A 72089-nucleotide genomic window follows, 5' to 3' on the forward strand; every position below is an offset into this window, starting at 1 on the left:
TTTGACCCGGACTCCAAATGTACTCTAATTACTGTCAAAATGACCGTATCGGCACGTAGATGACAATTAAGAGGTAGACACAACTGTTTGAGCGACCACTTGACGATAAACTTATGAACTGTCGCAAATCGTTCTGTATACCAAACATGTGGCCCAATCATCACTCGGTGGTTTGCGGGAGGTGCAGAAATGAGGTATCTACAGAGCCCCCACTTTGACTGAGGCTTGGACAAGGCAAAAGTCAAAGTATAGCCATCAGGTCAATCGAAGATTACAACCTGACGACTATGGCGACGCGAGGCGGCTCAAGGGGTCTGAGCCAAGGACCTGTCGTCGGGAGCATTTTAGAGCCTGTCGACTATCGGCGAGAGCCGTTTAAAGTCCATTAGACTACGTGAGGAGGCTCGTCAGCCATAAGAAGAGACCATACCTGAAATTCCTTGAAACTCCAGGGGAAACAAAACGCGATATTAGGAGGAGGCAGCAGGACGTGGTCAGGAACTGCTGGGAGAAATCTGCTTGGGTCGGCTTCAAAAAAACTTCGGAAGAGCTTGGGATCGATGTTGATCTTTGTGTCTCGAGAGGGAATGTCTATCCGCGTACTCTCGCTGGAGGAACATAATCGGGAACTGATCTCCATGTCTCGAGAGGGAATGTCTATCCGTGTACTCTCGTTGGGGGAACATAATAAAGGCGTGTCGAAACACCTGTCAAAGAATATTCGCTCGTTGTGACAAGCAAGGCCTTGGCAAAAAAAAAACATGACAACAGCTTGCTTGTTGGCTTGGAAATACGGGTCCGGGCGAAGAATAAATGTCAAACGGACCAAATACGCGACATGACATCGAGGAAGAGGCGCACCAAAGATGGGCTCACAAAATAACGAACTTATAACGAATCTTCGAAAATTCATATGAAGGGAAACTGAGGAAGAGGCGTAGCAAGAGCTGCGTCCCTTGGAACAGGCGCAACACCTGCTGCGTCTTTTCCTGAGTGCGGCATTTCTGGGTAAAAACCCGATGAAACAGGGGTTTATGTTTCATAATTTCGAAACATAATTCTCTAATTTCTCTCTCAAATTTAAACCATTTTTCGTTAAAATTTGATCAAAAACCCGCATTTTCCATGACTAATCGAGGTATGTGTATTAATCTTGCATTAATCTTCTGTATTTGATTGAATTGGACCGACAAAATCAGGGTTTTCAACCCTAATTATGTCGAAAATTTGGGGCTTTTCCCCCAAATGATTTTGACTTGCAAAATTGACCCTGTAAATGGCTAATTGGCAGTATAGGGATCATAACCATGTATTTGTTTTGAATTTTCGTTGAGTTTTGAGCATTTGGGTGAAATTGAGACGGTTTCACAACTAAACCGTAAATCGCTTCGAAAATAGCCTTAGCATTGCCCATTTGTGACGAAACTTGACATTTAGAGTCCTTGCATGATGGGTAAACTTCCTACCATCTCGGAAATTTGATTTGTGACGGCTTTTTCAGGACACTTTTCTAGGGCATAATCGCCGTTATAATGAAATGCTGTCCAAATTCCGACTCGAACCCATGACTAGGCTTCAACTTAGGCTTGACTTGACACAAATTACCACATGAGCTGACGGGTTTGTGGAAAAATTGCCAAGGATGGCGAGAAAAGAGCGATTTCGGAGCTCCGAAAACTCGAAAATCCCCTAATTAAGGCTTGTCGTCACTTGACGCGGCCTAAATTCACTTTAATTTTGCAGGTGATGAGTCTTCTACATCAGGGAGCGGTCTCATAGACATGGACACTGCTATTGACCCTTCTCGTTTGCTTGAGGAGGCGTTAGAGCAGGATTTTACTGTCGCGGTGACGGCTGCTGAGGACGAGGTCCTTGAGGAGGAGGTTGTTGAGGAGGGGGAGGCCCCGAGATGGGCCAACGTTGGATGGGGTGGTCGCTAGCTGAGGGGAGCACCTGCGTGGGCTGAGACTTGGGACAGTAGGCACCTTCTTTGGGCTGTAGAGGGTCACCTGTCCTACATGACGGTGAAGAGCTTGGTAAATCGAATTCATAAATCTTCATTCATCTTCTTTGATTCCTATTTGTTATTCCTTTTCTTCATCATTCGGCTAAAGATAGCTTTTGTTTCGAATCCAAACTGGAGGCCAGGAACATCATATCGTTCTCGGGCTACACGACGGCGATGGGGTGCTACGAGAGGCTGTCGGCGGAGGAGCGAGCCATCATCGAGCGGGGAGCATTCGGTGCTTTGGTGCAGGCTTGGAGGGATATCACGAGGAGGAAGCTTTGGGCTAACCTCAGTCTCGTCCGAGCTTTCTTGGACCGCTTTTGGGACACGACCTCCACATTTCACATGCCTTTTGGTAAGGTGGGGGTCACTTTGGAGGATTACGGCATGATTTCTGGTTTGCCGTGTGGGACTGAGGTGGTGGAGTGGCCGGAGACAGCCATGAGGGTTGACTCGGCTGAGGCTAGGAGGTTGATCGGCTGGAACTTGATGCCGAAGGCTGCTGCGGTGCCTGGATTGGTGCCTAGTTCTTACGTCATGGACTATTTTGCGGGGAAGACCCCGGCATCGGTGGTGATCGAGGGGAGGGAGACGGCTCCTCCTCCCTGTACTGTAGAGCAGAGAGTTCGTTTGTGGCTCTGGTGGTTTCTGTCTTCGATCTACCTCGGAGACAAGGGAGAGAGGCTTTCGACGAAGCTCCTTCCCTTTCTTTCTGACCTGAGTGACCTCGGCCGTTGGGACTGGGTCACTGCTGGTTTTGCGGTCCTCATTCGCTTTATGAGGGCCATGATTCATCCGGAGTTGATGGAGTAGGGGACTTCTCCTGCTGCTGTCGGCCCTGGGTTGTTGTTGGAAGTACGAACCTTCATTTCATTTCATGAAAGATCATTTCCTTTTCTTATCGAATCACGAAAGATCATTATTGATTGTCTTGTTTACAGGCGTGGGTGTACTCCTACTTTCCGAGCCTCGCGCCCAAGAGGACAGAGTCGGTGGAGAAGGCTTATCCCATTGTGAGGGATTGGGTGATGTGCCGTACGAGGAGTCATCGCTCCTTCCACGACGTCTGCCGACGCGAGGTGAACGCTCTTCAGTTGGACAGCGTGAGCACTTCACCTTGCGTTATTTGTCTTTCTTCTTTATTTTTAGAACTGATCATAAGAATGACCCTACGTTTGCTTTTCATAGTGGGTGCCCAGGCCTTGGACGGACTACGATGGCGCTCCTCCCATTGTGGCTGAGGTCCTTCAACCTAGGAGCTCGAGCCGGTTGCTATTGAGGACGTCGATGGGTCCTGTGTGGTACTTGGGCGAGCGTATGGCTCGTCAGTGCTCTCGGGATGTCTTGACGGTTGTCATCGATCCTCCTCGGACGATGTTTAGGGAGCCTTCTGAGGCTGAGAGGGAGGTTGACCTGGCTGGCGTCGGTGATGATGCCCTCCTTCTTCCGGGCGAGGACTACTCGGCGTTCCTCTACGGGAGATTGGCGTACTGGCCGGTCGTGGTAAGTGTTTTACTCTTTATTTTTGATCAATTTGAGAACACGATGAATGATCATCGGTTAATGGAAATCACTTGACTTTGCAGGAGGTCGAGGCGGCGGGCATCGAGCCCCCAGAGTACACCGAGACCCTTGAGTACACTGACGCGATGGGGATGACGACAATCTCTGAGCTTCGCGACTTTGACGCGGCGGTGAAAGATGCTGGCTTGGACGAGTGGCAGCATCTGATTCGGAGGGTGAGTCTCCTAACTTGTATAATTTTGTGTAAGAACACATTTGCTTGAGTTTGTCTAATCGTTAGGAATCTCTTCTTTTGAAATGTAGGTTGTGCCATCCCGGTTCGTGGCTTGATGGAGGGTAGTCAACCGGCTGCGGGCTACTGCCGTCGAGGCACTTGCTGGCGACCGAGGACGTCAGGCATGAACCTTCCGTTTACTTTGGTTTCGAATTTTGTAACTTTCCTTATGTTTGAAATGATTGACATGAGCCAATTCTTGTTGTTTGCAGAGGGAGCCTGAGCTAGAGCGAGAGCTTGCCCAGTCCCGGGAGGAGACAGCTCGCCTGCTGAGGGAGCTCGAGGTCCGCGACGCCGAGGTTGCTGCTCTCGAGGTGAGAGTTCTGAGCTAGACGGCGACCAGCAGTAGCTTGTTTGTTGCTTTTTTTTTTGCTGTATTTTGTACATTTTGAACATTTTTAGGACCCACATTTTGGACATTCGGATTTTGTTTTGGGGCTCGAGCCCCCGGTTTGGTGTACATATCCCATCTTGATTGTATATATGATGGCCTGAGTGCCTTTGTTGCTGGGTTGCTTTGTTTGTACCTGCAGGTTAGCATTGAACAGGTTTGGTAGATGACGGCTTATGCCATCATGCTGCCGAAATTTACACAGAAATCACACAGAACAAACATTTGTACACATGGCCTAAATTAGCGCAAAACAACGACTCAGAAATGCAAACAAATGCAAAAAATTTGTCGAAAATGACCGAACGGTAGGGAGGGTTACCCCCTAAAAAAATGAAAAAAAGAGAAACCTATAAGTTTGAAATGTAATGTGGAACAGGATTGAAATGATTCCCCGGAAAGAAAATTTTAAAAAAGAAATGTATAGGTTTGAAAATGAATAAATTAAATTGGTGAAATGATTCCCCGAATAAAAAAAGAAATGTATAAGTGTGCTAAGATGACGAAAATGTCGATATCGCCTCGAAATATGTGCCCGTGGAATTAGGAAATACGGAACATGGCAATTTGACGATTTCACCAAAATAATAACCCGTACGAATAGGAAATTATTATTTGAGGAATTAGGAACGATCCAACGCGGAAAATCACAGAAACAAGGCTAAGGAAAAGGCGCAACAAGAGCTGCGTCCCTATGAAGAGGCATAGCAGGTGCTGCGCCTGTTCCCCAGTGTATCCGTCCTGAGGGATTTTAGGAAACAGCTTTTAGTATAAATAGAGACGTCGAGGGCGGTTTATTCACATAATTTCTTCCGTCTTTCTTTCGTCTTACTACATAAAGGTCTTAAAATAAGCATACATCATGAATACTCTCGAAATTCCTCTAAAAGAATGGACAAATGAGTTCTCTAATGTGGAGAAACACGACATGGGTGCCTATAACTTTGGGTCACTTTTGAGCTTGAAGTTGATCAAGGTGGTCAAACCGTTCATAGATGCTTGTCTTAATTACTGGGACCCGAATTATCAAGTATTTGCTTTCCCTGGAGGCGACATTTGCCCATTTCCCGAAGAAATTGCTGCGATTGGTGGGTGGGACCCGGAACATTTGCCTGCTATTCCCTCCACTTATCAAGGGTATAAGAACAAGTTTAGGGACTTTCTTGGTTTGGCAAGAGCTGATGTGGACCGTCTTGTGACTTCTAAAGGAGTGCGAATGTTGGATTTCATCGATCGATTCATCAATAGGGCAGATCCCACTATCTCTTATGTTGCGAGGCGAAGGGCATTCGGGTTTTGCCTATTACATGTATATGTCCTTCAAGAGCATGTTGACGAGGATTTGAGGGGCGACCCTCGTTATTTGAGCTTGATTGAGCAAATGGAGCTGCGTAGGAGCCCAGCTTGCCTGTGTTTAGGAGAGATCCTGTTGGGGTTAGATAACAGGAAAGTCAATCGTGACCTTCCTTATCTGGGGAGTCCCATTATTTTGCAGGTAAAAGAATTTTCTTTTCTCTTTTTTTTCGTCTTTTCTTTTTTTTTCCTTTTTTTTTTAATTCCTGCTTTTGGTAGGTCTGGCTTATGGAGCGTCTTCGATTGATCGAGCCCTCAGTTTATGTTCCTGCTTATCATGCTCGCTTAATTGCAATGAGGACCAGGCTCTATATGGTGGACTTCATTCGAGTCTGCAACTACTGGGAAAACAAATTGAAGAGTGAAGTTGGCCCCTTGATTAGATGGATCGTACCATGGTGGCATCTTAAATCTGTCACTGGAGTATCATCCTTGGACCCTACCCGGTCTGTGCGCATCCCTGGCTTGGAGTTTTTTATATGCATCTTCCTGGAGAGGTTGATGAGGCAGGTTGGGTTGAAGAAGATGATTCCGAAGCTTGACACTGTCCCGCAGACTGCCGTGGCATTTACTACTGAGAGTCGAAGAGAATGGGCCATCAAATGGGCTCAAAGGAATATTTGGTTCTTGAACTCTTCTGTTAGTGCTCTATGGGTGTCGGATTCCTCTCTGCGGTGGAGGAAAGCTACTACTCCGGAGGAGCGTGAGAGACTGAGGAAACGCGAACCTGTTGACTACAAGGTTCGTGAGGTAGAAAAGGAGAAAGAGAAGTATCTGACCGAGGGAGAGGAAGAAGCCGGGTTTTGAGTTGTTCGTCCTTCGAAGAAACCGAAGACTTCACCTGCCGTCGAGATGGTGGTTGACAAGAATGGCAAGGCCAGACCACGAGAGAGACCATTGGTGATTAGGTCGGAAGTGGCACAAGAGCGTCCGGCTCGAGGTCGGGACAAGAAATATGACAAAGGCAAAGGGAAAATGGAAGAATAGCCTAAGTCTTTATTATTATTTATTATTATTGTTATTTTAATAAGAAGGTGGGGTTTTTAGAATCCTAGCCTATTTTCATTTTTAAATCCTTTATTATGTAGCGTATTATTATTAAAAGAAATGAAAATAAAAGAGGTTGATTGGTTATGAAACCGTTATGATTTTCTATTATTATTCTTGTCGAATTCCAAATGCATTCGCAAATGTCTTTCTATTTACATTTAAAATAATTAATGGGTTATATCCTGTGAAGGATTGCCTACGTATTCATTTAAAAAAATGAAATCAAACCCTTGCGCGTAGTTCAAGTAAATGTAAAAGAATAATTGTTCTAAGCAGGAGCTCGTAATGAACTTAGAAAATAAGCATGAGCTTTACTTACTCCTAAAATGCATTTCAGTTTATTTGATGATATGAGGATGAAAAATTGTCAAAATGCAAGAGCAAGATGACATTAGCTTAATTGAGCTTGGCCAGGGGCCGTTTATTACGTGCCACAAGAGCGACACATGAGGTTACGTGAGGCGCGGTTTTTTTTTTCCTATTCTAGGCATAGTAACGTTTCAGTTGGTCGAGGTTTGTCGGGTTGGCAAATTCGTTCCCATCTAGGTCTGTGATTCTAACCGCAGCCCCTGGAAGTATGGACTTGAGTAGAAATGGCCCGGCCCAATTGGGTTTAAATTTTCCTCGTGGATCGACAGGTAAAAGAGCTCTAATTGATTTGAGGACCAAGTCTCCTTCTTTTATATTCCTTGGCTTAACCCTTTTGTTGAAGGCTCGTTTGATACGTGCTTGGTATGTTTGCACATTATGTAATTCACGTAACCTTCGTTCATCCAGGAGGATGAGTTCTTCATATCTATCCCTCTTCCACTCGGCTTCTGGGATTTGACTTTCGAGTAAAATACGCAAGGATGGTACTTCTAGCTCGACTGGTTGTACAGCTTCCATGCCGTAGGTCAAATAGAAAGGGGTGGCCCCAGTGGGTGTCCTAACAGATGTACGGTATCCACATAAAGCAATGGGTATCTTGCTTGGCCAATCTCTATAGTTGTCAATCATTTTCTTAAGAATCGTGACAACGTTTTTGTTTGCCGCCTTTACCGCGCCATTGGTTTGTGGTCTATATGGCGAGGAGTGGTGATGCTTAATTTTGTATTTGGCTAGCAATTGTTCAGTCTCAGCTTGGAAATGTGATCCATTGTCACTGATGATCTCATGTGGGCAACCATATCGACAGATAATGTTGGCTTTTATGAACTTTGCCACGTTCTTTGCTGTAAGACTGGTGTAGGAAGCCGCTTCTACCCACTTGGTGAAGTAATCGATTGCTACTAGGATGAAACGGTGACCTCCCGTTCCGGCTGGAGTGATCTTACCGATGATGTCAATTCCCCAAGCAGAAAATGGCCAGGGAGATGTCATGGTGTAAAGCAATGAAAGAGGGACATGTTGTACATTCCCGAAGATTTGGCAAGTATGGCAATGTCTTATATATTTGATGCAATCGGATTCCATCGTGGTCCAATAATACCCCAAACGTGTGATTTTCTTTGTCATCATGGGTCCACTCATGTGAGGGCCACATTCTCCATCATGGACTTCTTCCATCACTTTCTGTGCCTATGAATGATCAAGACAGCGTAGGATTACACCAAGAGGTGTTCTTTTGTATAATTCTCCTTGCATGAGAACGTATTGGGAAGCTAGTAAGCGGATAGCGCGTTGTCCCCTTTTGTCCATTTCTGGTGGATAGGTGCCATTGAGTTTGAAGTTTAGGATCGCTTGGAACCAAGGTTCCTCTTTGATTTCCTCTTCATCGGTGATTTGGTGCACATAAGCTGGCTCTAACCGTCGTTCGATGCAAAGAGGCATTTCTACCATGTTATCCGGCATATTAATCAAAGATGCGAGTTTTGCAAGAGCATCTGCAAATTGATTCTCCTCTCGAGGTAGGTGTAGGTAGGTTACTTGATCGAAAAATTGGGCAACTTGGTCTATTCTGGCTTGATAAGGTGCTAAGCTTTCACTCCGGATTTTCCAAGATCCCGTAATTTGGTTGATGATCAAAGATGAATCCCCATGCACTCGAAGATTCTTGATGCCTAAACATACTGCTGCTTGCAATCCAATGAGACAAGCCTCGTATTCTGCAGCGTTATTTGTCACCTCGAAGTCAAGTTTGACAGAGATTGGTGTATGCTCACCTTCAGGAGAAATGAACAACACTCCTATTCCAAATCCTCTTAAGTTCAATGCTCCATTAAAATAGAGGTCCCAGGAGTCTACATCAGTTTGGAGTATATCCTCATCCGGAAACGACCAGGCGTCTATCGTTTGTGTATCATTAATGGGATTTTCTGCGAAGAATTCAGCAACGGCGCGCCCCTTTATAACTTTCAAAGGTACATACTTGAGATCGAACTCTGAGAGTATCAAAGTCCATCTTGCTAAACGTCTATTGAGAACGGGTTTCTCGAAGAGGTGTTTGACAAGATCCATTTTGGAGTATATTTTGACGGAGTAGCTAAGCATGTAATGGCGTAGCTTCTTCGTTGCCCACACAAGAGCGAGGCATGTCTTCTCGAGTGGCGTGTACTTGCACTCGTACTCCAAGAACTTCTTACAAAGGTAGTAGATAGCTCTTTCTTCTTTTCCTACGGTTTGAGCTAGCATGGCGCCCATGGCCATTTCAGTTACCGTAAGATATAAACCAAGAGGTTGATCTCGTTGAGGTGGCATGAGCACTGGTGGTTTGGCTAGTATTTCCTTGATTCGGTCGAAAGCCTTCTGACAGTCATCATCCCACATGGTGTGATCTGTTTTCTTTACCTTCTTGAAGATAGGTTCGCAAATCATGGTGAGTTTCGATATGAATCGACTTATATATTGCACCTTGCCTAGGAATCCTCTAACTTCTTTCTCTATTTGGGGTTGCGGCATTTCGATTACAGCTTTGATCTTAGAAGGGTCTATTTCTATTCCTCGTTGGCTAATGACGTATCCCAGGAGTTTGCCAGATGTTACTCCGAATGCGCATTTTTGAGGATTGAGCCTCATGTTGTACTTCCGTAGCCTTGAGAAGAACCTGCGAAGGTTCGCGATGTGCCCCTCTCTTTCCTTGGACTTGATAATCATGTCATCTACGTATACCTCAACTTCTTTATGCATCATGTCATGTAAGAGCGTAGTTGCGGTGCGTTGGTATGTAGCTCCGGTGTTGATTAACCCAAACGGCATAACCGTGTAGCAATAGGTTCCCCATTGACTGACGAAGGCGGTCTTATGCATATCTTCTATGGCCATCTTGATCTGGTTATATCCTGCGTATCCATCCATGAAGGATAGTAACACGTGATCTGCTGTATTATCCACCAATATGTCGATATGTGGAACAGGAAAGTCATCCTTAGGACTTGCTTTGTTTAAGTCTCTAAAGTCAACACAAACAAGGATTCTCCCATCCTTTTTGGGTAGGGTACTATGTTAGCTACCCAGTCTGAGTACTCGGAAACTTTGATGAACCCGGTTTTGAATTGTTTATCGACTTCTTCTTTGATCTTGAGAGCCCATTCTGTCCTCATTCGACGAAGCTTCTGTTTCACGGGTTTGAAAGCTGGTTTGATTGGGATTCTATGCTCTGCGATGTCCCTGTCGATCCCTGGTATGTCTTTGTAAGACCAAGCAAAAACGTCTTTGAACTCGTGCAGGAGGTCTATGAAATTGGCCCTTTCGGTAGGGCTCAAGGTCGTCTCTATCTTAAGTTCTTGGGGTTCTAGTTCAGTTTCTACGTTGATGGTTTCAGTATTTTCTGTCACTGGTCCCCCTTCTCCCTCTTGTAGTATTTCTTTGGCTATGTAAGAAGGTATTTTGATTGAGTCTGGGTCATCCTCATTATCATCGTAAACAGAATTGCATTCAAGATAACACGAAGACTAAGCATAACCTGATTTATTCATATTAAAGTTTGAGAAAAGTTGAGACAAAGAAGCCATCTGATCTGTAGTCAGTGGCGGTAAAGGGACAGCCGTTGGGACATTTCCAAAACTACTGTTACTACTTGACACTAAGCTAGGAGAAACATGGGGAGTGAGAATGACGACAGGAGGAGACTCTCTAGGAACTTCTCTATACTCCGACTCTGACTCCGACTCTCACTCTGACTCAAATTAATCGTCTTCTGGTTCTCCTTTGAACATCTCTCCTTCTCCAGTGGTGAGTTTGAAGAGTCTTCCTTGATTGTTTGTCCACTTGATCGTTTTTCTCCATCCTTTCTGCTAATTGGTGTTGGTTTCTGTGCCCAGTGTGCCAATGATCTCATCTATAATTCTTTCGGCGCTCTTGATTAAGGGAAGATCCTGGAGGTAGACATCTTCCTCACTATCCGTCCATATCCCATTGATCATCTCTTCTTTTGGGGAGATAAGATGTGAGCAATCTAAGGTAGATTCATCACTTGTAATCATCAGAACTCCAAGAGGATTCTGAATGTTGTTAGGCTTACCTCCAGGCGGTATTGGTAGGTGACCGTCTTCAATCATATCTTGAAGTACATTTTTCAGTTTGTAGCATTTTTCTATATCATGTCCCTTGCCTCTATGGTATTCGCAGTACGAATTCTCATCCCAAAACTTGGATTTCTTTTCTGGTTCGGGTGTAGGGCCTATGGGTTGAAGTTTAGCCAGTTTCATCAACCTTTTTAGAGCGTTGGAATACGTGTCCCCTAGATTTGTGAATTACCTTGGTGGGGTACTCTTCTTAGATGGCTTGAGAAAGTTAACTTCATCGGTTTTGCTAGTAGAGCCGTAAGAACGACTTGTTGAGCCTTGATATCAACGACCTACCATTTTGGACAAGAGTCCTTTACGGATGTCATCTTCGATCCTTGTTCCTAGTACGGTTAAGTCTTTGAAGGTCTTAATGTTTTGGTACCTCAAATGATTTGCATAGATGGGCTTTAGGTTGTCCACGAATTTCTCCACGAGGGTAACTTCGTCTGGACGTTCAACAAGTTGAGTACTAGTCTTCCTCCACCTACTTAGGAAGTCGGTGAAACCTTCTTTGTCATTTTGGGTAAGAACCTCTAAAGTGCGCATGTTGACTTGGATTTCAGCATTATCCGCATATTGTTTGGGAAACTGAATTGCGGCATCATCCTAGGTAGCTATCTTCTTATGTTCTAGAGAATAGAACCATTGTTTTGGGATGGTGTCAAGAGATGAAGGAAAGATCCTTAAGAACATCTCGGGTTTAATGCCTTTGATAGAGATGTAATCCTTGAAAGCACGGATATGGTTCAAAGGGTTTTCATGCCCCTTGAATTTAGGGATATCTGTCATGTTGAAGTTGGTTGGCAACTTGGAACTCACGGCTTCATATTTGCGATTATTTTCCCTATAAATGTCATCCCCTTTGAGATACATCAATTGTTCTTCCAAGTATTGGAGTCGTTTCTCAGCTGTAGTCATACCTACGGGAGGGTTTTCGTCTCCGAAGTTATTCACAAATTCATCAGACACTTCACTTTCTCGAGGAGGCATCCTTGTTTCCACAGCATATATTCGGCCCTCGATTGTGTCAAGGCGATCGTATACTTGGTCTGGAGTGACCTGGAGACGAGCTAGCGCAGCTAGAATTTGATCATTACCATTCTGGAGTTGGTTGAAGTTCAAGTCGCTTGTTTCACACATCTTGGAAACTAGATAAGAGACCGACGACGAATCAAAACATGATTGACCATTCTAGCACACTTACTTGAAAAGAAATGTTTTGACTTGTGAAGTGGGGGGTGTGCCACTTGTGTCAAGTGAGTTTTGAGGAAATGACGAAGTTTGAAAATGTTGGTCCTAGTCAACTTTAGTGTAGTTGCAGGAGTGGACTCGAAGTAAGGTTTTGAAATGGGTTTTAAGGCCCGAATTTTGACTCGATAATTGGACAGAGTTTCGAGTGGTTTTGTGCTAATGTTAGGCCTAAGTTTCGAAATTTTTACATTTTGAAAGAGGTTTTGATTTTACAAAAAAATCGTCATGGTTTTGTTTAAAAATGGTGATCACATATGGTACAAACATTATACAAGCATTATAACGGGATGCTGAGTGCATTTAGAAGGGTTTTGGTGTAAAGGGTGGGTTGCCATACCAAACAATCAAACCCGAGGTCTGTGGAGAGGCTCGTACCAAACAAGAGTAAGGCCGATTCCTAGTCCATTTCCTCAAGTAGTGAAAGTCCTTGATACAAACAAGAGTAAGTACCATGGTATGCATGACGTCAATCGCTATCCATCCTTAGGCCCAAATAAGAATTAGGATCGTTTAGACGGGACGATTGGTCGAATTGGGTGGGTTGGGCCTAAGAAGGCCGAATGAAACGATCTAGGAAGACCGAGTTATGAAAACCGACAATTGTCTTTTACAAACTATTCCCTATCCTTGTTCAAGTTTCACCCTTTTGGCTACACGTAAGTGTATTATCCCCCAGCGAAGTCGCCAAACTGTGGACGCAGGCCCACGGGGGCGCAAAGCGAAGCAAGCTTTTCACTCTTTGGTTTATTTGCATTTGTGGAGTCGCCACCAATTTATTGTGGAAAATTGGAAACCGTTCGAATACCTCGTGCTATGTCAAGACACAAAGTAGTGACATAGACACTAAGCACTCGTTACCCTTAGCATTCTATGTCTAGAATGACTCTCGTGGATGCCAATGAACACGGATGTTCACAGAGATCTGGAGTAAGGGGTGAGGGTACATATTAGGAAGCTCGTTTGATCGAACACCTAATCCCGCCCGCCTCGATAGCGGCCTCTACTAATGATTAGGGAAATTATATGTACTTGATATGTTGTCGATTATATGCATGCAATGCAACATCCATTAGATTAATCCTAACATGTGAGATTTAACTAAGTCGGTTAACACGTAATTTAACATACAATTGAGTCGATATGGAAATTTAGGTTAATTGCATGTGAGAGCATACAAGAACTACGATGAAAGAAATACAATAAAAATACAATAAAGAAAATTACAATAATTACATCGGATTTATTGATTTATGTCGAAAATACATCTAAAACGGATAATTTTAGAAAAGAAAGAATAAATAAATAAAGGAACAGATATTAGGTGATAATACGAGTAATAGTAAATTAAATACGTAAACTAACGAAATTAGGTCAAAGCAGAAACGGGAGTTCAGAGACAGAAATCAACCGGGAACAGGCGCAGCAGAGCTGCGTCCTTTGGAAGAGGCGCAGCAGTCGCTGCGTCTGTTCCCTAGATGAGTTCTGGCTGTGAAGCCGGAACCACAACTCGTTAGTGTTAATTGGTGAATTTAATGATCGATTAACGAATAATTGACTCGGATGGAAGTCATTAACATATTATTTACATATGATTGAGGTCATAAAAACGATAAAACATAATTAAAACAAATTAATTGTAAGATTAATTACAAGGTTAATTACAAATTAAACAAACTAGTTAGGTTATTAATGCTAAACAATTGACGATGATGACGATAATTAACAGATGGAAATATACAAAAGATGAATTCCAGAGGTTCAATATGGGTAAATCGAATCTCTAAAACCCGAATTGATTTTAATGACGAAAACCCGCAAATATTAATTATAAGGGATTTAAGTTGGGAATTTAAAAGATGAATTAATTATGAAAAATTATGAATTACAAGTTAAAATTATCATGCTTAAATTGTCGTGTTAATGAAACAATGAACAATCGAAAAACGAAACAAGAAACGAACAGACGATCAAGAGATGAAGGAAGAAGAAAGGAAGCAGGAACTGTGGAAGCCTCACGAAGAGGCGCAGTAGGTACTGCGTCCCTTCGAAGAGGCGCAGCAGTTGCTGCGTCCTTTCTCGACGGTTGTCTTCTGATAATCCGTAAAAAGGGTTTGAAATAAAGTTTTACAAATCGGTTTTAAACATACTTTCGACATAAATCTTACAATACTGATTACGATAATAAAGAACAATAAACAAAAGAAGGATTTACACCCTCAGACTTACATGTTTGACGAAACGAGATGAACTAAGTTAACGTTTAGTGATGCTCGACTCGAATGTAAACGAAAGTGCCCTCTAGGAGGAAATTTAGCAAATTTGATTAAGTTGATTGATGTGGAGTTGGTCAAATTGGTCAGTCATGCAAAACGAGGCTGGTACTCAGAAAGATCCGAGCTTACATGGTCGAAAGTTCAAGCACGTAGACGCCAAAAAGTAAGAATGTGGTCTAGAATGCAAAGGGAGAAGAGAAGGGCGGACACTCGCGTGAGAAATATGTGAGACCGAAGGTCTCTATTTATACTAATCACACGGAGGAAATAGGGTTTTCGGAGAAACTTTGGAAATGAATCTCGAAAAGATACGGAAAATACGCAGAAAAGGACTGAGGAAGAGGTGCAGCAGGCACAGTATCCCTTGGAAGAGGCGCAGCACCTGCTGCGTCCTTTCCTCAGTGGTTTCCTCCTGCGGAAGAAAGATTTCCGCGTTTTTATTATGGAATAACGGATTAATCTCGTTTCCTTAATATTTTTTGTGGATATTACGGGAGATATTTTACCCAAAGATTTAAAGATTGGAAAATATGGAATAGAAATATCCGGAACATTCCAGAACATTTTGACTCGGTTTTAGAAAATGAAGACGGTTTTTTGACCCGGACTCCAAATGTACTCTAATTACTGTCAAAACGACCGTATCGGCACGTAGATGGCAATTAAGAGGTAGACACAAGTGTTTGAGCGACCACTTGATGATAAACTTACGAACTGTCACAAATTGTTCCGTATACCAAACATGCGGCCCAATCATCGCCGGGTGGTTTGCGGGAGGTGCAGAAATGAGGTATCTACAGTTGTTTAAGTGCAAGAGTTGATAAAACGGTTTAAATGCATGAATGTGCATCCAAAAGCTTATCCTAACATGTGAAGATTTGCTAAGTCGGTTTGTTTATCAAAATATCAAGAAAATGATGTCGATTTACCAAATTCGGGTTATGATGCTTAACACGATCCATTATTCGAAAAAGGGTGTCGAATGACAAAGTGTAAAAATGTAAGCTTGTCAATCTGATCCGTCATGTATCGGATTAACCGTAATCGGAATCGTCCTAGACAAATGCTAAAATGAAACTGAACAATGCCAGGCAGCCCCATTGGGGCGCGAGCCTATTGGCGAGGAAAAGGGCTCTACAAGGTTTTAAAATATGAAAACAGACGGCCTCTCGAGGCGCGAGTCAGACGACTACCCATGGGGCGTCTCCTGGTTATTAAAAAGGTTGTTTGAAACCGTATTTTTGATTAAATGATTTGCATGACTCGGGATAATTACTATTATCTTACTAATATTCTTTGTCGAATTTGCAAGTTCGAAAAGTGTATTTTACAAATATAAATGTAAAATATATGTGCTTAACCGTTTTATCACCGTACTCGAATTAAATCGACATGGTATTTATTCAAACCAAGGGTGACATGCAATATGGCTAAGACAAAGGTGAAAATAAAATGAAATAAAAGTGAAAGGAAAATGTTTGATTTGAACTAACTATGTTAAGTTCATTTATTTGTAATTAGTCAAGTTTGTCATCGTACTCGGATTAAACCGACATGGTATAAAGAACCAAGGATGATTATGAATTATGACTAATATATTTACAAATGCAAATAAATGAGAAAAATGATAAATAAAAGAAAAGGGTTTTAAAATACCCATTAATTTGTAATTAACCAATAATATCACCGAGTCACGAATAAATCCGTCATGGTATAAGGAACCAAGGGTGATTATGATTTATGGTTAAAAAGTTTGTCATAAAAATGATTTGAAACATTTGAAATGGTAAAAAATAATTTCAAATAAGAAATGAAATAAGGAGAAAAGACGAGAACAAACACGGCTGGATTAAGGCCTGAGAGGGCATTGAGGCGCGAGCCATACTGCTATACAAGCAGCCCCTGTCTCAGGCCAAAATCCAATTTTGGATCGTCTAACCTATATTTTAATCGTGTTATGCATTGTTCATGCATATAACCTCATAAAAACAGTAAAGGCATGAAATAAGTGAGATACTTATTCCCTCAAACTTACGTGTATTGATGTTTGTGACGTAGACGACTTTAGAGATGGTTTTCTCGTAGCGACTACTCACGATCAAAGAAGTTTAAAAGAGTGCCTTAAAAAGGATTTTGTTTTGAAAATATGTTAATTAAAACATGTTGATTGATGAATTGAGTTGGTCAAATGGGTCGGTCGAATGCATGGCGACGGTACCAAACAAAATGTGTAAGGCTTGTGTTTTCGATCGGTAGGTCGAAAACACGTGTCGATTTTGTGACTTAGGAAGTCGAGTCGAGAAGTTTAAGCGATAGGCGAGGGGGTGGACACTCGCATGAGGATTATGGTGTGTGAAGGTTGGTATTTATAGAGAAATGTGGGATGGTAGGTCGGTTGAGTTTTCTTAGAGGCTAAGCAGACACCCCATTGAGGCGCGAGGCACCTAGTGACTAAAAGGGGTGTACTGTCCCTTTCAGAAATTTGGATTTTCCATTTGTTCTAACCAATGTTTTGTTGGTTGTGATTTGTGGTCTTTGATGGTTGCTTCGCCGTGTAAGCTTACTATTGGGTGTTATTTGGGGTAGGTATTTTGTGTCCTTGACTCGGGTTTGACCCGTGTGAGTCGGGATTTGAATTTCGAGTCGGTTTTTGGCCCGGTGTCGGTTTAGACTCTAAGTAGGGTTATTTTAATGGAAATGACATGATAAAGACATTCATGGCATTATTTTCGACATTCGAGATTTGGGTTGACTTGGGTTGACTCAGGTTGACTCGCGTTGCGGGTTTCTGAGTCAGTTTTGGGTCCGAAGACGGTTTTAACTCTAAATAGTGTTATTTTAATGCAAATGAAGTTAGAAAACTTTTGAAAGCATTTTTCATATTCGAGTAGTGCATTAAACCATCTCATGTATAGCCAATACATGCACGCATATCAAGAACACGTTATAGTCCGATCATCATCGGGTGGTTTTTGGAAGGCGCAGGTACTGGGTATCTACAGAGCCCCCACTTTGACTGAGGCTTGGACAGGGAAAATGTCAAAGTATAGCCTCCAGGTCAATCGAAGATTACAACCTGAATACCGTTGCGACGTCGAGGCGACTCAAAAGGGTTTGAGCCAAGGACCTGCCGTCGGGAAGGGCGATGTCGAGGCGACTCGGGGATTCGAGTCAAGGACCTGCCGTCGGGAACATTTTAGAGTCTGTTGACTTCTGATTCGGGTCGTTTAAAGTCCATTAGACTACGTATAAAGGCTCGCCAGCCATAAGAACGAAACATACCTGAGGCATCTTCGGGATATGTCCTTAAATCGTTTCTTGCTTGCGCGCAAAGGCTCGCCAGCCGTGTTGAAGGTGCGTTTTGAGGCTCGCCACCCATAGGAAGGAGTCATACCTAAGACATCTTTGGGATATGTCCTTGAATTCTTCTTGTGTGCGTGAAAAGGCTTGTCAGCTATGTTGATGGTCGAATGATCGACTGTGGGAAATAGCTTGAATCATCGGGCTTACTGTCTGGTAATGATTTCCGCCAGTTTGACGTTAATGGGTTCGGCTAGGGAGCAACGAACTCCAACATGCTAGAGGTCCTAAGTGAACTCCGTGGGGATAAATAATCTAAGCAAGGCTCTCTAGAAAACCATTTAAGGAGAGCGTTGCGTCGAGATCATGAACGATGTTGTGAGGATCTTTGAAAGGCATGTTTGACTTTCATTTGAAAATCGACACTCGCTAGGGAGTTAGAAACTTCTCAGGACTCGCCGGGGATATGAGTTGCCGCTCGTTGGGAGGTAGCATATGCCATGTAATTGATGGGGCTAAAGCCCTTGGACTTGACAGGTCGCCATTTGTTGGGAGGAATCCACTACTCAGTTGGAGTGAGTTTGTCTTCTCAAGATTATCTGCGTGGTTAGTGGCTACACAAATCCACAAACGCATAGACAATCACGTTGAATGCAAGTATATAAGCACGTAAGCACATAAGCATGTGAGCGGTTAGCATATAAGCAACTAGCATGTAATGTCTCACGCGAAGGGAGATAGAAGTTGTGAATGTTATGAAGCCTAAAGGCGAGTCTTGTTACTCGTAGATCTGTGATTTGATAAATTAGAGACATGTGACCGTTGCGACATTGACTCATACGGACGCATACTGACAGACTGACAAACAGACGGTCGTTAAAGTGATACAAACTTGGTATCCACACGAAACGGGGGTGACTCTGACAGACTTTGCACATGTAAGTGCAACTCCTTAGCCAAGAAAGGGTGACAACGCGTATCAAATCCCTGAGGTAGGAGGTCCGCTCGGCTGGGGAACACGAACTGATTATCTTCTCTAGACATCTTTGCCTCTGTTTGCTCGTTTGAGATCCTTTCTCGAGTTTTGATGATTCGAAGAGCGGAACCAAGACCTCGTCATCGTTCGAACCGAGCACTAGGCCATGGGGGTTTTATTTTGGACTGTAGTTGAGACTCAAAAGATGTTTGAGGATATAGGACGGGTGGCGTCTTGAACGAGAAGCCTCTAGAGTCAAAAGGTGGGAATTTGGCAAAAGGAGAAATGGGCGACGTCTTAAGGAAGAAGCCCCTAGTAAAACGGTATAAGATTAAAATTTGCAGCTAGGTTGGCTGCTTTTGAGGATTTATGCTGGTGGTTGAGATTGAAAGGGGTATGCGGTTATGTCCTTGTTGGGGGACTGCGTACGTATTCGCGTGTTTGCGAAATCAAACCAGATCGTAGTTCTGAGTGTGTGTGCAATGGGTTGCAAATTGAAGGTGTGAAAATTGAATGTGTGTGGTTGTCTAGTTGCGGCCTTGTAATAGGACTGCCTACGTATTCGCGTGTGTGCGATATCAAACCAGATCGTAGTTCTGCATGTGTTGATAATTGATTTTGAGGTGTATGGTTGCGTCCTTGAAGGACTGCCTACGTATTCACGTGGTATGAAATCAAACCAGATCGTAGTTCTTAATGTGTGTTGATAATTGAAATTGAGGTGTTTGGTTGTGTCCTTGAAGGACTGCCTACGTACTCACGGGAAGTGAAATCTAACCAGATCGTAGTTCTGAATGTGTGTTGATAATTGAAATTGAGGTGTATGGTTGTGTCCTTGAAGGACTGCCTACGTATTCACGTGATGTGAAATCAAACAAGATCGTAGTTCTGAATGTGTGTTGATAATTGAAATTGAGGTGTATGGTTGTGTCCTTGAAGGACTACGTACATACTCACGTGAAGTGAAATCAAACCAGGTCGTAGTTCTGAATGTGTGTTGATAAGTGAAATTGAGGTGTATGGTTGTGTCCTTAAAGGACTGCCTACGTATTCACGTGATGTGAAATCAAACCAGATCGTAGTTCTGAATGTTTGTGCCTAAGCAAGTTGTTAGGACCTTAAATTGTGAGGGTCACGACGGTAAGTTCCGTTTAGTGATTCAAAAAATTGATTTGAGAGAATCCCTCCTTAATCATGAATCGAAGAGGTGTAATTTGTGAAAACGTTCCTTATCATGTGAGCACACTAAAAAGTGGACTCTAAGGGTAGATTGGGTATGTCCCGTTCTCGGTAGCAAAGTATTCGAGGACTCCGTATCTAGGTCAGGGTGAAAATGGCTTCGACATTATGGAATGTGGAGCTTGGTAATAATAGGTTTGTTTGATAGATAAAAATCTTGTTTTGTTTTGATTTTAGCTTGGGTCTTGGACTTGACGTTGGGTGAGCAGCCTTTGGCTTTGGCTTTTGCTTTGAGTGAATTGACTTTGGTTTTTGCTTTGAATTTGACTTTGGCTTTGGCCTTGAGTGAATTGCTTTCGGCTTTGGTTTTTGCTTTGGCCTTGAGCTTTGGCTTTGGGTGAATGGATATTGGCTTGGGCCTTTGATTTTGGCCTTTCGCTTTGACTATTGGTGAATGGCTATTGGCTTGGGCCTTTGATTTTGGCCTTTCGCTTTGACTTTGGGTGAATGGCTATTGGCTTGGGCCTTTGATTTCGGCCTTTCGCTTGGACTTTGGGTGAATGGCTATTGGGCCTTTGATTTTGGCCTTTCGCTTTGGCTTTGGGTGAATGGCTATTGGCTTGGGCCTTTGGTTTTGGCCTTTCGTTTTGGCTTTGGGTGAATGGAGATTGGCCGAATGGCTTTTGGCTTGGGCCTTTGATTTTGGCCTTTCGCTTTGTCTCTTGGTGAGTGGCTATTGGCTTGGGCCTTTGATTTTGGCCTTTCGCTTTGGTTTTGCTTTAGCTTTGGTTTTTGATTTATTGGTTCTTTGCCGTCTTTCATTCGAGGCTGGTAAAGGTGTAGACGGGGATGTACCCGTTGGTGAGAGGTTGATACTTAGTGATGGGATGTTTTTGTGGGGAATGGGCTTGTCTTCCAGCATTAATCATGAACAAGGAGATATTCTGGTTTGTTATCTGGGTGCGTCGTAGAATCCCTTTTATAAGAGCTCGTTCTAAATTGGGTGCTAATGAAAGGTTTCTATTGCCAGACATGGAATAGGTAAAGAGAATGGACACGGAGTTTTGAGTCCTCTGCTTACTCGGTATAGAACGTCACTTGAGTGTACTCACATTGAATTGGAACATATTGTTTGTTTTAAATCAATTCTCAAATCAATTCTCGTTTGTCAATGGGAAATGGTAAAGGGGAGAATATATGATAGTTGGAAATCGTGCTTTTATTTAGATAAATAAGAGGTTAGCACAGACTCGATGAATACATGTGACTCATGGGGACAACCCCCAGTTTTCATTTAGGAAAGGACATACACTATGATAGATATGAGAAAGCCTAAGACTCGGACTCGGACTTAGACTCAATCGTAGATACAGACTCCTAATCATCACTTTCCTCCTCGAAGGTCTCCTTTGCAGCATCCAGCGGCTTGAATGTCTGGTCTTGAGCATTGACCCACTTGAGCACTTCACTCTCATTGTTAGGGACGCCAGAAGGATGAGATCCTAGAAGGTTGTCCTGTTTTTGAGGAGTAAGACTCCCGTGGGGACCATTCTTTTCCATTAAATGATTTAGGGTTGATAAAGACAACTTGCCACAATCGAGCATGTTTTGGATGATATGTTTGAGCTTCCAGCACATCTCTACATCGTGCCCATTACCCCTATGGAATGGGCAATATTGGGAACTGTCCCAAAAGCGGCCTCTCTTCTTGGGTGTAGGATCTAGAGTGGGGCCAACCGGTTGGATTAGTCCTTCAGAGATAAGCACTCCAAAAGCGATGGCATAAGGCATGCCCAAGTCTGAAAATGGTCTTTGCGGGTGTGTGGCTCTTTCTGGCGAAGGCTCCACAAATTTTACTTCGGTAATGCGGAAGGCTTGCTTTTCGGGAGGGTTCGCAGATGTCGAACCTCCTTTAATGGTTTCATCGATTCGAGAAATTTCTGCTGATAGGTCCTCGACGCTTTTGATGTTACAACCCTTCAAATAGGATGCATAATTTGGCTGAAGGCAGTCAAAGATATGTTCAACTAATGCCCCATCTCCTTACTGATAGGATGGTGTTGAGTCTACCTTTCTCCTTTTTACCAAATGATCGGTAGAATACTCATCTTCTTGATCACCTAAATCGATGAACTTCCTATGAGGTCGCCCAGTTTCTTTGTCTGAAGTAGTTAGGAGTAAGGTATAAAACCTACCACACTCAATTCCATCTTGTATGGCGTGCTTGAGTTCGTTGCACGCTTCAGTGTTATGTCCCTTGCCTCTGTGATATCGACAATAAGCGTAACTATTCCAAAATTGGGTTATGTTTTCTGGTTCTGGATCCGGAGTGGGACCAATAGTTTGTAACTTCCCTTCAGTCATAAGCCTTCGAAGAGCTGCGGCATAAGTTGTGCCGAGATTAGAGAATATCCTTTGAGGACGTTCAACTTTGTTGTTTGACTTGAGACATCCATGAGGATTGTCTTGACTGCGAGGCGCAGCTAGGACTTTGCGAGCTTCGATCATATCTTGAATAACTTGTTTCAAAGCAAAACAAGTCTTTGTGTCATGACCTCGGCCTTGGTGGTACATGCAGTATGCATTACCATCCCAGAATCGGGTTTTCTCATCTTCTGGTGGGTCCGGAGTTGGACCGACGAGTTGTAGTAGCCCTTTTGAAACAAGCATCTCCAGAGCGGTGTCGTATGACATTTCCAGATCTGTGAATACCCTTTGATGTTTTCCCATGATTCCCTCATTTGGGTTTTTGGGGGTATTTTTGTGAGTTTTGTTTTTGGTAACCCTGGGCGGAAACAGGATTTGGTCATTGTTAATGGAAAGTTTTGGGGATGTTGCTTGGTATTTTGAAGGGTGTTTTGGTGAGGCAATTTCATGTTCTTTGTTGGTGGGTTCGTGGGTGTGGGAGGCATCAGACGGTTCCTCATTTCTAGTATTTGATTGTTTGGGAATTGGGTGTTGGTTCTCTCCTTGGTGGTCAGGTTCATTTTCGGCATTACAAATCCTTCTCCCCAAACTAGCTACCTGAGTGTTCAAACCATCGATAGCAACTTGCAGCTTTGTGAATATGTTGTTGATGGAGACGGAGTGCATCATTATGGCGCTTTGTATGCCATCCTCATCAATAGCATGAATCTTCTCACCGTCAGAAGAGATGAGGTGAGAGCAGTCTAGGAAAGATTCCTGGCTGTGTTCAATAGTGTTTTCAGGATGGTTGTTTTTGTTGTTTGCTGAAGGAGGTTGTGGTAATTCACCCTTTTCAATCATATCCGTGATGACGCCTTTTAGGGGGAGACACATTTCAGTGTCATGTCCGCGACATTGGTGATAATTACAAAACAGTTTTCCGTCCCATCTATGTCCTCGCTTGTTCGGTGGAGGGTCTGGAGTTGGACCAATAGGTTTGAGCTTTCGTTTGGAGATTAGCCTTTCCAAGGCTGTGGCATAAGGCATACCCAAATCAGGGAAGGACCTATGAGGTCGTCTGGTTTTGGTTGGTGGAGGACCTAAGGAATTGGCTTCAGTGGTTTCGGCAGCCTTCCAACTAGGGTTGATTTTGTCGTTGGCAAGTAGTCGGCTTTCAAGGACCTTAACCTTTTGATCAATATCAGAAGAGGGGAAATTCCCATTTATCATTTTGTCCTCAACATGGGAGAGACGAGTGCTCAAGCTTTCCACGGTAGCTATGAGTCGAAGGACCACACTATTGGTTTTAGCAGAAGTCCTGGCGGATGCAGATTGATCAGCAACTTGAGTTCCTGATTGGCGATTGATGGCACCCAAGGGATCCCTATTTGACATAACGATAGGCGTTATAACTTGTCTTTGAAAGGGATTGCATAAAAAAAGGCAAGTACGACACATATGTATGAAAGGCAGTTATGTCGTAAAGACGCGACGGTGTGAATAGGTTATGAGTTCATTAAAGATCGTGAATGACCTCTTGTGTTTGAACTCTTGGTGCATGACTTTGAACTTAGACTCGAGTGTCAACTTTGGTATAGTGATGCCTAGACAGATGACTTATGACGAGATTTAGAGGTTTATTGCTGGCGTGACGCCGTTGGACAAGACATGTACACAAACTTGACCTTTAACTCGTAATGTAGGGGAAATGCGGGTTTAAAACCCGATAGGTTTTGACTCTGCTAAACGCCATTGGAGATGTCTCGACAATTAGGAAATACAACCAAGACCAGAAGATAGGTACTAACTTCTGCAGAGACTCGATGTTATCTAGACGACTGGACTTGAAAAGGACTGGACTCCAATCGACTCGAGACTGAATCGGAAAGGTGGACTGAAATTTTCGAAAATAGAAATTTTCAAAAAGATTCATTTGTCATTTTATGGACGGCTTCCAAAGAGTATGGATCTCAAAAGGTCGACCAGTTGAATGGGTTGTCTTAGGTTTGTATTCAAAAGGCGGTTTAAGTTGAAATTGCGGCGGCTCTGGAAACAAAGTGTTGTTTCTGAAGACAGTTTTTGAAATTACGAATCACGGATTTGAAAATCGAGAATTGAAGAATTTGGAATCATCATCACAATGGCCATGAAAGCGGTTAATTTGTTTTCAAAGGATTTAAAATTGGTTTGAAAATTTGAAAACGGTTAAATTTGTTTTCAAAGATTGAGTTTTGAATTGAAATTTGAAAACGGTTAAATTCGTTTTCAAACATTTGATTTTGAATTGAAATTTGAAAACGGTTAAATTTGTTTTCAAATGATTTGAAATTGGATTTGAAATTTGAAAACGGTTAAATTTGTTTTCAAAGATTTGAAATTGGATTGAAATTTAAAAACGGTTAAATTGTTTTCAAATGATTTGAAATTGGATTGAAATTTGAAAACGGTTAAACTTGTTTTCAAAGATTGGAAATTGGATTGAAATTTGAAAAAGGTTAAATTTGTTTTCAAAGATTGGAAATTGGATTGAAATTTGAAAACGGTTAAATTTGTTTTCAAAGATATGAAATTGGAAATATGAGGATTGAATTCGTCATTACGACGGGTAAGAAAACTGTTTTAACCTTTGAAAGACTGTATGCAAATCGAAAATTGTGAGAATTCAAATCGTTATTACGACGGCCTAAAAAAGCCAAATTTGATTTCGAAAACGAGATTTGAACTTTGGAAAGTTGCACGGGTTGAAATCGTCATTACAATGGTTTGAAAAACGTTTTTGTTTGAAAATTGATTTCGAATTATAAAAATTCAAGGGTAGAATTCGTCATTACGACGGCGTAAAAAGGGCGCTTTGTGAATGTAACAGTCGGCGAGGGACCGAGGTTTGAAACGGCCATTATGACGACGTAAAAGGGTATTTTGAAATGGTTTGTGAAAACCAAGGTTTGAAATCATTATTACAACGGTATGAAAAGGTGCATTTGAAATTGGTTATAAAAACCGGGTTTTGAAATGGCCATCATAACGGCGCAAAATGTGTTTTTGAAACGGTTGTAGAAAACCGGTTTTGAAAGTCGTCGTTACGACGGCCTAAAAAGGTGTGCAACGGTCGGCGAAAGACCGAGGTTTGAAACGATTGTGAAAAATCGGGTTTGAAAATCGTCATTACGATGGCATAAAAAGTGTTAGAAATCTATATCTCATTATACTCAACATATTCATATATGTTAAAATTTAATTTAGTCATAAAATTAAATACAAATCTTATGCATGCAAACTAAAATAGATAAGTGAAGAAATCGTTTTCCTTACTATAAATTTCGGATTAAAAGGGCACCAACAAGATCTCCTTCTTGTTAGTTCTTGAGCATTCCAAATAATGGATGAACAAAGATTCAAGTATAGAATCTCTCCCAAAACTGAATACCCAAGAAAACCTCTCAATAACAAATATTATTATGATCTAGTAATAATAAAAGTCTAACTTAAAAATTGACACAAAATATTAATTTGTCTCTCTACTATTTCGGTGGAGAGGAGGAATTATTTGGAGTTTATTTCTCTAGAATTTTCACAAATTGTAGAGAGTATGCATTTTTCTTACACTAGAAAAATTATATGTAAAAATGATGAATGAATAAATTGAAAAGAAAAACTCTTTTCTTTTCCCCTATGGTGGCCGAAATTATTGGCCTTGGATAGCATGCCCAATGCCTTTTATTTTTGCTCTTCTCAAAAGCTTGTAGGGTTGCATGGCTAGAGATTAGGCTTTAATAATTATGTTTTCCCTTATTAAAATAATCAACATAATTTTTCCACTAATACTCCCTCCAATTTTCGGTACATACAAAATAAAATGGAAGGTCCATTTTATTTTGTCATTTGTCAATTGTGACATATGTGACATGTTACTTGACATGTGAATTTGTAATGTATTTTTAACATATTAAAAATAAACATACTCATAAAATATGTCATTTACAAAATCGACTAGTAATTCGTAATTACTTGTACAAAAACGGTTTATCAAATTATAAATTACAACGTCTTGTATTTATAATAAATTATTCATTCAATTTCAATTCCAAATTGTTTCGTAAACAATAATTTTATCTAAGTAATAAAACAATTCAATTACTTAGACCGTATCTAATATAATCGAATTACAATAAGACACGTTAATTTTACTCACAAAATCATCCGTCAATTTTTAAGCAATTTAATTAACTCGTATCGGTATACGATTAATTAAATAATCAATTAAGAGTATTTCCCTATAGGTATGACCTAAGGGGATCAACTAATCACCACCGTCGCACGACAGTAATGTCAAACTCTAGTCAGCCAATCATTACCGATATGTGTGGACCAGTTGACTGTAAAATATTACATCCCACATGTATTCTTAAAATGAGACTTAAACATGTGATCATCATGATCGACAGTTGTGATCGCATTATTGTCGGAGGACATATATTCCAACAATCTCCCACTTGTCCTCGACAAGTGTGCGTCATCAATTCTCTTGTCCTATTACTATCTCTCACTCAATGCAAGGTGTCTTTCAGGTCATACTTGCAAGTGATCATATCGAGAGTGGTTTCCTCGATCTGGAGAATAACTGATTGACCGGATTTATCTACCATAGATACCTTCCGAGCGTGGCCACGCATTTCCAATTCTACTCCTCGAGTGGCCCTGAGATATTGTTTTAACCCTGACAAGGGGGTGGCCAATTCCTATCGCACTTATTCCCTTCGACTAGCCACAACCATCATAACCCAAAATATGCCCATTTGACCCCATTTACGAAGGTCGTAGTAACACAAATCAAAGTTAATCTGAAACTGTGCCACCTCGGTAATGTCTTTAGTCAAAAGAATCGACTCATTAGAATACTATAGTAGCTCTCGCCACGACCAGGCTATATAAATTTGCCAGAACTCTATAAGCGGTCATAAGGCCTGTGATCCGGTTGATGTCGTCACTCATCCAATCAAACACATTTATAATACTCAACAAACAACTAGTTAGCGGTAAGTCGAGGTCGATCCATGGGACGGTGTGCTTTGGGTTCTAAGTCTATCTATCTCAATTTGTGCTAGTGTCACAATTGATGGGGTTTGTAGTTGTGTCTAGACTAATGCAAGCAATAAAGTAGAACGAGCAATAAAAGGAAAGATGTAAACAAATGATTAAAAGTGCTAGGATGTCATGGGGTCATGGGGAATTCATGGTGTTGATCATACAAACATGTTTACAAGGTTGCAAGCAATTAATGTTGTGGAGGAACCGAGTTGGGTTAAATCTTACGGTTCTTAGGAAGAGTTGGGTCCCGGAGCCGAATCGATTAGATTGTACAACACCTACAAGTCGACTTACTTTCCTCCTAATCAACTTCTATGCATGGTCTAACAAGATACGAGTTGGTTTATATCTTACGAGTCAAGTTGAGTAGATAAGAGATGGTAAAAATGCAAGGATTCATAGGCTTAGCATTTCATCAAACATAACATGTGCATAAAGTTGACATCACAACAAGCAAGCAATTTGATTATGAAAACATATTAGATTAAGCATGAATCAATCCCATGTTGGTTTCCCCTAATTACCCATTAATCCTAGCTAAAGAAACTACTCACTCATTATCATGGGAAACATGTCATTAATGGTGTCAATCATCACAACAAGTATAAACATGATAATAGAATGAAGAAATGAACAATAAAGATTAAAGAGTAAAGGAATTATACCAACTTAAGATGATCCAAATGATAAAGCAAAGAATAATAGAAGAACTTGATGATTGATGGAAGGTTGTCAATCTCCCAATAATAACCCAATAATCTTCAATTACCCAATAATAAACTTGAATAATAAACTTGAACAATAATTAAAGAGAGATTAATGTGTAATTTGTGGAAAGATTAAAGAGTAATCTATTCTAATCTACTCCTAATCTAATCTAAAGAAGGATTTTTCTAGCTAAAAAGATGTGTCAAAGGATTATTACAAATGGGGTATTTATAGTGGAAATTAGGTGGATGCATTAGGGTTAACTAAGGGCTAAACTAGTAATTACACTTTTGATATTTGAGCAGGGAGACTCCGGTATTTTTCGAAGGAAGGGCGTCTTTCTTTGAGGCTTGAAGAAGACGAAAATGCGCTGGGCTGGAATCCGGGCGGATTAAGGTGAATCCGGGCGGATTCTGAAAATACAATCCGGGCGGATTTGGGAGAAGACGGGCGGATTCGGGAGATGCAATCCGGGCGGATTTTGGAGAAGACGCTCGGATTGTGGTTCTCGTAGCAAGGGGAAGTTTCCTGTCCAAGAATACGCCCGTCCCGAGCGAAATATGGGCGTCCTGGGCTTCAACCCGAGCGGGTTGAATTTGACCCGAGCGGGTTGAGCTGTATCTTGAGCTCGGATTGTAAAACGGACGTTATTTCCTCATCCGGACTCCTATTGGAGTGATTCAAAAGCCTAGATCACTTGATTTTTCGACGCCGTTCCATCTAGCATACTTTCAGAGCCAAAGGAGCAACTCTTGGTTTGCGTTCCGAGCAATTTTCTTCATGAATGGCTTCCTTGCTTTTCCTCCTTGCTTTAAACCTTATGACCCTTCTATATACTCATTATTCTTACATCATTGGTCATCATTCTTGCCTCCTCTTCATACTAGTCCATCTAATATCATCAATAAGCTTCCAAATATGCACGAAAGACGGGAATTTCCGCCTTATTATCTTCTTTTCTACAAAACGTATGAAATGCGATAGAAAAGCAAATAGGAAGGTTTTGACGGATAAAATGGCCATAGAATGTTATAATAGTATGCAAAATAGGCTCAATTAGGGGACTAAATGTGCGCAAATAATGGTCACATCAAATATCCCCAAACCGAACCTTTACTCGTCCCGAGTAAAGAGGTGACAAAAACTAGACCTTTATTTAAACTAACCTAATAATATAGCCGATATGAGACAATTAGCGGGTCTCACTCCACCCCTTCCACTCATAACAAGACAACCATGAGGTAGGATGTCTTCTTGCAAGGCAAGGTGGGTCTTGCCAAAATGGCGACACATCCAAGCATTAAAGCACACAAAATCAAATAATGGATGCATCTACAAAAGAATAGCCACTTTCCTCATCTAAGTGGCGGAAATTATCTACAAGGGAGGCAATTCAAGGGTACACACTCCTTCATAGATGCAATTTCTTCAAACTATTAAGCCTAGAAGGATACCAATAAATCACCTCCAAATTGTGTCAAGCTAGGGTACCTTTGTCCTCAATCGTTAAATGCTTTTGTCAAGAATAGACTCCCTATGGTGTTAGAAACACTGGAGGATCGCGGAATTCCCCCTCTTGCCTAGACAAGAAGAAGGGTCGTCCCCTCTCTACCATGCACAAAAATGGATACGATGGATAAAGGGATCGATAGATATTTGAGTTTCACTTTGGGAGTTTGCTTTTGTTTTTGTTTTTCCCCCCAATTTCTTGTGGCATATAACATTTGAGAACACTTTTTTTTTTGCCATTTCTTTTTGATTTTTGGCATTTCAACACTTGACAACTTTCAACTTTTCTTTGCATTTCTTTTTGAACATTTTCAAAGTCACCCCATATGTAGGGAGGGTGCCTTATTTTTGAAGCTTTAGGAGTCTATTTTTGCTCCTCTTTTCTTTTGATGCAATTTGCAAACTTTCTTTCACTTTTCATTTCATTGAACTCAAATTGATTTCTTTTTGTGCCCATTCCCTTTGATGACAAAATTGTGGTAGAACATGGATGATGGATGCATGGTTTCAAGGGTCACCTTGGAATAAACGGTAGCTAAGGAGTTATCACACCACAAGGTACTCTTGACTAGGCCTTAATCCATGGGTCAAAGGATACTAGCATGACACATCCTAGGGTGTTTTACAAGTATTCTAACAAGCAAAGTCTTAAGAAGAAAAAGCATCTACTAGGGCCTATATACATTTGTCAAGCTTCCCAAGTAGACGGTTTCACAAAATTTTTCTAACATGCAACTACATGCCATGATGCAACTAGCATATAAACATCCTAATGCAAATGATTCTACCAACTAGTATGACATATAAACTAAATGCAAGTCCTAGGTTCACATTGTTGTACCGCATCAATCAAAACAAAGCCACATAGTCATTAACATAAAGAGGAAAAAGGAGATTGGAAAGATCATACCATGCGGTCTTCAATATCCTCATGTCTCGGATGTGGCGTAGTCAATCAATGTGAACAAAGATGAACAAACACAATATATACAAGACTATACTACAAAGGAAATGAACTTGTTTTTGGTTTTTCAAAATTTTCAATTTTTATGGTTTTTGATTTTATGAAATTAAAAGACATATTTTTGTGATTTTTCGAAATTTTTCAATTTTTATGCATTTTTGGAATATAAATTCCCATCCCCCACTTTATTTTGGACATTGTCCTCAATGTACATGTAGGAGTAGGAATGAAAAAGAAATACATGTTTTTGGATTTTTGATTTTTTTTTTTTTGAAATAAAGTACAAATGCAATGATATGGTATGAATGAATGCATGCTCTAACTAAATGCAATTCTATATGACATATATAACAAATGAATGCAATCTAAACTATACTATATGATGCATAATTTCTAGTAAATTATGGTCACCTATGATCAAACATCCCCAAACCGATTTAAACACTATTTCTAGTGTCGAAATGAATAGGTTTGGCCATTAGTGACAATGCATGAATTCTAGTCTACATGCAATTATCTATATGAATTATATTACAATGCAACTATACTATGAACTAACTAATGTAAATGCAATATGAAATATAATACAAATGCAAGCTAAATGTATATGTAAATAACTAAATGCAAGTGTAAATGTAATGCTAAGTGAAAGGAAAGGATATCTTACAAATGGCGGTTTGAGGGAGGACTCCACCAAACTCATTCCTTGTTGCCATGGTTATTGATGTTGTCCATGTTGCTTAATGCTCTCAACAACCGGTCAAAGGCTTTTGAATGGCCTTCATATAAGCACAAATAGGAGATTGGCGATGTCAAAACATAGTTTAGCCATCTTGGCTTGGAATAGAACTTTCCGAACACTCTCCCATTTATTTTGCCCTTGGCACTTGGCTTCTTCCAATGCTTCAAACCAACAAGCCCATGATTCTTGTCAATACAAGGTATGAAATATTGCCCATATTCGTCTGGAGGCTTCCACTCTTTACCATCTCTTTCAAATTCTATGATGATAGAGCATTGATTCATCAATCCTTCAATAGTAGAAGGAGAGTTCTCATTTCTTTGATGAGGGGATAGTTGAAGGATAAGATGTGGAGGAGTCAACTTCTCACCATTGAGGTCATTCATGCTTTCATTATCTTCACTTTCTTCTTGACCCTCCTTAGAACTTGAACCATTTCCAAAGAAGAGAGCTTCAATTTCTTCCAAACTATGATCAAAGATGCCAACATCATAGTTTTCCTCTTGACCTCTCAATTCCCCAAAGATTGCAAGTTCAAATTCATCAACCTCTTCTTTCAAAGTTTTACCTTCACTCCCATAAGTGTCAAGGGAGCACACTTCCTCTACATGGGTCATAGAGGGAAATTGTGGTGGGAGGTCCTTCTCATCATCATCATCATAGGTATCCCAAATTGGAGAAGCAAGGCTAGTGTGCGAGCTAGATTCATTAGACAATTTAGACAAAGTGCTTGTCTCATAATTGGCCTTCAACTCACATTCATCATTGCTCTCCACCCCAACTTCATCATGCTTCAATTCATCATCCACTCTTGGTCCATAATCAATCAAGCACTCCCCTTCCTCAAAAGTAACATCTTCATATTCACATTTATCATGAATGTTTGTAAAGTTGGGTACAAGTTGGAATATGGGGTGTTCAATACTTATGAATTTAGGAGGTGGTGGGGGATTCACAAGAGTAGCTTCATAATGCCATCCAAATTCTTCTTCACCCTCATTATCTTCCCCTTCTTCTTCATTTAGCATTTGGGTGGCTTCCATTTGGGCAATTTGATTTGCCAACTTCTCACCATTAGTAACAATGTTTTTGAGAACATTGTCCCTAGCTTGGCTCTCTTCCATCATTTGCATGAAGAGATTTTGTTGGTCCCTTAACATTTGGAGAACCACACTTTGCATGTCAAGATTATGCTCATTCTCTTGTTGTGGGTACATGGGAATTTGGTGGTATGGGTGTTCATTGTAGGATGACATTTGACATTGATTGTAAAGTGGGTTTTGGGAGGTTGGTTGTTGTGGATGTTGGATGTGGGGGCTTTGGTAAGAAAAGTTGGGGTAGTGGTTAGGACTTTCATTGTATGAGTTGTAAGGTAGGGTAGTTTTAACTTGCTCCACAAACTCCCCATACCCATGGTAGTCACACTCAAAAGATTCACCACATACTCCATGTGCCAAGCCTTCGGTCATCATCATAACTAGGACAAAGATATAACTACAAACAAGGAAACTACAAGAAAACGGTAAAAACGATCCTTGAGGAACAAGTTCCTCAAAGTGAAAGCACAATTAAAATAGACAAACAAGTAAGAACTTAATCACATAGCACCATCCCCGGCAACGGCGCCATTTTGATCCGGTTGATGTCGTCACTCATCCAATCAAACACATTTATAATACTCAACAAACAACTAGTTAGCGGTAAGTCGAGGTCGATCCATGGGACGGTGTGCTTTGGGTTCTAAGTCTATCTATCTCAATTTGTGCTAGTGTCACAATTGATGGGGTTTGTAGTTGTGTCTAGACTAATGCAAGCAATAAAGTAGAACGAGCAATAAAAGGAAAGATGTAAACAAATGATTAAAAGTGCTAGGATGTCATGGGGTCATGGGGAATTCATGGTGTTGATCATACAAACATGTTTACAAGGTTGCAAGCAATTAATGTTGTGGAGGAACCGAGTTGGGTTAAATCTTACGGTTCTTAGGAAGAGTTGGGTCCCGGAGCCGAATCGATTAGATTGTACAACACCTACAAGTCGACTTACTTTCCTCCTAATCAACTTCTATGCATGGTCTAACAAGACACGAGTTGGTTTATATCTTACGAGTCAAGTTGAGTAGATAAGAGATGGTAAAAATGCAAGGATTCATAGGCTTAGCATTTCATCAAACATAACATGTGCATAAAGTTGACATCACAACAAGCAAGCAATTTGATTATGAAAACATATTAGATTAAGCATGAATAAATCCCATGTTGGTTTCCCCTAATTACCCATTAATCCTAGCTAAAGAAACTACTCACTCATTATCATGGGAAACATGTCATTAATGGTGTCAATCATCACAACAAGTATAAACATGATAATAGAATGAAGAAATGAACAATAAAGATTAAAGAGTAAAGGAATTATACCAACTTAAGATGATCCAAATGATAAAGCAAAGAATAATAGAAGAACTTGATGATTGATGGAAGGTTGTCAATCTCCCAATAATAACCCAATAATCTTCAATTACCCAATAATAAACTTGAATAATAAACTTGAACAATAATTAAAGAGAGATTAATGTGTAATTTGTGGAAAGATTAAAGAGTAATCTATTCTAATCTACTCCTAATCTAATCTAAAGAAGGATTTTTCTAGCTAAAAAGATGTGTCAAAGGATTATTACAAATGGGGTATTTATAGTGGAAATTAGGTGGATGCATTAGGGTTAACTAAGGGCTAAACTAGTAATTACACTTTTGATATTTGAGCAGGGAGACTCCGGTATTTTTCGAAGGAAGGGCGTCTTTCTTTGAGGCTTGAAGAAGACGAAAATGCGCTGGGCTGGAATCCGGGCGGATTAAGGTGAATCCGGGCGGATTCTGAAAATGCAATCCGGGCGGATTTGGGAGAAGACGGGCGGATTCGGGAGATGCAATCCGGGCGGATTTGGGAGAAGACGCTCGGATTGTGGTTCTCGTAGCAAGGGGAAGTTTCCTGTCCAAGAATACGCCCGTCCCGAGCGAAATATGGGCGTCCTGGGCTTCAACCCGAGCGGGTTGAATTTGACCCGAGCGGGTTGAACTTGACCCGAGCGGGTTGAGCTGTATCTTGAGCTCGGATTGTAAAACGGACGTTATTTCCTCATCCGGACTCCTATTGGAGTGATTCAAAAGCCTAGATCACTTGATTTTTCGACGCCGTTCCATCTAGCATACTTTCAAAGCCAAAGGAGCAACTCTTGGTTTGCGTTCCGAGCAATTTTCTTCATGAATGGCTTCCTTGCTTTTCCTCCTTGCTTTAAACCTTATGACCCTTCTATATACTCATTATTCTTACATCATTGGTCATCATTCTTGCCTCCTCTTCATACTAGTCCATCTAATATCATCAATAAGCTTCCAAATATGCACGAAAGACGGGAATTTCCGCCTTATTATCTTCTTTTCTACAAAACATATGAAATGCGATAGAAAAGCAAATAGGAAGGTTTTGACGGATAAAATGGCCATAGAATGTTATAATAGTATGCAAAATAGGTTCAATTAGGGGACTAAATGTGCGCAAATAACGGTCACATCAGCCTGACAAAATGTTCCTAACAGTATGCCTATGTGATCGACTAGTCATCTCACATGACTCTATGGCACTTGAACTTGCCATCAATCGCATCACACTCTAGTCACTACGAGACGTCACCTCATACAAGTGACTATGGGCGAATACTATGTTAATCCGTGTTCACTTTAACGGGGTTCAATTGTCTCTACAACCCGTTTGGATATAACAAAGTATAAAAGGAGTTTTCAGATTTAAAAACTCGAACGATAAATGTGATTATCATATGAGTAGACAATACTTGATTACTACTTCATGTTCTATAATCCAGCTTGATCTTGAATGTAGTTGTTTATCCCAATTCAATTGAAATGACATTGACTCATCATGTTAGGCCTATGAGAAGGCTTTGGTTAGTAGGTTTTATCAACTTCTTCTACCTTACTCAACCTTACTACATACTCGTTTTCCTTTGTAATGTATACATTTGCATTACAAAACTTTCTGAGTACGTGTCGAGATCCAATCAAGACATAGGCTTTCATGCCATAAAATAGCTCTCACTGTTTTCACAGTGTGCGGGACTCATCCCTCTTGCACATCCCATGATTGCAAGTGTACTCAATTTCCGTTGTAAATATTTCTCATTGTTCTTTATTGCCTAGAACGATTCTAGAAAATCTATTTCTTAAATAACATAGCCATAATGGTATCTTAACCATCCTAATGTGTTTTGATTATGGTTTTGTCGAAAACCATGCGCAATCTCAATTGTCACTTGTGTAACACCCTTACACAAAATTGCATCAAAAACACTTTGCATTACATCCTTAATGCTTCTGTAAGCATTTAAGGGTAATCTTTATGGCTTACTTGGTAATGATTACTTAAATTCTATTTGAAACAATTCATCATACTCAAAGTATATGAAGTGTTATACATCATTTCCTATTTAATTGATTCGGCAGCGGAAGCAAATGGAATCAATCAAATATGTTCAACTTGATTGAACTAGTCATGACTCTTATCAACATAAGACTTCTTATTTGACGCTAATATCATGTGGATTTATCTACATAAATCTGGATATTAAAGATGTATTATATTACTCCAAAAGTCTTAAATCATTCCCAATGATCAATATGTCATCCACATATAAGACTAATTAAAATTTCTGTAACTCCCACTAAACTTCATGTATAAACACAACTTCTCGACTTATCGGGAAAATTTTTATACCATGGTCAAATCATTGATTCCAACTCATTGATGTCCTACTCAAGACCCTCTCTGAAGTTTCACATTATCTTAGGATTGCAAGAATCTACAAAACTCAAGACATGTATTGAATACATTCCTTCTAATTGAAGAAGTGGGTTTTAGATTCACTTGCTATATGTATATCATCATAATGAAACACAATCCCTAAGAAGATCCAAATAGACTTAAGCATTTCAACTAGTGCAAAACCCTTGCCACCAATCAATCTTTGATATCCAATTTTATTAGTGCAAAACCCTTTGTCACTAATCAAGCCTTTTATTTCGGATTTTCATGGCTCTAAGCCTTGTATTGAGTTGTGACTTAAACACTCTCATGTAAGTCATATGTTCATTACTTTCCAGAAGTAATCAATTTGAATCAAACAATTTCACTGTAAGTTGTAAGCTCTTTACTTTCTTAAAAGTAACATGAATTCATCATCTTCAACAAGTGACGACTTTAACCTCCTAGGTTTTGAAGAAACAACGTTTTACACAAAACGTTTCATGTAGGCAAGAAAGACCAGTTTCTTGCGACATAACATTCTTTGTGGCTCTTGAATAATTTCTCCCACTCTGTCTTCTAGAAATAAACTTGTATTTTTGAAACACAGCTTCACGAGCCACAAACCCGTTGTACTCGTGATTATAATAAGGAAAAATTAGCATTTGTTTCTTTTGAAAACTTACAACCATGGTACCCTACCATTTCATATCTCATATGATTCGTTTTAGATTTAGTGGAAAAATAATTTAGACAAAATGATAAAATCCCCAGAAGGATCAAGTAACTCAAAGTAACTTGATCGAAGTCCAAACCATATCGAATAGCGTTTGATTTCTTTATCCAACCACACATTATCCCATAATGTGTGCTAAGAGAGATTAATTTTTGATACTATATCACATTTCATTTGGCTTCCATCAAGGTCTTCACTTGATAATCCCATCACGACTAAATCGTGATTCCTTGAACTCTTTGAACTTCTTCAAAGATTTCTCTATTTACCTTATTAAGTGAACACATTAGCGTCAACTTAAATCATTGGTAAAAGAAAATGATCAACCTATTTTGGATCAATGATTTACAACCTCGATCTCCTTTTCAACCAAAAGGCACGAGACATCTTGCTTTCAATACAAGATACGCATATACCATAAGATCTAATGGTTTCAAGAGTACTCGGTAACTCTTTGCGTTCATCATTCCAGAATCTAAGGTTTAATCTTGGGTTACCAATTTGAGTCTTGCATCATCTACATGATATATCATTCTAGTTTGGTTTAGAATATATTCACCTTGATAATGGGCTAGCCATACATCAAATCGTGGTGTATAGGGTCACAAAAGTGAAACCTCTTTTGTATCTTAACAAGTTTATATTCTTATTTAGAGTTTATGCACTTAATAGTCACAATTAAGTACAACTCTAAACCCAAAACTAGATTGAGTACACAATGACTCTACCTCTCAACATCATTGTTGCTAGTCGTCATATTCTAATCATCCTATGTATCAAGTACAATGATGAAAACCACCACCGGTTTCTAATATTGACGAAGTAGTACTAGCAAAATTTATGTCAATCAAATAAACATTTAAAGAAGAAGGTCCGATTAGATGTCCCACAACTAACTTGTTGATTCTTCAATAATTTGGGGTAGTTTCCTTTCTAGTGTCCAACAATTAAGACAATGGAAACTTTATCGGTCGGGATTGATAGGTTTAGTATTGTTATTCTCAATAACGTTACTTTTAACATTACCTTGTATCAATTCCATTCTAATTTTACTTCTTTAAAACCTTATCCTTTTCTTAACGGTTTAAGAGAATGCTCCCACTCATTTCAATGAGTCTTTTCTTTGAGAAGCAAAATTATATTCATGAAGACTACTTTTCATTCGTTTGTTTAGTCTTAAAACTTTCATTGAAGTGGTTGCGGTATTTTGGTCTATTACGATTTCCGACAAATCTAATTACCAAGACAATTTATCGCTTCAAGGTACTTAATTCAATTAAGTATATGAAAAACAATCCATTGTAAGTAGATGTGTTAGTCAAGAATCAAAAACCTATTTGATAATGAATAACTTTTATCTATATTCTTCACAAGAGATCCTTAGCAATGGTTCATATGAGGTTTTAGAAGAAAATTCATATTTGTCTTTAGTTACGATGTTTTAATGGAGATTTGAATTAAAATCGAAATGATATCGCATATGAATTGTGGTAAATAAATAGAACAATATAATAACGGAATAGTGGAAAACTTAACATTTATCGTTTTATTAATACTTGTAAATAACAAGTAAAGCATTTACATAGTGACCTCCACCCAACTATGATAAATGATTCCGAGATCCAAATTCATATTAACTTGGGCACGGGGTAGCCGATGAAACCCTTATCAATATAACTCGGTGGATTAACTATTTAATCGATTCTACTTTTGGAACTCTCGGTCGATAAAATTACATTAACATTTATCTTTAGCCCAAAACACATCCGACAAGGGCACGGGGTAGCCGATGAAACCCTTATCAATTACTTTTGTTGAGTTCAACCCAAATTTTGAATAAATGTGTCCATGATCCAAATTCACATTAACTTGGGCACGGGGTAGCCGATGAAACCCTCATCAACATGAATTCGGTGGATAGACATTTATCACCCACTTCCCCTACGTAACAAGGTTTGTACCCCGGGGTGGCCGAGTGCACTCCCTCGCGAAATAGGTTTTCATGGTTTCTACTTTTTGGTAAGGCTAAGTCTCAATTGTTTGTTTTAGCGAGAGGTCATGTCAATTTATTATCTATCACGTTTTAAGTGAACTAAAGCGGTGAAATACGATAATTGTAATTGACACGATCGATAAACTCGATAAAAAATGATAATGCATGTTTTAGTTATGGCGATGTAGCGATGCATGCGACATATAAATAAAATGCAAAGCATAAATTAAATCCTAGTATGGCCTTCCTAAAATAGAAAATCTAATTAACTATTACATATTCAGAAACCAACTTCATTGGTCCCTAGAACTTCGGTTTTGGCACGCTTCTCGAGGTAACACCGTCTTTATGTATCGCCTTCTTGAGTGACATCGTCTTCAAGGAACTCCAAAATAAATAAATTACATAACAAATTACATAATTTCCTATTATACATTTGTAATTAAAATAAAATAAATCTATTAAATTACAAAACGGTGATACGAGATCACAAAAAATTACAACCGAATCGATATTCCCATACATTTCGGGTAATACCAATTAAAAACTAAGGCCATACTAAGTAAAATTACATAAAATAAAATTATGACAATCATAAATAAAATGCGGCATTATAATATGTATGAACATGCCCAATTTTATGCTAAATCGCCTTTATGGAGCCAATATCGTATATTAAACGGTTTTTACGGATTTGCGTGATTCAACCTTTTAAAATCACAATAAATTACATAAAATCATATTGATGCACAAGTTAATTACCCTAACCATCTTAGGACTCAAAATTAGTCTCCACTAACATATTGACAATAATTAACTTATACTTCTTAAAATTTGTTCATTAATGGACTCAAAATTACAATAAAAAGCCAAAAACTCCATATAAATCATAAAAATTTCAAATAAATTTGAAATTTAAAATTTAAACTCATGAAAATTCTGGAAAAATACCATTACACTCATAATGTTCAAAAACTTAGGTTAAAAATTTCGAAAATTTATCGGGAAAAAACATTGTTGCGGTTTATCGGATTTATCAAATATAATCATAAAAACATGAGAAAAATTATATTTATCAACTTTTCAATTTTAGATCTGAAATAGGTAATAAAATGCAACATGTGACATTTTTCCTTAGTCATGAAGTATGTTTTAGCAATTATTCACTAATTAAGTCACAATTTATGTTATTTTTCATCAAAAATTCATAAATCATGCATAATGACTTCATTATAGCCAATTATTTTACAAAAATCTTGTAAAATTGCATGTGACAACATAATAAATTTTTATGAGCATATTCCAAATTTATCTGATATTAAGCTATTTTTCATTTAAATTCGATTTTTATCATGAAAAATCCATATTTCGAGCATAAGAACTCCAAAAATTATGAAACTTTAAAGGTCATCTAAAAATAATATATGTGAAAGCATATCCAAAAACCACTGAAAATTTTGAAGTTTAGCTAATTTTAGTCCGAAAATGACATTTTTATCATAAAATCACATTTTTAATGCCATTATTATATAAAATGAACAATAAAAATCCATAAATTAATCAAAATATCCTACATACATTTTAGGACCAGAAACTTTAACATGCATAATAAATTTCGTGATATATCATAATAAACACAAATTTGTAAGTTTTATATGTTAATCGTATAACTCGGAAAAACTATAACCGATTTGCATGCAAACAACCTAAGGCTCTGATAACACTTGTTAGAAATCTATATCTCATTATACTCAACATATTCATATATGTTAAAATTTAATTTAGTCATAAAATTAAATACAAATCTTATGCATGCAAACTAAAATAGATAAGTGAAGAAATCGTTTTCCTTACTATAAATTTCGGATTAAAAGGGCACCAACAAGATCTCCTTCTTGTTAGTTCTTGAGCATTCCAAATAATGGATGAACAAAGATTCAAGTATAGAATCTCTCCCAAAAGTGAATGCCCAAGGAAACCTCTCAATAACAAATATTATTATGATCTAGTAATAATAAAAGTCTAACTTAAAAATTGACACAAAATATTAATTTGTCTCTCTACTATTTCGGTGGAGAGGAGGAATTCACAAATTGTAGAGAGTATGCATTTTTCTTACACTAGAAAAATTATATGTAAAAATGATGAATGAATAAATTGAAAAGAAAAACTCTTTTCTTTTCCCCTATGGTGGCCGAAATTATTGGCCTTGGGTAGCATGCCCAATGCCTTTTATTTTTGCTCTTCTCAAAAGCTTGTAGGATTGCATGGCTAGAGATTAGGCTTTAATAATTATGTTTTCTCTTGTTAAAATAATCAACATAATTTTTCCACTAATACTCCCTCCAATTTTCGGTACATACAAAATAAAATGGAAGGTCCATTTTATTTTGTCATTTGTCAATTGTGACATATGTGACATATTACTTGACATGTGAATTTGTAATGTATTTTTAACATATTAAAAATAAACATACTCATAAAATATGTCATTTACAAAATCGACTAGTAATTCGTAATTACTTGTACCAAAACGGTTTATCAAATTATAAATTACAACGTCTTGTATTTATAATAAATTATTCATTCAATTTCAATTCCAAATTGTTTCGTAAACAATAATTTTATCTAAGTAATAAAACAATTCAGTTACTTAGACCGTATCTAATATAATCGAATTACAATAAGACACGTTAATTTTACTCCCAAAATCATCCGTCAATTTTTAAGCAATTTAATTAACTCGTATCGGTATACGATTAATTAAATAATCAATTAAGAGTATTTCCCTATAGGTATAACCTAAGGGGATCAACTGATCACCACCGTCGCACGACAGTAATGTCAAACTCTAGTCAGCCAATCATTACCGATATGTGTGGACCAGTTGACTGTAAACTATTACATCCCACATGTATTTTTAAAATGAGACTTAAACATGTGATCATCATGATCGACAGTTGTGATCGCATTATTGTCGGAGGACACATATTCCAACAAAAAGGTGTGCAACGGTCGGCGAAAGACCGAGGTTTAAAACGGTTGTGAAAAACCAGGTTTGAAAATCGTCATCACGATGGCATAAAAAGGTGTGCAACGGTCGGCGAAAGACCGAGGTTTGAAATGGTTGTGAAAAACCGGGTTTGAAAATCGTCATTACGACGGCCTAAAAAGGTGCTTTTGAAATGGTTGTGAAAACCGGGTTTGAAAATCGTCATTACGACGGCCTAAAAAGGCGTGCAACGGTCGGCGAAAGACTGAGGTTTGAAATGGCCATTATAACGGCATGAAAAAGGTGTTTTGAAACGGTTGTAAAAACCGGGTTTAAAAATCGTCATTACGACGGCCTAAAAAGGCGTGCAACGGTCGGTGAAAGACCGGGGTTTGAAAAGGCCATTATAACGGCATGAAAAAGGTGTTTTGAAACGGTTGTACAAACTGGGTTTGAAAATCATCATTACGACGGCCTAAAAAGGCGTGCAACGGTCGGCGAAAGACTGAGTTTTGAAATGGCCATTTAACGGTGCGAAAAGGTGTTTTTGAAAGCTTTGAAATGACATGGAAGGACTTATGATCACAAAACACATAAGCATTCACAGTTCATTATATTATGCATAATGCTGACACGTGTTTTGGCTAAAAAGGGTAGGTTACACACCAAGCGATCAAACCCCGATTTTTGATAGGGATACAAATCCAAACAAAATGTGTAAGGAGGGTGCCCTAGCCTCGTGCTCGAAGGAAATGAAAGCCCTTTGACGAAACAGAAATATGTAACGTCAATGGTATGCTTGACTCAATCAAGTTTCAAAACGCGGGGAAGAGAAAACTCACGCCGACGAGATGAGCCAATTGGTCGATAAAGGTTAGGTTTTGGGCCCGGACAAGGAACCCAACTTATGACCGTAATATCAAATAATGCACTTTAACCACGCCCTCGTTCGAGTTTCACCTCTAAGGATCACAAAGACACAAGTGTCCTAGTTGTCCCCAGCGCAGTCGCCAATCTGTGGACATGGGCCACAAGCCGGTCTGCGGGCATGAGCCGCCTACCGGTCCGTAGTCACGGGCCACCTGTTGGAGCTTGTGTCCTCCACAGTTAGTCTGATAACGTATATAAATCTCTTATAGGTTCACAAGGGTATACTTAGTATTTTTATCAATTGATTAACGTTTACTTAATAACGGTTGGCTTGTTAGAAGTTTGACGTTATTATCATACTGATGGCGGTGATCAACTGGTCCCTAAAAGTCACACCTAAAGGATGTGTTTGAGAGATGTGATTATGGAAATATAATCACATTGATGCCTTATATGACTAAAAGGTTAGTCCATGTATTTGACTAAACAGTTAGTCAATGTGATGATGAGACGATTATTTAATACAATTAAATAATATTAGATGAGACGAATTAACTGTTAATTCGTAAATTGAATATAAACTGTTATATTTAATTAATGTATATAATCTTAGCTTAAACGAATTAAGATGTTAATTCGTAATTAAACGTAACCCGTTATATTTAATAAGCAAATTACAAATATGCGATATTTATAATTAATGTATATATTATACGATATTGTCATAATAAATGTGGACAGACCGGTATTAATAAATCGACTGCAAACTGTTGTTTGTGGACTTGTTAAATACATGTTGACATAATTGACAATTGATAAAAAATAATACACATTTATATACATTATGATAACTACCAAAAATAAGGAGATTTTTCTCTGCTTATTTTGGAGTGACACGGCTCAAAAGAAAAAAAAATAAAAAAAAATAATCTTCCCCATTTCTCTCCTTTTTCAGTTATATTAGGTGAGAATGAGGATCATTTTTATTCATTCCATTTTGACCTAAACTCTCTCATAAGAAACACAAATCCTAAAAATTAATCATCAATTTTTGGGGATCTCATTCTAGCAAATTGAGGGGCATTTCTCATAGCATCTTGGGTGCAACAATTAGGAGAATATCAATTCGATATTTGTTCTTAGGCCATATTTGCTAGGACTAATGGTTAATTCTTAATCTCCATTCTTTTTGTTTATGTAAATTCGTTTATGACTAGTTTTTCATAATTATAATTTCGTTATAATCCGAAAATTTATAGAGAAAGTATACCGATATTTCCCACAAGTGGTATCAGAGCATAGGCCACGAAATTATTTTGTATGATTTTCATAAATGAATTAAACAAAAAATTTTAAGAAAAAAAAAACATTTCGGCCGAGAGAAAAAAAAAAAAAAAAATTGCCGAGTGCATTTTTCAGCCGAGATGAATTTTTGGTTTTGATGGTTTTGTTTCCATTTGATTTATTCATATTGTTGTTTTATTTTGTTAAGATGATAATATGATAAATTTGTAGATGTTTTGATTTAATAAGAATTAAATTAAAATATAAATGGAAATCGTTTTGATTGTTGATGATTTGTTTTTGCTATATAGTTTTGGCATACAAGTTAATTTAATCATGTTCAAATCAATTGTGATGAATCAAATATACGCATAATCGATTTAATCATAATTAGGATATTCATTTTAAGAGGTTAAATTGGATAATCTAGTTTGAATCTATTTTTGAATTAAAAGATCATGTTTATGCCAATCTTGTTCTTGTAGCAACATTAACAATTTGTTCATCTAAAAGTTTTTTTTTCGAGATAAGAAAAAAAAAAACTTGTTTTTCCATTTTTTGGGCTGTTATGCCGAGAGCTTTATAAAAAAAAAGGGGGTTGTTTTTCGTTTTTTTATAAATGCCGAGAAAAGAAAAAAAAAAACTGTTTTTTTTTTTTTGCAAAATGCCGAGAGCAACATAAAAAAAAATCTGTTTTTTTTTTTGGGCAGAATGCCGTGTTTAAAGAAATAATTTTTTTTTTTGTTTTTTTTGTTTATTTTGGCCAATTATTATCTATAATGTATAATAATTATTGTGAAAAGGTTCACAAATTTAGATACCCAAATTATTTAAAAGAAGTTTAAAATAATGTTAGATTAATTCATATTATAGGTTAATGTGAATTAAGATTGAAATTATTGTGAGTAATTGAAGAATTGTCACATAATTTGATCATTTAAATAGGTGGTTTGGATAAATTACTCTACATAATTAAGGAATTATGTCTTGTATGATTAATTCATAGTTGATGCATTTTTATTTAGTTGAATATTTTGTTGAATGGTTTAATTTACGTATTTTTGCAATCGGTTGTAATTTGTAATACCTAGTGTGGCCTTAGTTAATTATATTTTCGTAATGATGGAAACATAATTTTAATGTAATTTTGAGATCTCGCATCTCCTTTTGGTTTTCTTTAAGTATTATGGTTTTGAAATTAGAATGTAAATAGGTTCATTTTGTAATTTTTAAATTGTAATTTTGAGAAGACTAAAGATGGAGATTGGCTTGCTCACTCCCTCTACATGGACCAAGATGGAACATCACGACAAGCTTCTCGGGTCCTAGGAAGGATTCCAAAGTTGTATTTATGTTCTTTTTGGTAGATAGGCCAAACTAGGACTTTGTTTTTTTGTTTTACGTTTTTCCATTCTTATTGCTTTTCTTCACGTGATAGTTAGTGCATCATATTCCGCCTAAACCAAACCACCTACTAAAATGCATGAAAATTGACTCATACAGTTTGGATGTTAGTTTTCATAGACATACAGAATACAGATGTCAGACAATTTTAAGCCATCATCTCAGTTTATTCATTCTCGCATGCTAGATATTAGTTCACTTAAAATGAATTAAAATAAAGTTGATGGGATCTTCCTCTAAAACTGAAATTGAGACTAGTCTTTATAGGCCAAACAGCTATGAATCCCTTCTTCGTCGGTAGGCATATAGGACCTTACTTTCCATATGACCCCTTCTACGTTGGGTAAGTAGTTTGTGTTGACTTAGTTTACCTCAACATTATAATCCGAAGAGTTTCTCGTGATTATGATGGACTAAAGATAGAATTTACAGAAATTTATCGACCAAGAATTCTAAAAGTAGAATTAGCCAAAAGGTTGGCTTATCAATTTACGGATAATTGAGTCTTGGGATTATTTATATAATTCTTGAGGGAGGTCAATTGTATAAATACTTGAGTCTTCGCGTTATAACAGTATTGCATTAGACTTAATTCATAATGATGAGTATGCTTATTATATTTTTCTTCTATTCGCAGTGTAGAATTCGTTTATATTGATAATATTGTTACAACAAATGGCTGGAAATAACGAAATTCCTATGCCAAGTGCCACACTTGGACGCGAGTCCTGGCTAAAAGCTTTCATGGACCACATGAATCAGTTCACACGACTGAAGAATAACGGGTCCAACTTTGCGGACTTGGAGGCATCATTACGGAATGCTGCCATTGCTGATGGTAAGCTCAAGTACTTAACTGAGCCAGTACCGCCAAACCCAGGCCCCAATGCTAGAGCTAACGAGTCAATTGCTTATAGTGACTTCGTTATGGAAGCGGGTGCGATAAAGAACGTTCTCATTTTTGCAATGGAAACCAATTTGCAAAGACGCTTCATTGCCCAAGGTGCAAACAAGATTTTCACCACGCTCACTAATGAGTTCTCAAAAGCACCGAGAATCGTTACTTATGAGCATACATGTCGCTTCTTTGATGCGAAACTCCAGAAGGGCCAACCGGTTAGCCCACACATTCTTAACATGATTGAGAATGTCGAGAAACTGGAGGCACTTGATTGCAAAATCAGTGAGAGCATAGTCATTGACCGTATGCTTCATTCACTTCATGATGGTTTTGCCCTCTTCAGGGCAAATTACTACATGAATGACATGAAGAAAAGTCCTCATGAGCTACACTCACTTCTCGTACAGACCGAGAAGGATATGAAATTGAGTGGGAGCATGAAGCAAGATGTTCTCATGATTTTCAACAAGAATAAGGGTAAGGGCAAAGCTCACGGCGACCTAACTGTAGGAAAGCCAAAGTTTAAAAAGTCAGGAAACGGTAAGAGTGGGCCTGGTGAGACTAGTGGCTCACAAGGCAAGGCAAAGAGCAAGGGCGGTGACATTGAGTGCCACCATTGTCACATGACTGGACATTGGAGGAGGAACTGTCCCGTGTACCGTGAGGACATAAAAGCTGGCCGCGTCACTCCTGTTGCTATGTCATCTTATATTCATATGATTGAGATTTACCATGCAAGTTTCGGAACTTGGGTACTTGATACTGGTTGTGGTTCTCATCTGTGTAATCATTTGCAGGGCCTTAAAAACATCACATCTCTCGCAAAGGGTGATGTGGACCCGCGAGTCGGGAATGGAGCTAGAGTTGCTGCAGTCTCAAAGGGAACATACGTAATCCAACTCCCAAGTGGTTTTGAGTTATATTTATATAACTGTTACTATGTACCCAGTTTATCTAAGAACATTATTTCTGTTTCCGTACTTGATAAAGACGGTTTTTCATTTTCAATAAAGGATAATAGCAGTATTTTCTCCTTCAATGAAATGGTTTATGGCAAAGCAGTTTCCATGAATGGAATTTATATCTTAGATCAAACCACAGATATATTACATGTGAATAATAAGAAATTAAAGGTTGGTGACAAAGATCAAACTTATCTATGGCATTGTCGAATGGGACACATAAATGAAAAACGTGTAAAGAAACTCATCGAGAATGGGACTATTCCCGCATTCGATTTTTCTACTTTTGGCACGTGTGAATCATGTCTTATCGGCAAAATGACTTGAATTTCCTTCAAAGGTGTTGGAATGCGCGCTAGTGACCTATTAGAACTCATACATACTGATGTATGTGGACCTATGTCAATCACCGCTAGAGATGGCTATAGATATTTTATCACTTTCATGGACGATTTGAGTAGATACGGATATGTCTACTTAATGAAGCATAAAAGTGAGTCCTTTGAAAAATTCAAGGAATACCAGAATAAGGTTGAGAACCAACTGGGAAGAAAGGTTAAAGCACTCCGTTCAGATCGGGGTGGCGAATATCTTTCAAATGAGTTTGATCATCACCTTAAAGACTGTGGAATAGTTTTACAGTTAACTCCACCTGGAACACCTCAATTAAATGGTGTGTCCGAACGGAGAAATCGAACATTACTTGATATGGTTCGATCCATGATGAGTCACACGGTAGTACCTGATTCATTATGGGGTTTTTCTCTTTTGTCAGCTGCTCTTATACTTAACCGAAGTCCGTCTAAAGTTGTCGACAAGACTCCATATGAAATGTGGAAGGGAACGGTCCCTAACTTGTCCTTTATTCGGGTTTGGGGCTGCGAGGCTTATGTCAAGTGGAGACACAAGGATAAGCTCGGCCCACGATCGGTCAAGACATACTTTATTGGTTATCCAAAAGGAATGTTTGGTCATTACTTCTATTCGCCTACCGAACATCGAGTTTTTGTTGCGGCTAGTGCAAAGTTCTTAGAGAAATAATTTCTCGAGAAAAAGTCAAGTAATAGAACCTTCGAGCTGTCGGAGATTCAAGAACCAACAACCGAGGAACGGATGGAGGAAGTTGTTCCTTCAACTGATGATACGGTTAACATTCCACAGGAACCTAGGAGGTCGGGTAGAGTCTCTAATCCTCCAGACAGATACATTGGTATGGTCGAGGAGAATGACGTTTTGCTCCTAGAGAGTAATGAACCCGCTACCTATAAAGGTGCCATGACCTGTTCCGACTCAAAGCTATGGCTTGAAACCATGCAATCTGAGATGGACTCCATGTATGAGAATGACGTATGAGATCTTGTTGATTTACCTAATAAGGTAAAACCTCTACAGTGCAAATGGCTTTACAAAATAAAGCATTCTGTAGACGGGCAACCAGATACCCATAAGGCACGACTAGTGGCAAAAGGTTTCACTCAAGTGCACGGATTGCATTATGATGAAATTTTTGCACCCGTAGTTATGCTACGTTCCATTCGGATAATCTTAGCGATTGCCGCTTTTCATGACTATGAAATTTGGCAAATGGATGTGAAAACCGCCTTCTTAAATGGTTATTTGGAGGAGGAGTTGTACATGGTACAACCCAAAGGTTTCATAGATCCTGAAAATCCTAAGAAAGTGTGCAAGCTTAAGCGTTCCATTTATGGACTTAAGCAAGCTTCTCGGAGTTGGAATCATCGTTTCGACCAGGTGATTAAAGAGTATGGTTTCACTCGATCGGTCGAGGAACCATGCATATATATTAAGTCGAGTGGGAGCAATATTGTTTTCTTAATATTGTATGTCGATGATATACTCTTGATTGGGAATGACATTCCTCTCTTATCTTCGGTAAAAGAATGGTTGAAGAACCATTTCCAGATGAAAGATCTGGGTGAGGCACAACGCATATTGGGAATCCGTATCTATCGAGATAGATCACGACGGATGTTATCATTGAGTCAGGAGTCTTATTTAGATAAGATTCTTGAAAGGTTCAGCATGACCAACTCTAAGAAGGGGAACCTTCCAATGACGTATGGGATGCATTTGAGCAAGTCTCAGTCACCCACGACACCTGAAGGGGTTGAACGCATGAGTCACATTCCTTATGCATCAGCCATAGGATCGATCATGTATGCCATGATATGCACACGTCCAGACGTGGCATATGCATTGAGTATGACAAGTCGGTACCAACGCAATCCAGGTGAAACACACTGGGTGGCTGCTAAAAACATCCTTAAGTACCTATGGAGGATTAAGGATTGGGTATTGACTTATGGAGGAGATACTAAGCTATGCGCAATCGGTTACGTAGATGCTAGCTTCTAAACGGATCGAGATGATTCGAAATCTCAGTCTGGATTCGTCTTTAGTCTTAATGGTGCTGCAGTCAGCTGGAAGAGTTCCAAGCAGGATGTTGTAGCAGATTCTACTACTGAATCCGAGTACTATGCCGCTTGAAGCGGCAAAGAAAGAAAGCTATATGGATGCGTCAATTCTTACAAGGACTAACCATAGTTCCTAGTTCGAATGACCCAATCACCATCTATTGTGACAATAGAGGTGCCATCTTCCAGGCTAAGGAGCCTAAGTCTAGCAACAAGTCTAGACATGTACATCGGAAGGCTCACCTGATCCGTGATTACGTGGAGCAAGAGTAGATAGTGATTGACAAGATTGCTTCGGATGACAACATCGCGGACCCTCTCACTAAACCATTGAAATATGATAAGCATGAAGGGCACGTTATTTCCATGGGAATTAAACGTGTTCCTGAGTTGTACTAGTTGATTATGGATTCGATACATTATCCTTTTCATATGCTATTTATAACTTCATCGTTTTATTACCATATTTTGTTTTTCATGTGGATTTTACGACAACATTGAACGCCACAAAGTGAACTGAATTACATTATATTTGTTTTGGTCCATAATCGCCTACATGAGCTGATAACTCTGGCTATTATTTTGTGAAGTTGATTGATGGTGGGTTCAACGAGCCATAAGTCAAATAGTTGGCTGATCGATCACAGATGCGAGTTATAACGATACCTCGTAGGACAATTGTGACAACGTAATGGTGTCTTAAATGTTTAAAACATTCGGTGCCAGGTCGTGGATTGGACGTCCATTGTGTTCCTAGAGTCGATTCTTTTGACGATCGACTGTCTCTTGAGATTAAGGCAGTTTTTGGGTGACTTTGGTTTCTTTCTCATGGTCTACCGTAACAGGAGGCCAAGCAGATTTTTACTGGGTCATTTCATACTGTGCTTATATCTGCAGGATTCAAGTTGAAGAAAATATCCAACCTTTATCAGGTTTAGTTATTTCTCAGGGCCACTCGAGGAGTTGTAACTGAAATGCATGGCCATGCTCAAATGATGATTCGTTTATCAGTTAAGTTACTCTCTAGTCGGGAAAACCACTCTTGATATTGATCACTTGTAAAATACGACCTTTGTGAATACGGATTTTGCAAATTGTTTTACATTGAGAGGGAGAAACTTTAGGATATGAGAATCGGTTATCGCACACACACTTGTGAGAATAAGTGGGAGATTGTTGGAGCTTGTGTCCTCCACAGTTAGTGTGATAACGTATATAAATCTCTTATAGGTTCACAAGTGTATACTTAGCATTTTATCAGTTGATTAACGTCTACTTAATAACGGTTGGCTTGCTAGAAGTTTGACGTTATTATCATACTGATGGCGGTGATTAACTGGTCCCTAAAAGTCACACCTAAAGGATGTGTTTGAGAGATGTGATTATGGAAATGTAATCACATTGATGCCTTATATGACTAAAAGGTTAGTCCATGTATTTGACTAAACAGTTAGTCAATGTGATGATGAGATGATTATTTAATACAATTAAATAATATTAGATGAGACGAATTAACTGTTAATTCATAAATTGAATATAAACTGTTATATTTAATTAATGTATATAATGTTAGTTTAAACGAATTAAGATGTTAATTCGTAATTAAACATAACAAGTTATATTTAATAAGAAAATTATAAATATGCGATATTTATAATTAATGTGTATATTATACGATATTGTCATAATAAATGTTGACAGACCGGTATTAATAAATCGACTGCAAACTGTTGTTTCTGGACTTATTAAATACATGTTGACATAATTGACAATTGATAAAAAATAATACACATTTATATACATTATGATAACTACCAAAAATAAGGAGATTTTTCTCTCCTTATTTTGGAGTGACATGGCTCAAAAAAAAAAAAAATAATCTTCCCCATTTCTCTCCTTTTTCGGTTATATTAGGTGAGAAGGAGGATCATTTTTATTCATTCCATTTTGACCTAAACTCTCGCATCAAAAACACAAACCCTAAAAATTAATCATCAATTTTTGGGGATCTCATTCTAGCAAATTGAGGGGCATTTCTTATAGCATCTTGGGTGCAACAATTAGGAGAATATCAATTCGATATTTGTTCTTAGGCCATATTTGCTAGGACAAAAGGTTAATTCTTCATCTCCATTCTTTTTGTTTATGTAAATTCGTTTATGACTAGTTTTTCATAATTATAATTTCGTTATAATCCGAAAATTTATAGAGGAAGTATACCGATATTTCCCACACCACCTGCACGCCAAGCCAAACTATGGACATGCGACGGTCTTTTGAAAGCCACGCTCGGCGGCGTAAAATGCTTTCGGCCGGATCGTTTTAGATCGATCGGTTTCGTCTCGGCAAAGGCCACGAAACGATGTTGAGATGTTCGGAGTCGCTACCAAGCAATTATGGGATGCCTGGAACCCGTTCGAAATCCACTTTATACCTAGGTCAATCAAGGCAAAAAGCGGTGTTTGACATAGGTACTAAAGATAAGGACTCGTCCCCCTTTTAGCATTTTATGCCTAAAATGACTCTCGTACGCCCTGGATAAGGCCATCCACTATCCAAAGGTTCTGAGTAAGGGGTGAGGGTACGTATTGGGAAGCTCTTTAATCGAACACCCAATCCATTTACCAAATTCGGGTTATGATGCTTAACACGATCCATTATTCGAAAAAGGGTGTCAAATGACAAACTGTAAAAACGTAAGCTTGTCAATCTGATCCGTCATGTTCGGATTAACCGTAATCGGGATCGTCCTAGACAAATGCTAAAATGAAACAGAATAGTGCCAGACAGCCCCATTGGAGTGCGAGCCTATTGGCGAGGGAAAGGGCTCTGCCAAGTTTTAAAATATGAAGACAGACGGCCTCTCGGGGCGCGGGTTAGACGACGACCCAAGGGGCGTCTCCTGGTTGTTAAAAAGGTTGTTTGAAACCGTATTTGTGATTAAATTATTTGCATGACTCGGAATAATTAATATTATCTTAGTAATATTCTTTGTCGGATTTGCAAGTTCGAAAAGCGTAGTTTACAAATAAAAATGTAAAATATGTGTGCTTAACCATTTTATCATCGTTCACGAATTAAATCGACATGGTATTTATGTTGGAGTTAGTGTCCTCCACAATAGTGCGTTTACATAATAAATCACATTAAATGAATATCATCAGATATTTAATTATTTGATCCTCGTTAGTTGATTAATGTAAATCGATAACGGTTGGCTGACTAGAGTTTGACGTTATTGTCGTGAGACGGCGATGATCAACTGACCCCTTTCGGTCACACCTAAAGGAACGAACCCCAATTGACAACTAATTAATTGTATGAGATACAATTTATTTAGTCCCTTGATTTATAGACTAAAAGGTTAGACGATTATTATTAGAGAGATTTCAAGCTGCGAACTCAAGGCACGGCAGTTATTATTTAATTATGCGATAATTGAATAATAAATTTTGGGAGACAGGTTTTAGTTAATTAATTGTTAATTCACTAAAATTGTACTAATTGATTAATCTGATTAATATTAGTACGTAAATAATATGTGTAGCGGTACATGTATATTTACGGAGTGATTTGAACGAGTTAATTATGAAAGTATTTAAACATGAAAAGATGTTTAAAATAAAATTACACGTATTTGTGCGACAAATATAAGAACCAATATGGACCCGTAAATGGGCAAGTGGACCGTGTAAAATAGAGTGTTATGGATGATTAGGAACATAATCATTTTACCTTACTTTATATACTTCCATAAGTTATCTTATAATAATTTTGCATGTGATGTAAGATTGACAAAAAATAAGAAAATCACTCCCTCACTCAACCTCTCACCTACCCGGCCCCCTTCCCTCCATATAGACCAATTTTGTTCATAATTGTTGCTTGCTTGCTCACTTCATTTTGCATGTGAACAAAATTCATCTTTCTTCTCTCTAAAAATAATATTCATCATTTTTACTAAGTTGTTAGTAAACTAAAAATAATAACTAAGATTGTTAGTATTATTTACATATTATCAAGGGTTTATTTTACAAGTATCTAGTTAGTATTTGTAAGATAATTTGTGGGTGTAGTTCTTGGGTGCAACTTGAAGGAGACTTTCTTTTTGAAGGTTTTCAAGGAGGATCATCCATATATTTTTAGCTCAAGAACAACTAGAAAGGTGATCTAATTTGTGCCCATATTACCATAAAATCAATGTAAGGAAATTGTTTTACCTTAAACTTTCATCTTTATGCTTTTATATTTGCATGCATGTTACATAGATCACCAAAATGATAAATTATGAGATAATTTAATTTTTATTATAGAGTCTAATATGGATCTATGATCTTTCAAGTGGTATCAGAGCTTAGGCTTGTAATTTGCATGTTGATTTTAAGCATATTAATAAATTATGAGATAATTTATAAAAACTCAAAAAATGTGTTAGAAGAGGTTTTAGCTTGAAATTTTTGGGGCATGCATACCTACTGATCTCAAAAGATTTGTGGTTAAGTTTGGTGATTTATGAAGTAATTTTGCTATTTTTAATGATTTTTGGTAGAAAACCGAGTCAAAATGCCGTATTTTAGTTAAAAATTGACTAAAAATAGTTAAAAGTTGATTCGGGCCATGGAATTTTTATGGTGTTCCATGAATGTTTTCTAATGGTTGTATGCAAAAGGTTGAAGGTTGGTTCGAATTTTTTGCATGTTTATTGATTTTATGAGATAAAAGTCGATAAAAGTGAAATAGAAGAATTTTTTAGGCTTAACCGTTCTCCTCGTAAGCATTGGAGGAATAAGAAGATCATTTGTTCCTTAGCCTCAGCTGTTTACAGTCTATGGCATGAAAGAAATAGAAGAATTTTTGAAGGTTATGAACGTCCTGCCCCACTCCTCATCAAGGAGATTCAACATTATGTTGATCTTATCCTCCTTACCAAGTCACACCAAATCCTACATGAAGACATCATAGAGGCTCTATAATTCTAATACATTTTTTTGGTAATTGTATAGTTTAGGGGATATACTCTTGTAAGAAATCTTATGTACTCCCTTGTTTGGAATATATGAGAAAATACCTTTCTTGCAAAAAAAAAAGTGAAATAAATTAATCATAATTTTGAAACAATTGATTCTGCCCTTGATAAATTTATGTACATTTAAAAATATTATTTAAATATTAAAAGTGAATTTTAAAATGTGTTTTCACCTTGTTTTGATGTTTATTGGTTTTAGTGGTTAAAAACCGATAAATATCGATCTTTTTCTTCATAAATTTTATCCGGATTTTTGGGACAATTTTTCTGACATTTTAGTGTTCTTGGGAGTGTTCCAGAATACTCAAAGTTTGGGTAATTTTTCAATTATTTTGGATTTTTACTTAAAAATTATGATTTTACCGATTAAATTAGCAAAATATCACCAAATCAAACTAATTATTCATCATAAAATTAGTGAGGACTAATTTTGAGGTTCAAAACTGTTTAGACAATTAGTTTGGACTTAAATGAGATTTAAGAGTTGATTATTGATTTTTACATGTTAAAAATCGATTAAATCCACAAAACCCGAGATGGATACCAACGATTGATAGATAGGGCAATTTTGGCATCATTTTACAGCATTTTAAGCATATTTATTTAAGTTGAATGAATGATTGTCATTTATTTAAAGTATTTATCTTGTTGTACCTAGTATGGCCTAGTTTATTTTAATCGTTATTACCCGAAATGAATGGGAATATCGATTTGTTTGTAATTAAATACGATCTCGTATCGTCGGTTTGTAATTAATTAATAGTTTTATTTATTTTATTAATTAATGTATAATAGGAATAGCTATGTAATTCATTTGTAATAGTTATTTTTACCGGCGTTTCCAAAATACGGATTACATCGAGACGGAGTCTATTTTTGGAAGGTGTTCCAAATCCCACAAGAAGGAGCCACTTTTGGAATGAAGAGGCATGGGACCAAGGAGTTGGTTTCCGAAATGTAATAGACTAGTTTTTATTTACTAGGTGGTCATACTAGGATTTATTCATATTCTTACTTGTTTGCTTGTTTTTATTTTTGCGCATGCCAAAATCGCCATTCACATGAATTTTATTTTCGCGGTTGTCAATTCACGTCATTTACATTCACCGACTTAGTTCACTTATAGGGAATTTATGACTAAATTGACAAGATCTCTCACATAACTAAAATTGAGATTAGCCTTACCAATTAGTAACACCATGAATCTCTTGTTCATTAGAGCCACGCTCGCGCAAGCGGGGTGTTCTCTTTTTACCTTGGGTAAGTAGGATGGTAAACGGTTATCATACGCTAAAATTGGTTGGACTCAACGGGATATAAGACGGTCTTGTGTTCCGGGGCTAGTAGATGGATTTAAGGAAATTCGTCGACCAAGAGTTCTAGAGGTAGAATTAGTCAACGTGACTTACCGAATTTACACAATTATAGGATGTTTCGCCCAAGCGATGCTCATTTTTGTTTAATATTTGGGTCTTGGAATCATTTATATAATTTAGTGGAGGATCATTATATAAATGCTAAAACTTGTTAAACATGTTTTCACAAGTATTTTTTAAAAGTCTAGAGTTCTTGCCTTTACTACTGAGATTCTGCCTTTCAAATTTCATTCTCTTTGTAGCAAGGTCAGACTGCAGCATTTGATGTTTGCTGATGATTTGTTACTCTTCTCAAGGGGTGATCAACAGTCAGTCATGGTTCTTTTGAGGTCTTTTGCCACTTTCTCTGCAGCTTCTGGTTTGCAGATGAATAAACAAAAATCTAATATCTATTTCTCTGGTGTTCAATGGCCAATTAAAGATTATATTATCAGTATTTCTGGGTGTGTGGAAGGACAACTGCCTTTCAAGTACTTAGGAGTACCTATTACTGCTGGTAAATTGCGGAAAGCTGACTGTCAGTTGCTGATTGAAAAAATAGTGGAAAGGATTAGGTCTTTTGGTGCCTGGAAGATTTCTTATGCAGGAAGGGTGGTGTTAGTCAAATCTGTACTGACATCCCTTTTTACTTATTGGGCCAATATTTTCTTAATCCCCAAAGGAGTCCTGAGGAAAATTGATAGCCTGTGTAGGAACTATCTCTAGGATGGTACTGATATTTATATGAGGTCTCCCCTGGTTTCTTGGGAGCAGGTTGGTTCTCCACATAATGAGGGGGGATTAGGGATTAGGTTTAGCTTTGATTGGAACAGAGCTACTGTTGGGAAGTTAGTATGGTGGTTGTATTACAAGCCGGATAGTTTATGGGTCAAATGGGTCCATCAAATTTATATGAAAGGTGGAAGCTGGGCTAACCATTCCCCTAAGGCTCACATGAGTGGGAATTGGAAAGCTATCTGTAAGGTTAGGGATCTCTTTCAGTCCGGTTACACAGATGGAAAATGGCTTGCAGGGAATGATGGTTATACAGTTGCATCAGGGTATGAATGGCTTCGTCCCAAAAGGCAACAAGTAGGATGGGCTCGCCCTATTTGGAAGAGTTGGGCATTACCAAAGCATAAGTTCTTGGCTTGGCTGATGCTTAAGAATACTCTAAATGTTAAGGCAAAACTATTCAAATATGGTATTTGTGCTGATGATGTATGCTGCATATGTCACATTGATCAGGAAACCATTTCTCATGTGTTTCAGAATTGCAGGTATGCTATTTTGGTTATGGAAGGGGTGTGTGAATGGCTGCACATCCCTGTTCCTACTGTTAATGGAATTATTTGGGTAGGCAGAAGGAAATGGAGTCCACTCATGAATAATATTTGCCTGGCTGCACTCATGGCTGTTTACTATTCACTTTGGCAGCAGAGAAACAAGTCCAGATTAGAAGGTGTATCAGCTAGACCAAGTGTTATCATTCAACAAATCCAAACTTGTATTAGGTCTAGGTGGCTACATCCAAAGTTAGTACTAGTAATGATGTTGATTGGATTGCTTCATTATGTTGAAGTGTATCTAAATTATATGTATTAGCTTGTAATAGTTGGTTGTTGAGCTTAATGAGAACTTACCTTCTACCAAAAAAAAAAAGTATTTTTTAAAACAATGGATGTTAATTTTTCCTTTTTGTTGTAGCTTTTTAATTCGCAATGGCAACTTCATCAACTCTATCGACTACGTCACTAGGAAAAGATTCATGTTTAAGGTCTGTAATGGACAAATGTATCTTAAAAGATGACGGTAGTAACTTTCTTGAATGGGAATCCAACATAAAAAGTGCCGCGTTGTCCGACAATGTGCTCACTTACTTGACCGAAGCTCCTCCCATCGAGCCCGGTCCAAGGGCTTCATCGGCGGTGTGGACCGCCTATTATGACCATGTGAGGATGTCGAATGATATCAAGAATGTGTTGATATGGTCAATGTCCCCAAAGCTCAAGCTATCATGCATTTCTTTAAATGCGTACGAGATATTCACTCGTATGATCACTATGTTTTCACAAACACCAAAAGTCCGTCAATACGATGCGGCGGCATGCTTCTTTGAAGCTAAGCTTGAGAGGGGCCAAAAGGTTGGTCCCCATGTACTCAAAATGGTCGAATATGTCGACATCCTAGAGCGTCTAGGGTGTAACATTCCTAAGACTCTTATGGTGGATCGAATCCTCCACTCACTTCCCACCAAGTTTGCCCACTTTAGGGTAAACTACAACATGAATGGCATGGATAAGAGTTATCATGAAATTCATGCACTCCTCACCCAAGCGGAGAGGGATATGGAAGCTAGTGGGAGTGACAAAGAGGGTGTTTTAACCATGAAGTTAAAGAACATGTCCCTTGGAGTTAAGAAAGGAAAAGGGAAGGAAAAGTCCCAATTCAAGAAATCGTCAAAGAAACATGACAAGGGAAAGGGGAAGGCCGTTGTGAATGGCAATCCCAAGGCAAAAAGTGTCAAACTCTCCGAGGCCGAATGTTTCCATTATAATGAGAAAGGGCATTATAGGAGGAGTTGTCCCAAATACTTGGAGGATCTCAAGGAAGGGCGTGTGACGCCTATTGGTATGATTTACTCTATCTATGTGATAGACGTTAACTTTGCTTGCACTTCCACTTGGGTACTTGATACCGGATGTGGCTATCACCTTTGTAATCATTTGCAGGGTTTAAGGGACGTGCGAGCACTAACAAAAGGTGATGTGGATCTCCGAATGGGCAATGGAGCTAGAGTAGCCGCCGTTTCCGTGGGGACCTATGTGCTCACTTTAGCTAGTGGTCTAGAGTTGTATTTAAATAAGTGTTATTTTGTACCAACTTTAACCAAGAACATCATCTCCATTTCCGCGTTAGACGCGGAAGGCTTTTGTTTTATGATTAAGGACAAGTGTTGTACTTTTTCTTTAAATGATGTGGTTTATGGCAAGGCCATTTCTACTGGAGGCATTTATGTTTTAAATGATGTTAATGACGTTTATCATGTAGAAACTAAAAAGCTCAAAACGGGTGATCCAAACGAATCCTACCTTTGGCATTGTCGTTTAGGCCACATAAACGAAAGACGCATTAAGAGACTTGCTTCATCAAAAGTGCTCAAACCATTTGGTTTCGAATCTTATGGTACATGCGAGTCTTGCCTTCTAGGCAAGATGACTCGTGCACCTTTTGTGGGAAAAGGGACACGAGCTAGTGAGGTTTTGGCTCTCATACATACGGATGTGTGTGGACCATTAACCATCACCACTAGAGGAGGTTTTCACTACTTCATTACTTTTACTGATGACTTAAGTAGATATGGGTATGTCTACTTAATGAAGAACAAGAGTGAAGCCTTTGACAAGTTCAAAGAGTTCCAAAATAAAGTAGAGAACCAATTGGATAAAAAGATTAAGACCCTACGATCCGATCGTGGTGGTGAATATCTAAATTATGAATTTGATTCACACCTAAAATATTGTGGTATAGTATCACAATGGACTCCTCCTGGCACACCGCAATTAAATGGTGTGGCCGAAAGGAGAAACCGAACTTTATTAAACATGGTTCGGTCTATGATGAGTCTAACTGAGCTTCCTAGTTCATTTTGGGGTTTTGCCCTCTTGTCTGCAACATTTTCACTAAATCGAAGCCCGACTAAAGCGGCCGATAAGACTCCATATGAGATATAGACAGGGAAAGTCCCTCATTTGTCATTCATGCGTATTTGGGGTTGTGAGGCGTACGTCAAGATTAAGTCTGACAATAAGCTTGCACCCAGGTCTGACAAATGTCTTTTTGTAGGATATCCAAGGGAAACACGTTGCTATTACTTCTACAATAAATACGAGAACAAAGTGTTTGTGGCTCGTGATGCTGTCTTCCTAGAAAAGGAGTTTATTTCTAGGAGACAGAGTAAGAGAAAATTTGAACTTGAAGAAGTTCGAGAGCCACAAACCGAGAATGAGGTAGAGGAGAACGTGGAGGATAGCATTCCCTCTTCCTCTGAAACGGTAATTGTTCCTAGAAAGTCAAGTAGGATTTCTAATCCACCTGACCGCTACCTTGGTAACATCGAAGAGGATGGTGTTTAGTTACTTTTGGAAAGTGATGAACCCACTACCTACAAATCGGCCATATCTAGTCCCGACTCCTTGCTTTGCCTAGAAGCCATACGATCCGAAATGGATTCCATGTACGAGAACCAAGTATGGGACTTGGTGGATTTACCTGAGGGAGTGAGACCCCTTCAGTGGATATATAAAATTAAGCTCGGCGTGGATAAACATGTGGAAGTTTACAAAGCTAGATTGGTGGCAAAAGGTTTCACCCAAGTTCATGGTTTACACTATGACGAAACCTTCGCTCCAGTCGCTATGCTTCGGTCCATTAGGATAATCTTAGCGGTTGCCGCATTTCATGATTATGAGATATGGCAAATGGATATTAAAACCGCCTTCTTGAATGGGATTCTAGAAGAAGAGGTGTACATGATACAACCTGAAGGTTTTGTGGATACATCTAACCCTAAGAAGGTGTGTAAGCTTAAAAAGTCCATCTATGGTCTTAAGCAAGCATCTAGGAGTTGGAATCATCGCTTTGATCATATTATTAAACAATACGGTTTCACTAGAAGTGTGGAAGAACCGTGTTTATACATGAAGTTTAGTGGGAGTAAGGTTGCATTCCTTGTCCTATATGTGGATGACATATTTCTCATCGGGAATGATGTTTCATCGCTCACTTTCGTTAAGGAGTGGCTAGGGAAACACTTCCAGATGAAGGACTTGGGAGAGGCACAATGAATCTTGGGTATCCGGATCTATAGGGATAGGTCCAAGAGGATACTAGCATTGAGTCAAGAAGCTTATATTGACAAAGTTCTTGACCGGTTCAATATGAAAGCCTCCAAGAGAGGATTTCTACCTATGGGCCAAGGGATTACTTTGAGCAAGTCACAGTCTCTCTCCACCCCAAAGGAAATTGAACACAGGAAGACCGTCCCTTATGCTTCCGCTGTTGGGTCTATCATGTATGCTATGATTTGCACTCGTCCTAATGTTGCGTATGCCCTGAGCATGACAAGTCGTTATCAAGCCAAGCCTGGTGAGAGTCACTGGATAGCTGTAAAGAACATCCTTAAGTACTTGAGAAGGACTAAGGATTCGTTCTTAGTGTTTGGAGGAGAAACTGAGTTGCGTGTAAGAGGTTACACGGACGCAAGTTTCCAAACCGATCGGGATGACATGAAATCCCAATCCGGCTATGTGTTTATGCTAAATGGAGGAGTTGTTTGCTGGAAGACCTTCAAGCAAAGCGTTACTGCGGATTCTACAATAGAGGCTGAGTACCTTGCAGCGTCTGAGGCTGCGAAGGAAGCTGTTTGGATTAGGCAATTCATGGAGGGGCTAGGAGTAGTCCATTCCGCCAAAGATCCTATCACTCTATATTGTGATAACAGTGGAGCTATTTTTCAAGCCAAAGAGCCGAAGTCTAGTAACAAATCTAGACACATTGAAAGGAAATACCATGTAATTAGAGATTATTTGGAAAGGAAGGAAATTGACATTTGTAAGGTTGGGACAGATGATAATATTGCTGATCCTTTAACCAAGCCTTTATCAAAGGCTAAGCATGATAGTCATGTTGTCGCAATGGGATTGAGACGAGTACCAGATTTTCTTTAGATTATGGATATGTAATAATTGGATAGTGAACTCTTATTATATATATATGATAATCACATTCATTGTTTTCGCATTCATTCTTTTATGAATCTTGTATTTAGTGTGACTGAATTTTAAATACCTTGTTTATCTGAATAAGTTGTGGAGACAAAGTTGAACACTATTCAAGTGAATAAGATGAACATTGTATTTTTTCCCTAGTCACTTAATGAGGTGACGTCTCGGAGTGACTAGATTTTAAGTCGATTGATGGTTGTTCAACACCATAAGGTCATACGTGATGACTAGTCGATTACATAGACATAGTGTGTGACACTTTGCCGGACAGTGACCATTTAGAGAGTCCCTAAGTTCTATTATAGACGCCTGGTCGTGGCGGGGATCTCTAAGATGTTCTAATGAGTCGATTCTTTTGACTGGAGACTATTATCTGAGCAAGTGCAGTTTTCGAGTGACTTTGGTTTTTATCCTAGGTCGTGCCGTGAAAGGAGGCCATAAGGGCATTTACTAGGTCATGGTGATCTGTATTGTGCAATAGGATAGATAGGGCATACAGGAATTGTCCACCCACGTTGGGTAACTATATCTAAAGGCCACTCGAGGAGTTAATGACTACAAATGCGTGGCCACGCTCGGAAGTAATCTGTGAGAGATTTTTCCGGTCAGGTAATTACACTCCCGATCGAGAAAACCACTCGCGATATGTTCATGTGCAAGTGCGGCCTGAAAGACACCTTGCATTGAGTGGGAGATTAAAACGGACAAGAGAATTGGTAGCGCACACCTTGTGTCGGACAAGTGGGAGATTGTTGGAGTTAGTGTCCTCCACAATAGTGCGTTTACATAATAAATCACATTAAAGGAATATCATCAGATATTTAATTATTTGATCCTCGTCAGTTGATTAACGTAAATCAATAACGGTTGGCTGACTAGAGTTTGACGTTATTGTCGTGAGACGGTGGTGATCAACTGACCCGTTTCGGTCACACCTAAAGGAACGAACCCCAATTGACAACTAATTAATTGTATGAGATACAATTTATTTAGTCCCTTGATTTATAGACTAAAAGGTTAGTCGATTATTATTAGAGAGATTTCAAGCTGCGAACTCAAGGCACGGCAGTTATTATTTAATTATGCGATAATTGAATAAATTTTGGGTTACGGATTTTAGTTAATTAATTGTTAATTCACTAAAATTGTACTAATTGATTAATGTGATTAATATTAGTACGTAAATAATATGTGTAGCGGTACAAGTATATTTACGGAGTGATTTGAACGAGTTAATTATGGAAGTATTTAAACATGAAACGATGTTTAAAATAAAATTACACGTATTAGTGCGACAAATATAAGAACCAATATGGACCCGTAAATGGGCAAGTGGACCGTGTAAAATAGAGTGTTGTGGATGATTAGGAACATAATCATTTCACCTTACTTTATATACTTCAATAAGTTATGTTATAATATTTTTGCATATGATGTAAGATTGACAAAAAATAAGAAAATCACTCCCTCACTCAACCTCTCACCTACCCGCCCCCCTTCCCTCCATATAGACCAATTTTGTTCATAATTGTTGCTTGGTTGCTCACTTCATTTTGCATGTGAACAAAATTCATCTATTTTCTCTCTAAAAATAATATTCATCATTTTTACTAAGTTTTTAGTAAACTAAAAATAATAACTAAGATTGTTAGTATTATTTACATATTATCAAGGGTTTATTTTACAAGTATCTAGTTAGTATTTGTAAGATAATTTGTGGGTGTAGTTCTTGGGTGCAACTTGAAGGAGACTTTCTTTTTGAAGGTTTTTCAAGGAGGATCATCCATATCTTTTTAGCTCAAGAACAACTAGAAAGGTGATCTAGTTTGTGCCCATATTACCATAAAATCAATGTAAGGAAATTGTTTTACCTTAAACTTTCATTTTTATGCTTTTATATTTGCATGCATGTTACATAGATCACCAAAATGATAAATTATGAGATAATTTAATTTTTATTAGAGAGGCTAATATGGATCTATGATCTTTCAATTTATTCAAACCAAGGGTGACATGCAATATGGCCAAGACAAAGGTGAAAATAAAATGAAATAAAAGTGAAAGGAAAATGTTTTTTTTGGTAGAATGTAAGTTCTCATTAAGCTCAAAAACATTTATTACAAGCTAATTGATAATAATAATTAAGAGGATTATCTACATTATAGAAGACATCCAATTGACATCCGCATAGCTACTACCTTACAACTAATCATCCTTGACCTGAGGCTCTTCTGAATCTACTGTATCACTACATTCGGCCTAATTAAAATGCCATCCATTCGTGCTTGATTCCGCTGTTGCCACACTTCATAATACACTGCCATTACAGCAGCAAGGCAGATGCTTTTCTTCAATGAGCTCCATTTCCTTCTCTCAATCCAGATGATACTATTCACATTAGGTACAGGGACATGCAGCCAATCACATACCCCTGCCATAATCAGACAAGCATACTGACAGCTCTGAAAGACTGCTCAATCATTTCCTGACCAATATTGCAGAGACAGCAAACCTCATCCTGGCAAACACCATGCTTATACAGTTTGGCCTTAAAATTGAGTGCATTCCTGAGTATCAACCAGAACAAGAATTTATGCTTTGGTATTGCCCAGCTCTTCCAAAGTAACTTAGCCCATCCAACTTTCTGCTCTTTGTATCGAATCTATTCATAACCTGATCTGAAATTGTAACCACCCTTTTTAGCAAGCCAGTTACCATTCACATACCCATTTTTGAACTCATCTTTAATTTTGCAGATAGTCTTCCAGTTCCAGCTCATATGAAGTTTAGGAACATGACTATCTCAAAGCTATATTTAAGGCCAGGACCTCCTTCACTTTTTGGGGTACAGACATGCTCCCAGCTAACTAGGGGGGATCTTAAGTAGATATTAGTGCCATCCTAGAGATAATTTCGACAAATGCTGTCAATTTTCTTCATCACACCTTTAGGGATCAAAAAAATATTTGCCCAGTAGGTAAATAGAGAAGTTAGAACAGATTTAACTAACACTACCCTACCTGCATAAGAGAGCTTCCTAGCTCCAAAAGACTTGATCCTCTCAATTATTTTTTCAATTAGCACCTGACACTCCTTTTTTCCCAACTTTCCAGCAGTGATAGGTACACCTAAGTACTTGAAGGGAATTTGCCCTTCCACACAACCAGAAAGACCAATAATATAGTCTCTGACATGCCTCTGAACTCCAGTAAAATATATGTTGGACTTTTGCTTGTTCATATGTAATCCAGAAACTTCAGAGAATGTGGCAAAGGATCTCAGTAGAATCAGAGCATATTGTTTATCACCCCTTGAGAATAATAACAAGTCATAAGCAAACATAAGGTGCTACAGTCTGAGCTTACTGCAAAGAGAATGAAACTTGAAGGGTAACACCTCTGTAGTGAAATCCATGATTCTAGAGAGATACTCCATTGCTATTGTGAATAACAAAGGGTAGAGAGTGTCCCCTTGCCTCAAACCTTGTTTCCCTTAGAAGAATCCAAAGGGTTGTCCATTTAGCACCAAAGAATAGGAGGCAGTAGTCACACATTCCTTGAGCAGTGCAATAAAATGAGGAGGAAAGTTCAGAGCCATCAGCATCTGTAGAAGAAATGACGAGTTCACTTAATCATAAGCTTTTTTTAGGTCAACTTTAATCAGACATCGAGGAGAAACTGATGCCCTATTATAAAACCTGATGATATCCTGACACACAAGAATGTTTTCAATGATGTTTCTGCCCTGTACAAATCCCCCTTGATTAGGACGAATAATACAAGGGAGAATCTTGGCAAGTCTTGAATAAAGTAGTTTAGATATAATCTTGTACAAGACATTACAGCATGAGATAGGTCTGAATTGATCCACATTCTCAGGAAATGGCACCTTAGGAATTAGAGAAACAAAAGTGTGGTTCACTTGCTTAAGCAGTTTCCCATGAGTAAACAAATCAGAGACTGCTCCATAAATATCTTCTCCTATTATCCCCCAAGAGTCTTTAAAGAAAGCACTTGAGAACCCATCAGGGCCATGAGCTTTATGATTTGGAATTGAGAATAAAGCTTCCTTAATCTCAACATTAAACACAGGGCTCAAAAGAATCTCCCGGTGCTCATCAGTACAAACAGGCCCCCTCTTAACCACTGATTCATTAACCTGCTTCACAACATCAGATTCACCCAGCAGTTTCTTACAAAAGCTTAAGAAAGCCTGCTGAATGTCACCAGGTTCAGTACACCAGTGACCCTGCTCATCAGCTATTCTGAGGACCTTATTCCTAGCTTGTCTGGACTTCATGTAGCTATGAAACAGCCTAGTGTTAGTGTCCCCTTCAGCAAGCCATACAGCTTTAGATTTTTGCATTAGGAAACTATTACAAGCAGTTTGTAACTCCTGATAGTCTTTCAAAGCAAGCATCTCAATACCAATCAGATCAGTATTGGTTGGATCACTTCTCAACTGCTCCTGCACATACTTAAGATGCTTCCATGCCCTCACACAGTTATTCTCCATATCTCCAAACAAATCTCTATTAAGCTCCTTTAAGGGGTTCTTAAGCAGCTTAAGCTTCCTTATAATTTGAAACATAGGGATACCTGAGATGCAATTATCCCAAATCTTCTGAACAGTTAAGAGAAATTGATCCACACCACTCCACATATTAAAATACTTGAAACATCTTTTTTTCTGAGAATTTGAGCTCTGCCTCTGAATAATGCAAGGGGTGTGGTCAAAGTACCCTTCAACATGGAAGTGAGCATAGTAATCAGCTCTCTCATTAACCCACTCATGATTAACAAGAGCCCTGTCCAGCCTACTATACACTCTAGAAGCTGCATCCTGCTTGTTATTCCAAGTAAAATAAGAGCCAGTTGTAGCAATATCCACCAAATTACAACAACCCACACAGTTCTGGAAATCAGCTATTTCCTCATCAGTAGACTGTCCACCTAGCCTTTCACAAGTAATAAGAACTGTATTAAAGTCTCCACATAAGATCCAAGGACCATTTATAAGAGTCTTAAAGTAATCAAGCCTGTCCCATAAACCTTTCCTCTCCTGAACACCATTGAAAGCATATATCATAGTAAGGTAAAAGGAACCACCAGAAGTTAAATCCTCTACATCAACATTAATAAATTGTGCATTATATTCTATAAAGTGAATATGATACAGATGTGGCTTCCAAAGTAACCACACCCTTCCACCCTTATGCCACTGGGAGTTAGTAGAGACACACCACCCAGCACATATATTATCCCTAACTCTATTTAGAGAAGAAGGTTTAACCTTCATCTCAAGGAGGCCAAATAGTCCAATATTATGAGAATGTAAGAACCATTTAATATATTTTTGTTTGCCGGGACTATTTAACCCCCTAACATTCCAAAAGCCAATCATTGTGACCCACCCCCCTCAGGGGGCAAAATCACAGATCTCGTCCTAATCCCCACCCTAGGAGTTGCATTATTTAGGTCATCCAGAAATGAATATTGACCAAAAAAAGTAGAATTTGACCCATGGTCTATCAATTCCTGCCTGCTCAACCTTATGACGGGTCTAGCAGGTGTATTAGGCTTATAAGATCCAGTACTCATCCCTTGCACAATAGGATTCTTAGGCCTTTCCAAAGGAGTATTCTGTATAACTTTCTGAGGGACAGGCATCACAACCCTGGGAGTAGCCACCCTAGGTGAATTAGCCTTAGGAGCTGCCACTTTAGTGGTAGCTACTTTGACTTGGTGACCTTGTACCTTAGGTTGCCACTATTGAAAAATATTTGGTTTGATCTTCACCTTACTCTTAACCTTCTTACACACTTGCTCTGTATGTCCCACTTCACCACAATCCTTACACAGAATAGGGTTCCACTCACATTCAACCTTGAGTGTAACCACTTCCCCATGTTCATCCAAAAACTTTACATCAGTGGGTAAACTATTCCCAAAGGGGACATCAATTAGCACCCTAGCATAAGCCAATCTCGTGCGATCCTCTGTAGGACCATCACACCGAACATACTCCCTAAGTAATCCAGAGATACGAGGTATACAATTGCCCCAGAACTTCAATGGTAGGTCAAGTAGTCTAACCCAGACAGGAACAACAGTAACCTCAACTTTGGTGAGTGGTTTAGTAGGAGTCCAAGGTTGCACAATTATAGGCTTATTCTCAAACAAGTAATGACCATGATGCAAAATAGTATCCATGTCATTTTTCTTACGAAATCTCACCAGAAACACCTCAGATGGCAAAAAGGAGACTCTATCAACAACATAATCAGCCCATATCCTATAGATAAAGTCCTCCACCACCTCCCATGGAGGACTTGCCCCCAGGATAAAACAAATGACAGAGGTTTTCCAGAAATCAAGCTCTTTCCTAACATCATTCACAGAAAATTGCAGCATACCTTCAGGTTCTTCTTCTATAGTAGCCAACTTTTCCTTGCTCTTTCCACGATTCTGGGTAGTCCATTCTTCAGTTTCTTCATCAGTTATAAGCTCCTCTAAATCCAGCGGTTCAAGGTCTACCGGATTTGAGACGATCTTAACAACAGAGGATGAAGGACCAACGACAGTGAAATCCAAAGGAGAAAATCGATTTTTATTCGTATTTTTGTGATTTTTTGTTGCTGAAATTGATGAAGATTGCCTAGAATTTTTTATCGCCGTGATTGTGCCAGAACTAGGTTAAATTTTTTTCAGGTGATTTTCTAAGTTTCCGTGTTTTTGCTTTCTCTCTCTATCTCTAACCCATTTTTTCCCCATCTACATTTGAAAGGAAAATGTTTGATTTGAACTATCTATGTTAAGTTCATTTATTTGTAATTAGTCAAGTTTGTCATCTTACTCGGATTAAACCGACATGGTATAAAGAACCAAGCATGATTATGAATTATGATTAATATATTTACAAATGCAAATAAATGAGAAAAATGATAAATAAAAGAAAAGGGTGTTAAAATACCCATTAATTTGTAATTAACCAATAATATCACCGAGTCACGGATAAAACCATCATGGTATAAGGAACCAAGGGTGATTATGATTTATGGATAAAAAGTTTGTCATAAAAATGATTTGAAACATTTGAAATGGTAAAAACCGATTTCAAATAAGAAATGAAATAAAGAGGAAAGACGAGAACAAACACGACTGGATTAAGGCCTGAGAGGGCGTTGAGGCGCGAGCCATGCTGCTATACAAGCAGCCCCTGTCTCAGGCCAAAATTCAGTTTTGGGTCGTCTAACCTATATTTGAATCGTGTTATGCATTGTTCATGCATATAACCTCATAAAAACAGTAAAGACATGAAATAAATGAGATATTTACACCCTCAAACTTACGTGTATTGATGTTTGTGACGTAGACGACTTTAGAGACGGTTTTCTCGTAGCGACTACTCACGATCAAAGAAGTTTAAAAGAGTGCCTTAAAAAAGGATTTTGTTTTGAAAATATGTTGAAAATATGTTAATTAAAACATGTTGATTGATGAATTGAGTTGGTCAAATGGTTCGGTCGAATACACGGCGACGGTACAAAAAAAAATGTGTAAGGCTTGTGTTTTCGATCGGTAGGTCGAAAACACGTGTCGATTTTGTGACTTAGGAAGTCGAGTCTAGAAGTTTAAGAGAGAGGTGAGGGGGCAGACACTTGCGTGAGGATTGTGGTGTGTGAAGGTTGGTATTTATAGAGAAATATGGGATGGTAGGTCGGTTGAGTTTGCTTAGAGGCTAAGCAGACACCCCATTGAGGCGCGAGGCACCTAGTGACTAAAAGGGGTGTACTCTCCCTTTCAGAAATTTGGATTTTCCATTTGTTCTAACCAACGTTTTGTTGGTTGTGATTTGTGGTCTTTGATGGTTTCTTAGCCGTGTAAGCTTACTCTTGGGTGTTATTTGGGGTAGGTATTTTGTGTCCTTGACTCGGGTTTGACCCGTGTGAGTCGGGATTTGAATATCGAGTCAGTTTTTGGCCCGGTGTCGGTTTAGTCTCTAAGTAGAGTCATTTTAATGGAAATGACATGATAAAGACATTCATGCCATTATTTTCGACATTCGAGATTTGGGTTGACTCGGGTTGAATTAGGTTGACTCGAGTTGCGGGTTTCTGAGTCGGTTTTGGGTCCGAAGATGGTTTTAGCTCTAAATAGTGTTATTTTAATGCAAATGAAGTTAGAAAAATTTTGAAATCATTTTTCATATTCGAGTAATGCATTAAATCGTGTCATGTATAGTCAATCCACGCACGCATATCAAGAACACGTTATAGTCCGATCATCATCGGGTGGTTTTTGGAAGGTGCAGATACTGGGTATCTACAGAATGTCTCCTTCAACGAATACTCTGACTGTTGTACAGTTTCGAAATCACTGAGTATTCTGAAACCCCTAACAACAGCAAACCATCTCGATACCTATAATGACTACCGTTGTTGATCTTTGCACTGACTATTCCTCGATCTCATTGCCGCCGACCAGACATGCTCCAATTGGTGAATATGATTCGAGTTTCACTAACCTTTGATGACGGCAACGATTATACCATTCGTAAGGATAAAGTAAGTGATGAGAGAAGAAGATGCACGTGACATTTTTTTTCTCTTTCTTTATTTTCTGCCAAATGTCAGTTTTTTTGTGGATGGAACAGGAAGTGGGAAAACTTTGTGGGACAGGTGATTCAAATTGGTTTGGGATATCGCATACACCACCAATCTATACATGTCTTATGAATTGTTTTTTCCAATGAATTCGTACGAATAAGGGTAAATTATTCATAACTTTTTTTTTTGGTTAATTAGTTTCCTTAATTAAAGTTTCCTTTTTAAGGATATTTGATTTGCTTCATTATTATATTTTTTAAAATTTTGTTTATTAATATTCAATCATTTAGTTAGTTTCAGTTTTCGCAATAATAAATGTTAGTAAATCAATATAATGATCTTATGATTTTAATATGGATTATAATTATAATAATTTTGTGAAATTGATTATAATAATTATGCTATTCATGTAGTTAGTAAATACAAATTCAAAATTTATTATTATAAAAACGAATATATTTAGAATGATTCAATAAATTTAAAATTACATAATAATTTTATGACATTGAGTATAATAATTTTAGTAAAATTAGTTAGTCGATGAAACATTTACAAACATATATTATAAAAGAAAAGGAAACATTTATTAAAAACTAGAGGGAATTGGGGTTCCGCACTCAATGTTTATTAGTAGATACAACATTTAAATCCAAATATACAGAACCGAATATCTATAAAAAAACACTACGACCCGACTTGGGGTTTCGTGCACAACCCGTACGAAGCAACAACTTGTTTAGAAAAAAAAAGGAAGCTAAGAAAAAGTAATGGGAAAGAGTACTTGAAAGAACAAACCTTGTACTTGAAAGCAATTATATAATAACTTCAATGAAACACCGGTTGAGAGCACATATAATAATACAATTCCTCCATAGGCAAAAATAATATGCCTTTCAAGTTGTAATCATTGAGGATCAACAATAAGATAAACCATGCAATTCTCAATGTGATTGATTTATTAATGAAAGATTCACATTCATTATTTTCATTACCTATTTAAACCAGTCACCAAATTCTTAGTATGAGTGATTAATATTATGTGTGAAGGAACACTCATAAGTCATAACTCGAAAGTCACAACCAAGTGTGTAATAAAAAAAATAGCAATACAGTCACGTTTCTTAAACTCAACTATCATCACCCAAAAAACTGACACCTATCCTTACGCATGATGAACGACATTTACCCCTCTTCCTCAATGTAAGCCGCTTTGGAATAGTAAGAACGGATAGATGTTGACATCTGTGTCCCTATTTTATAAATAAAAAGAAGTCTTTGGTTGTTCTATGGTGAAGATTGTAGTGTGAAATGCATAAACTCGGCTACATCATGATAAAAGAAGCATACATGGTTTAGTGTGTCATTTTGCTTACCAGTCAAAATAATGGCAGGGCCGATACATGATATCATTTACTCCCTCCTAGATTAATTGTATTCAT

The 72089-nt window shown here is 38.5% G+C and overlaps 1 protein-coding gene across 1 annotated transcript; it reads left to right on the plus strand.

Annotated features, from left to right (window-relative positions):
• The first annotated feature begins 22881 nt into the window (after nucleotides 1-22881).
• Nucleotides 22882-57861, plus strand: LOC141641206 (uncharacterized). Its single transcript, XM_074449877.1, has 4 exons — nucleotides 22882-22907; nucleotides 23048-23225; nucleotides 56461-56886; nucleotides 57031-57861. The coding sequence occupies exons 1-4, from the start codon at nucleotides 22882-22884 to the stop codon at nucleotides 57859-57861; spliced, it is 1461 nt and encodes a 486-aa protein (XP_074305978.1).
• Nucleotides 57862-72089: the final 14228 nt, after the last annotated feature.

This window comes from Silene latifolia, chromosome 2 (assembly GCF_048544455.1).
Source record: "Silene latifolia isolate original U9 population chromosome 2, ASM4854445v1, whole genome shotgun sequence".
Taxonomy (NCBI): Eukaryota; Viridiplantae; Streptophyta; class Magnoliopsida; order Caryophyllales; family Caryophyllaceae; genus Silene; species Silene latifolia.

Excerpts from the sequence above, each read along its gene's own strand:
- LOC141641206 (XM_074449877.1), top strand. The coding sequence starts at position 22,882 with ATGGAAAGTTTTGGGGATGTTGCTTG. Across the intron at positions 23,226-56,460 it reads TCACCGTCAGAAGAGATGAG|TCTAGAGTTCTTGCCTTTAC; the intron begins GTGAGAGCAGTC and ends ATTTTTTAAAAG. Across the intron at positions 56,887-57,030 it reads GGGTGGTGTTAGTCAAATCT|GTTGGTTCTCCACATAATGA; the intron begins GTACTGACATCC and ends TCTTGGGAGCAG.